Source organism: Watersipora subatra, chromosome 8, assembly GCF_963576615.1.
Source record: "Watersipora subatra chromosome 8, tzWatSuba1.1, whole genome shotgun sequence".
Classification (NCBI taxonomy): domain Eukaryota; kingdom Metazoa; phylum Bryozoa; class Gymnolaemata; order Cheilostomatida; family Watersiporidae; genus Watersipora; species Watersipora subatra.
In genome coordinates this window covers 44,140,329-44,212,417 of record NC_088715.1, presented here as the reverse complement: position 1 = coordinate 44,212,417, position 72,089 = coordinate 44,140,329, and the positions used below count along the sequence as shown (strand labels likewise).

Below are 72,089 nucleotides of genomic sequence, written 5' to 3'. Positions count from 1 at the left end.
ACGATGGAAGCGGTACACCAAAGAGCGGGATAACAAGAGAATGAACAAACTGTTCATCAATAATCCATCTAAAGTGTATTCTCAGTTCAAAGGTGAACTGCGGAGGCCAATGTCTGAGCCTCCCCGATCCGGTACCTCAAAGTTCTGGAAGGACATTTGGGAGGAAGAGACTACTCATAACACCACTGCAAATTGGCTGGAGGCTTAAAGAGAGCCACCAACACACTGTGGCTTAGCAAGGACTCACCACCAGTGAAAGGGACATCAAGTGCAGAGTGCAGCGTATGAAGAACTGGGCAGCACCTGGCCATGACATGATTCAAGCCTTCTGGTTAAAGAAGTTGACATCACTTCACAATAGAATGTCTAAGCAGATGGAATGCCTAATAGAAGAAGGCGACCATCCGGAATGGCTGACCAAAGGACGAACTGTACTTCTGATAAAAGATCCAAAGCAGGGGCCGATTCCCAAGAACTGTCGACCAATAACGTGCTTGCCCACCACCTGGAAACTGCTCTCAGGAATAGTTGCAGACAAACTGGAAGAACACATGAGTCACTATATGACCAGCGCTAAGAAAGGAATTGGGCGCAACACCCGAGGAGCCAAACATCAGTTACTGGTGGATCGGATGGTCTGTCAAGACAGCAGGAGAAGGCATACCAATCTTGCCATGGCTTGGATTGACTACAAAAAAGCCTATGACTCAATTCCCCATAGTTGGATACTTGAGTGTCTCAGTATGTACAATGTTCACCCTGCTCTTGTGGCATTCATCAAGATGTCAATGACCAAATACAAGACGGAACTGGAGGCTAATGGCGAAAAGCTGGCGAGTGTACAAATTAAGCGAGGCATCTATCAAGGTGACTCCTTATCACCGCTGCTCTTCTGCATATGCCTAAACCCTCTAAGCAATATGCTGGAGGAGACTCAATATGGATACCAGTTTAATAGTGGCACCAAGATAAACCACCTCTTCTATATGTATGACATCAAGCTGTACGCTAACAAAGAAAAGGACATTGATTCGCTAATACACCTCACTCAGGTATACAGCAAGGACATCGGAATGACCGTCAATATCAAGAAATGTGGAAAGCTAATTCTTAAGAAAAACCATTCTGTGCTCACAGATGGCCTAAAAATGCCAAATGGTACCATCAAAGATATAGAAGAAGGGTTTAAGTACTTGGGTATTATGCAAAGCAACATCAACCACGAAGACGAGGTACGTCACAAAGCCATTACCAAATACAAGAAACGCTTTCGGCAGGTCCTACAGAGCCAGCTCAATGCCAAGAACCAAGTCATGGCAATAAATATCTACGCACTGCCAGTAATAATATATCCAGCAGGCATAATAAAGTGGACTGAGGGAGCCATCAAGGAAACCGTTATAGCAACTCATAAAATGCTGACCATGCATGGAGCAGACTCCACCCAAAATCTGATTCTAGTAGATTGTATCTCGATAGGAAAGATGGCAGTAGGGGACTCAACAGTGTACAGCAGACAGTGAAGGAGGAGGAGCAAAGCATCAAAGCCTATGCAGCCTCCATGGCCACTTCAGATAAGTTGCTAGCTGAATTTCAATCGGCTGATTTTACAATAGACCTTTGCCCTGATGATGAGGAAAGTGACTGGCACACGAAACCTCTTCATGGTGCTTACCACCGACAAATATCTAAGGTTGGCGATCTTCATCAGACATATATGTGGCTGAACAAAGGAAACCTAACGGCCAATACAGAGTCGCTAATCATGGCAGCCCAGGAGCAAGTGCTCCCAACAAGGCAGCTCCAAACAAAAATCTATTACACTTGAGAAGATCCTAGATGCAGACTGTGCAAAGATGCACCTAAGACCATTCAACACATCATCAGTGGATGCAAGCAGCTAGCAGGAAATGCATACACTGAGCGGCATAATCATGTCGCAGGTGTTGTATATAGAAGTCCATGTGACAAGTATGGCCTTAATAAACCACAACACTGGTGGGAAACTCCTGGTAAGGTCAATGAAAATGATCGCGCTAAGATCCTCTGGAACTTCTACATCCGGACTGACAAGCATGTCATAGCATACCAACCAGATATAGTGGTGGTGGACAAGGAGAACAAGAGAGCTACTATAATAGATGTCGCAGTACCAAATGACTACAATATAGCCAGCAAAGAAAAAGAAAAGGTAGAGAAATATCTCCCTCTTGGAGAAGAAATTGAAAAATGCTTGGATGTAAGAACAACTGTAATCCCAGTAGTCATTGGGGCACTGGCCGCAATAACGCCGGCGCATAAAATGTGGCTTGCCCAAATACCAACAGCAATCAACTCAGGTGAGTTGAAGAAAAGTTCGCTACTGGGAACAGCTAAGATCTTGAGGCGAGTGCTCAAATTCCCAGATCTCTGGTAGGAGACCCGAGTTAGAGCAGAAACTACCACCCATACGGATTAACCGGGGTGAGGAAACAATTTATATATATATAGATATTTATATATACATAAAAATATATACATATGAATTATGGACTGTTGGGCAACAAACAATAGGGCGACAGACACTTAGGCGACACTTACAGTTCGAAAAGCGACAACTTCAGACGGAAGGGCGACACAGCGGACAAACAGGCAACAATTCTGGACACTGAGGCGACAATTCTGAGGGCAGGATTAATTCAAAATATTAAGTCCTGTTACGGCCTGTTATGTTGTTGTGAATTAGTAGTGAACATTAACAAGACACCAAATTTATTGATGCCCAGATCGGAAATCTTGCATTAGTATATCTTTTACCCATTGCTCCACCTTATTTTCTTAACATCTGTTACCTGCTTATATCCTCATTAATCTGATTGCATTATTCTTTTACACACAGTAGAATTTCATATAGTATTAATGAATGTACCAAATATTTATTCAATTGAGATGGTTATTATTTAAAAAAACTGCCGAGATTAATCTGTCTTTAATCGCCCAACTATTCTTCTGTTCATCCTTTTCGACAAATTTAACTCAAGTCTGTCAACACGCTCAGAAGTCATTTAGCCTGTCACTATTTTCTCTTTCACTTCCTTCATTGAATGCTTGGAAAAACTGGCAAGTTGCTTATCAGTGTGACAAAAGTCTGCGATTCCTTATCGCCTAATTTATGACATCATAGAGGTACCAACTTTTCTAACGCCTTTGAAGTGATGCATTCTTGAGTCACTAGCATACCGCTGTTGATGAGTCATTATACTCTCTTTGGCTCATGTATCATGTATTAGGACCCTCAGTAGTAGCTCTCAAATTAATGTATCTTCTTGTTCTGATTGCAGGATGAAAATAAGTACATACATATGAGTTTAGCTCGATACATTTTAATAAATTTGCTTTTTGGTATATTTATACAAATAGTAAAGCTGATTTTTATTATACTGTATATAACTTTCAAAAATACGTATATCAATAGTTTGCAGCATTAATTTATTTACAATGACATTATTCTGATTGATACTATGTAGATAAACCAATCTAGCGATAGAACTTCTCTTTCCCATCGAGAATGACAAGATCAGGTTCACGGTTATGAATTGGTAACTGAATATTACTTTCTACTAATTCTAAAACTTACATGAAAAGATAATTTGAATTACAAGAGTATAATTGTACACAGTGACTCACAGGTACTTGAATGCACTTGCACTTCCAATCATACACATAAATAATTGCAGGAAATGCCCTACACCACTATTTAATAAAGTTGTCATTAAGGTTTGCCGATGGCTGTCTACTGTATGTAATATCTTCCCATCTTTTCTGAAGTCTGTCTTTTGTTAAAATAGTTGTGTATAAAAAAGATTCATAATGCGTGTTAAAATGCAAAATATAGTATATGATGTGGCACATGGCAGCATTAACCTGCAACTGAGTGTATATCACAAAGGTCTTTGAAGTGTTGATCACTCCTCATTGTCTCAAACTACAGGTTGTGTGTGCCATCAGGGGCTGTGACAAGGGTAATTCGGTGAAATATCTCAAGTGACTCTAAGGGTAACATGGCATCAGGACTAGTTGATTTCTATGCTTTGGAATGGATCATTTCTCTGTAAGCTCTCTGTGATGCTGTTTAGTCTTCTTCCAACAAGCTGCAGAAGTTCCTAAAATATGGATATATCTTAAATACCTTAGTCAAAAAAAGCCTTCATGTTTCATACTCAAATAAAATCTTTACAAAAATAGATCAGTGTGAACCGCAATTTTGCCTATTGAGTCTGCATTATAATGACATTGAATTATTATCATAATTGTAAAGAAACAAGGATAAGGAAATCATTATTTCCACAAGTAAATGAATAATCACAATAATAAGGATTTGTCTTTTCATCTCACACAAAGAGCAAACTCTTCTCCCAGCTACTGTAAATTTTGACGATCAAAACCATAAAACTATTTCTTTTCGAGGTAAGATAACTTTAAAGTTACAACAATCAGAGGCAAGATAACTCTAATGTTTTAATAATCAGAGACAAGATTGTCGACAGTTCAGCCAAGAACATGATTTTTCGAACAGTTTTGAACAAACATGCTGATACAAAAACAAGTTTTGGTGTTTTAATTGAATAAGCTAGATGCATTTTTAGAAAACAAACCTTAATACATGTATTTTGTTAATTGTCTGGGTTAGCAAAATCAGAGAAATCCCAACAATGACGTTTAAAAATACATGTTGCATTTTCGATTTATAAAAAAGTCTGTAAAAAAACAATAACACTGTCAAGGGCACGTTTAAAAAGGTATACGTAAGCATTGCACATGACGATTGCATCTCATAGTTTGTCAGTACATTACCTTGTCTTCAACCAAACAGCAAACCAATTTGTCGCCTTTCCGTCTGGGATTGTCGCCGGTTTGTCTGCCGTGTCGCCTTTCCGTCTGAAGTTGTTGCCTTTCGAACCGAAAGTTTCGCCTAAGTGTCTGTCGCCCTAATGACTGTCACCCAAAAGTCCAGTTACCATATATATATATATATATATATATATATATATATATATATATATATATATATATATATATATATATATATATATATATATATACATATATATATATATATATATATATGTATATATATATATGTATATATAATATACAATAAAACATATACATACATACATATATATATATATATATGTATATATACATATATATATATGTATAGTCCCTACAATAAAGTATAAGCTAAAAGTCAGAATAAAGTGCTCGATACTAAAGTAGAGCTTACTATAAATTTGGTAAGAAATTTATTAAAATTTGACTAAGCAAAAAATTACTAAAAGTTTCATATTACACAAAAGATGTCACTCATCAGATAAAATGCTTAGTAAGGACTATACACAAAATTCTGCATTAGCTGGTAAACTGAAATAAAAACTCAGGTATTAAAAGCTAGATGGATAGGGTCTATTATGTAATGCTATTTTGTAAAAGATGTTTCTTAGAATGTCTACACATAGATATTAGTTCACCACGTTTGTTTAGGGTTGCCTTCTCAGGCCTGTAAATGATGAACCCTTTTTCTAAAGTACCTAATTTGCAATTTCCGCTGACATACTGATCTGTAATGGAATATTCTTACCTCGCTCTCAACATCTCACTTTTTTCCAATTACTTTATTTAAATACAGTTTGTAGTTTCTTGTAGGAAGTTTTGCGCTCGTTCAAATGGTGCTATGATACAACAATCAACTTTAAAGCAACTGCTAATGAGAGCAGTTTTTGTTGGCTAATGTTGCGGCCGCTCCATTACAACGTACGGTATACAAAAGAGTTGGCGCATCCTGTTTGTTTAGAAACGAGCAAGCTTCCAAATACGCTTCTGTTGGTCGCGGAACTCTACATTTTTACATGCCACAACTCACTTGCACTTCCGCATTTCATCATCTGACTTTTGAATCACATCAAATTTAATAGTAAGTAACAATATTAAACCCATAATTCTTTATCAACTCACATTGGCTGTGGCCTAAATTGACAATTCTTTGCACAAATGCAGGCATCAAACCATCAAGACACTCAGTATTATAATCAAGCTGTATCAAGAAATATAAGTAGGACAATTGGCCAGGCTGTGTCTGTAAATTTTTTTACCAATTATCGTAATCCTTACTATTGCCACAGCATCAGATTAGTAGAGTTTGGCTAACAATGTCTTGTGGCAGCCATTAAAAGGATTCATGTTTGCTTCATTTAGGAATCATGTCTGCCTTATGATGTGGCGGATTGGGGGATAAAATGTAAGATGAAGTTTGAAAGTTTAAAACCCCTTATATTCAAAATGTTCACTGTATTCTTTCAATAAGTTTTAATATATAAAAAACCTTATTTGGAAATACTCAGTAAGATGCTATTCAGAATGTACAATGATGAAGTTTTACACCTAACACACCTAAAATAATACAACAAAATAATGCGAAAGGCGAGATTCCATACTGGTGGTAATAATGATAGTACTGTTGGTAATACGCTTTCTGGTTAACGTTTGGTTTGGATAAAAGTTAGATTGTGAGTAGTTTAGTAGCTGTTAGCATTTTAAGGTTCTATTCTATCAAAGGTTCGCTCATAGAGAACTACAATAAAAATAAAGTATTACAAACAAAAAGTATGCAGAGGTGTTATCTAACAAATGAGACTTAAAATTTACTCACATGCATCTATCTTATCAACATCCTTTTTACTTTAAATTGACAATAACAGGGATGAAATAAATTTAATTATGAGAACCGTATAACAATAAAGACAAATTTAACATTGTGAAAACTATCTGTTTCTACAGCTACAGTCAAAACATATGCACATGTATCTAAGAGTACTCTTTAGCTGCCACTGTTTACATATGTCTAATACCAACTTATCTAACAAAACTATTTATATTATTTTCAATATGAACTTCATTTAAACCTTTTTTATGTCTCCTTTTCTATATTTATATTATTATATATTTCCTTTGTTATTGGTTCATATACAAAGTACTTTGCATATACTTATATAGGGCTTACATATGAATGTATTTACAACACTATTCTATATCATATACATTATTTTCATTTCTATTATTTTATATACAACTTTACATTCCCCATATACTTTCCATTCACAACATTCCTAACATTTTTTTATAGCTATACTTCTAAAATAAAACTAGTTCACCTTTATGTATCTATTGATATTACACTACCAAATACAATTGTAATAAAAACACTTAACCAATTACCCACATATCTGGTTTCAACCCAACTTTACCTCCAAAATAAATTGTTACTGGCACCTTTTTGGAGTCGTGCTCCCTCAAATTTATTTTATTTTATCTCGAACAACTCCCATTTACACTATACTCTGTCAGTTCCTGCTGACAACTACTTTTTCAACAACCGGCAGTACCCTTTTATGTTTCCATTATCACTTTGACCGTGGGCTGTATGACAGGGAATTTCTAGTATTAATAATTGCTCAGTTACATCAGTAACAATTATTATTTTGTGGTTACTGTACTGGTTGACATGGTAGTGGCGGGTGTGCCTAAGAACATTAATCATCACAATAATCAGAATTACACTTTTATTCAATGTTGCTAAGCTTTAAATTCATTCTTCAGATTCATCCTAAAACTGGTTCACAACCTTACAGTAAATGAAGAATTTAAAATTTTTTAGTTGACAAAAATGTTTTTACAAACACAAAAAAAATGTAATACCAAACACTTTTATTCTGTATAAAAGTCAAATTTCTAACTCCAAACTTCACGGTTTTCTCCTAAAACTTTGAAAGCAACACCTTACATCGTTTAAATTCGATCTATTGTTTTCCGATTTGTCTATGAAGTCATTTAAAATATGAGCTAAAAACTTGGGAGTGCTTTGATGAAAAATAATAACCCTCTTCAAGAATATTTTACTATTACAGTAAGCTTAACTGCAGCCATTGTTCTGCCGCAGCAAAGTTTGTTTCCTAACTTAAATGTTTTACAGTTTTTTCTTTCGAACTTTGAAAGAAACACCCCCAAAATAAGTAATAACTGTATTTGACTAATATGTTTTATTCAGATTAGTTTCTCGTTTGACTTGGTTTTTGCTAACTCGTTTTTCTCATCTGTTTTTCAACAGATGGGAAAAACGATTTAGCAAAAACGCCAAGGCTGACGGCATTAATGCAGCTCCACTCAAAAGAGCTATCAAAACATAGGTGACATTGGTATTGATACCCTAGTAAGAGGGCTAAATTTTATGATTCCAAAAATTTGACCACGCAAGTAGTTGAAAATTAAGTACCATCTTCTATTTGCACAACACCTCTAATAATACACCACTTTAACATAAGAGTTCAAAATTGCACTGCTGTCGCACTAAACAGAACCGTCAAGGGTAGTTGGATTTGATAATGAGACAACATAATATAATAACTTAATAGTTATATATATATACATGTACATCAATGTTACTAAAGCTTCTCATTAATCCTCACTACAATTTTATATTGTTTTGTAGGTGTATTTATTTGGTTGCTGTTATAGTGTGTATCTAGTTTCTAATGTGATTTTGTGAGAAACTTTGCTCTTGACCTTTTACAAGCAACAAGGATGTGATATGTGAAGTGTTCTGACAAGTCTAGCAAAAAATAACTCTGAGGTTTTAGCAAGTGCATAAAGCTGACAATATTTGACCTTTATAATTTAAAACGGAACTTGGCCCAAAAGCTTGAATTTCATGCAAATTAGTAATGACATTTAAAAACAAATAATAAATAAGATTTTAGGCTAAACTCAGTCTTAAATGATTTTTTAGGTTTACTTTATTTATATACTGGTTAAGATATTGTGTAAATTAAGATATTTTTTAACAGCTTTATAACAGACTAATAATTTGGCTACTTCTTATATAAACATAAGTTTTTTATATACCTCTTTTCAAAAAGCTTTGTAATACTCAGTTAGAATGCCTGGTTTCCTAGAGGATTGGGCAACTCCGATTTAAATGGGTAGTAGGAAATCTCTGAGTAAACAAACTGCTTTCACATTTGGTAGGGAATGACACACAAATGTCTTTCTGCAGAGAGTAGCAAAGCTTTGTACTCGAGAGTCAATTTGAGAGGGCACTCAAAATAAAGTTGCTGAATATTTTCTTCAAAATATATCTTGCACAGTCTTAGGCCTAGAGGCCGGGTGACTTAACGGAATAAAATCGAAAGGTTCTAATTTTTTTTTTCTCGATTGAATTCCAAAATAATTTTCATCATTGGTTTGCAAAGTATGATTATTGATTTCTTTAGAGCAATAGTCTGAAACTCTTAATATCTCGCCAGAACTTCTGAAGATCCTCATTATTTGAGACTCATCCATTTGAGAGTGATTGAATTGAGCATCTACATGTACATATGAGTCGTGAAAATGTGTAAATAATTGATTTTTGCGCTTTGTTCTCTGTCAGTTTCTGTTGTGTCTGCTCGGAGGTCAACCGGTCTGTCGTTTATCTATCATAATTTTGCCCGGCACAGTCTCTATTCAGCTTTGTTTGGTTTCTTTTCATCTCAGTCTGTTGGGTTGGCAGAAGTTCCTCTTGGCTATATTGAGCTGTTATTCTAATAAATGACTGCTTAGTTGACTGCGTTAAACAGACTCAGCCGTTGGTTTGGTTCTCCAAAGCATTCAACTTCATAAACTGCTGCCACTATGCTGTACTGTAATAGTATTCAATATTCTAATCCTCCTATGGTGAACAAATACCATGCACACCAAAACATTACAACTTTTAATAGCAATAAAGGTATTTAAACATATGTTGATTGTGCGCAGACTCTGCAGCAAAACAGTAGCTATATACAGAAAACCTGTGTAAAACAATTTTCTTCACCGAAAGTACAGAGAGACACAGAGTAGCAAGGCTTTATACTCAGGAGTCAACTTGGGATTGCACTCAAAGCAAAGCTGCTGAATATCTTCATCAAAATATATATCACACAGTCTTTGTCCTGGAAGCTGTGTTGACTCTATATGCTGAGTTTGAAAATATATTACTTCTTGGTATGTTTCCGGACCGTGTTTCTGAATAGTTTTTAATTTTGGGTTGTGTGTGTGATCCTTGATTTCTTGAGATTCTTGGTTTAAAGTTCCCAATAGCTCGCCAGAACTCGTGAAAATCTTTGATGTTACAGACCCATCCATTCAAGAGTAATAGAATTGAGCATCCCCATATGAGTCATGGAAATGTGTAAACCAATGATTTCCTTGCTTTTTTGCTCGATACACACCTATAAGAGTGTTTTGGCTGCACTTGATAATTTCTGTATATGCAATTCCAGTTTCGGTTTGACAAGAAACGCGAAAGTAACATTTATATACTGGTTGGAGAACACTCAAATCTGCAAATCCTGACACTGAGCTATATTGAGAAGTAAATATAGCTGGTAGATTGATACCATAAGATATCTGTAGATCTGTTGGTACCGGTGTCAAATAGAAATCTGTTTTATCATAAAGTACTCTCAGAGCAGCAAGGATTAATAAATACTTGTTTAAAGAGTTTAGCGCGACATCAAAATATACTTTCATACCTATCGCCTCTCTCCAGATTTCAATTGTTGCACTCGACTATCTAAGTTCAGTTGTCGCTGGATACATATTATGATCTTTGTGGTTTTAGTTTCTGTGACTAAACTCATATCACTTGCAGGATTCTTGGTATTTCGAAAAAGTAACCTGTCAATTGTACCTAGAATTTTATCACTCTCAGTTATCGACTACACTTTCATAGGAGAACTTGAAAGCAATAAACCTTGTCTCGTGTATATTCCTAGTTCTCTTGATTGTGACACTACGTATGTGCTTTCATTGTTCTCATTCACAAAATTATACAATTTTACTTTTGACCAGCCTGCGTGCATTTCATAAATTGTATAGGCAATAAAATTTTCACGGCGCTCAAATGGTCAAACTCTAACCTTTCTAACTTGATCTAGCGCAGCTAGACAGTTGTACTGGTGTTTAGCAGCCATGAACGCTTTATTTTTGTGCCATCAACTTTTGCATACTGGCTTCTATCCTGATTATAAAGCATTCTTGGCTTTTTTATAATCATCACAAACTTTGATGATGAGTAACAAATTAATTGTTTGTAATAACTATGCCTCTTTTCTGATGACATTTTTAATATTTCCAGACAAAAACAACAAAAACTTTAGCAAGATAAAGTGCAAGTGAAGCTAGTTGCACCTAGTTGCTTTTAGTCTTGAGTATTTTAATATTTACCAACTTTGCATAAAAAACTTTTTATCAAAGTTAAAACTAGCAATAGAACATACATAAGTAATGCAAGACAAGATTTCTTGCCTGCCAAAACAGAAACAGCCTTTTCTAAAGTTTTACATCCTTAAGCAAATTTTTTTTTGTAAAAGTTACTGTATATACATTAATGAACAATTGGTGGAAAAACTGCTTTATTTATGTGTAGTGGCTAACATACTCATTGATTTTGAGCCAAATACTGCAAATCTATTGAAAGCAAAGCAATGCTTTCAAAACTTCTCGCTTTAGTATGTAAGTTTTTTAATAAACAAACTATTCTAAAGCCTCTGCTGGTCGACACCGTTCAATTGTAATAAAATTATTAGTCTGATTTTTGCTGATTAACTAGATTTACTCTGCCAGGTATCAAATACATTTTAAGCTACAACAAATGTATACATAATCCTTTTATAAAAATAAAAACATTAACATTAAAGTAAAGTAACAATGAAACTAGTGTTTTACTTGTTCGTCAAATAGTCAGCCCTGTAATTTTCTCACAAAATTTTGGAATCAGTAAAAGTCACAAACTTTATTAGGGTTGTTTTTCAGAAAACTGTTGGAAGTGCCAATCCAATTTTCTACCCTAGCTTTGCACAAAGTTAAATGTCTGAATCATGAAACTGTCGCGATAAAAATTATCTTACTGAAAATGTGACTAAAAACTCTTTAACAAAACCTTTTAATTACCAAATAGTTTGTTTTTAAACATGTTTAAAACCTACACATTAAAGTTACTGACAAAATTGAATAAGATTTTAATAGAAGGTAGTTTAAAAGTAGGGCAAATTCGGAAAATAAAATTTCTAAAACCTCAAGTTTTTTTATGCATTTTGCATGGCATAATTTGAAAAAATTTCTGTTTAAAATGAGTAAGATTTTTATTATAAGAATTGTACTTACAATTTAGTAAGTTTTTAAAGGTTTTTCCCCAACTATTTCAAATTTTAGTATGTTATAATACAACATTTGAGTTATCTGGAACATTGATTATTTTTAAATTTAACCAGCTGATACATGCTACATATAGGCCTACTATTTTGTGACCTCTCGGCGTGATGCTAATGTTCACGTCACAAGTAAAACATGATAGTGATAAAAGATTTATAAACCTAGTAGCAGAGCATGATTTGATCATATTGTGTCAGATTTACTGACTTGCAGGAATATATTAAACTGTCTTTTGCTATGTATACCTCAAACCATATCTCGCTTAGCTTGTCTCTATCCATCAGCCTTATCGTAATAACTAGTAAAACAAAGATGACTGATGCTTTGGCTTTTCTTGCTGCTCTTTGTGATTCTATTTGTTATTTTTACTTTGTTTCTACCTGGGTGGCATGTTTCTCAAGTTCCTATTTGAAATTACATATGATAGTGTCACCAATAGCGCATTATACTAGGTAGCAACATGTTAATCTACAATCAGCTATGTTAGTAATCTAGTCCAAATTTGATCTACATGTAAGTAAAAGATAGTTTAGTCAGCGTATCAAAGTTAACACTGTATCCCTTATTAAATTAAAATGGATTTAATTCCAATAAAATTGTTTCAATAAAAAAAAGCTGCAGTTAATATATCTATGTTTATTTAGAAATATTAAAATTTTTTTTAGCATTATTTCTTTTCACTAAATTTAATACCATTTCTTGTGACTTGTAAGAATTTTGAGCAATAAAATTTGAAACACTACTAACTTTATTTCACAGAATATGAACAATAAACATTCATTTGTAACAGTTTTGGTCTGTGCCTAAAAAAGGATATCTTTGTGGAGTATTGCACTATTTATATTCCTTATCAAAATGGATATTATTAATATTACTATGATTTCTTTTGATAAATACATGTAATATTACTTTATTTTTTTATATTAAAGCCAAATGGTAAACTAAAAAGAATAAACAAGATACATATATTAAAAATAAACTTTAAATACTTGTTAGATATTATTTTTAACAATATTATTAAATTTGAAGTAAAATAAGAAACTTGTAGAAACAATTTTCTACTGAAAGTTATATCGATAAAGTCAAAAACACGATTATTCAGTTTTTAATGTATGTTTTTATATCATCATTTATCAGAGAAATAGCAAATTTCAAGAATATCTCAAAGTACCTTAATATACATGTACTTATCAGTGTAAGGCAAGCACATACATCTAGTCAGCAGTTTATTTGTTAAAAACTTTATTTTGAATGAAATTTTACTACCAGTCTTGTCATCTGTTCACATCGCAAATCTAAAAGAAATATAGCTGTACACTAAAGTGTGCCGACCGTAACGATCAACTGTAACTCACATCGGTCTCAATATATTTAAGGTAGTAACTAATCAAATACCAAAAATTATCAAACTAGTCGGACTATAGCCGTGCTACACGTGAAAAGACTTTATTGAGTGTAGAGTGCAGGAGTCAGCAATTTTTACTCAACAAAGGAAGCATTTACAAAATAATAGGCTTAGAGGCTTGAGACTGTTACGTGTCGAGTTTCATATTACACGTATTGCGTGTTACATCATAGGCATGATGCTATCATAACACAAGTGTTCAATATTGTTGGTCATACTATAAGGGGCATTTTGTGTGTCATATTACAAGTGTTCTTTATCAAGTGCCTCATTACAACTACTTCAGACCAGGTATTATATTACAAGTGACAGATTTTGTGCCATATTGCAAAAGTCCCATACCGTGTTTCTTCATACAAATGTCCCATATTAAGTGTGATGTTACAAGTGCCCTGTTTTAAGTGTCTTTTTGCAAGCTCTCTATATCAAGCGCTATACTACAAACAGCATGTTGTGTATCATATTTAAGTGTCCTATAACAAGTATTATATCACAAATGCCCCATCGCAAGTATTATGCTACAAGTGGCATGGTGTGTGTCATACCGCAAGGGTCCCATACAAATATCTACATGTATTGTTAAAGCGTTGCATTTAGACTGTCATATTACAAGAGTCTCATGTCAAGAGTCATATTGATAGTGCCCCATATCAAGTATCATATTAAAAGTCTTCCATATCAAGTGTCTTACTACATGGGTCCCATCTCAAGTGTCTTATTGCATGTGCCCCACATCAAGTGACATCTTACAAGTGGAATGTTTGTACGATATTTCAAGTGCCCTATACCGAGTGTAATATTACAAGGATCCTATATCAAGCATCATACTACAAGTGGCATGTTGTGTGCCACATTCCAAGTGTTCGGTACAAAGTCTTATTGTTCAAGTATTGCCTTTTGAGTTTAAAACAAGTTGCATTCTGTATATCAGATTACATGAGTCCCGTATAAAGTGCAATCATTCTAATGTCGCATATTAATGTTTATTATTTTTACATTCAGTTTGACAATCTTTTTTACCATTAACTTAACAAGCACACCTATTTTGTTAACTGGTACAGAGTTTAGATTGAGTCGAACACAGTATATACAGCTAAATGCTTCGCTACCCTTTCATCATATTATTATATATATATATATGAGCAATCTTTATTGTGGTAATCAATAGTCATATTTTACAATCTGTTTTCCACAAGGTACCACAGCAAGCAAACTAACTAAAAAGTGGTGTACAACAAAAAATAAAAAGGAACGCAAAGAAACTATAGTCTAACTAAAAAACTAGTGAATAGTCCAACTAATATAATAATATTGGGACTGAATGCATAAAATACGTAAAACGCAAGCTTGAGGATTGATATGAGTATTGTTTAAACAAAAAGTGGACAAATAATAGCTCTGTGAAAATAGTATGCATATCTATGACAACAATTTTCTAGTTATGAAAACAACGTGTAATATAAACAAGTTCAAATAGGTAAGGCTAGATGGTGAATGGTATTATTGGTCAGAGGATAGTAGGTGTAATTTGAGTTTAGTTTTAAAAGATTGCAGAGGAAGAATTCTTAAATGAGTGCAGAGATTATTAAATGAATTTAGCAGGTTACTGTTGAGTTTGTTGTGGTTTATGGCACTAGGTAATTTGAATCTGTTTCTGGTTTTGTGACCATGATTTACAATTTGAAAGCTATAGCTGAGATATTTAGGACAGTTATTGTGGAGTATTGAATGAGCAGTGAGGCAGGTAAAGTAATGTGATAGCTTAGGTAAGGGAAGAACACCGGTAGTGCTTGTTAATAAATTGGTAGGGGGTAAGTGATGGTGTTTATGGGGTATGTTTAGGTCTTTGCATATAAGTCGTAAAGCTTTTTTTGTAAAATAAATAGTGTGTTGGTATATTTTACAGGTGTTGCAGGGTAAAACACATGTAGGCCATATACAAGATAGGAATGGATAAAATTATAGTAATATAGTCTGGCAGTATCAAAGTTCATAAGATGACGAATATTATAAAATAAATGTAGGTTAGATGATATTTTATTTGAAATGAATGAGATGTGGTCTAGCCATGATAAAGAGTCTTTGATGATAAAGCCAAGTAGTTTAGAAGTAGATTGCTTTGCTAGGGTACTTTTGAATATATAAACTGTCAGTGAGAAATTCAATGGTGGATTTACTAAGATATAGTGAGATTTCGAAATGTTAAGAGGCATCTGATTTGCCACACACCATTGTTGGATAAGTCTTAGGTCTGAATTTATTTTGGATTGGAGGCATGAAGGGTCAGTTTCGGATATAGAGAATGAGGTATTGTCAGCATAAGCATGAGGTGTGCTGTGGAATGGTAATTTAAGTAAATCATTTATAGAAATTTGAAACATGTGGGTGCAAGAATTGAACCTTGTGGAATGCCAGTAGCTATAGGAATAGAATTTGAGCAGATATTTTTTTTATTTTCACGCATTGGTGCCGTCCATTCAAATATGACATGATGGTGACAAGAAATTGACCAGTTATTTCTATGTTTGCTATTTTTGAAATAAGTATATTATGATTAACCATGTCAAAGGCTTTTTGAAAGTCAAGAAAAATAATGACCAAAGTGTTTTTGTTTTTGACCATGTTTGACCAAGTGGAGTATAGATGATGAATGCTAGTGATGCAGGAGTGGTTTTTTTCTAAATTCTGACTGTGAGCTGCTTATAGTTTTGTTACTATCTAAGTGTATTTGAAGCACAGTAAGTATATGTCTTTCGTAAACTTTAGAAAGTATAGAAAGAACAGATATGGGTCTATAATGAGATAAATTATTTTTATCATCACCCTGTGTAGTGGGGTAACTATAGCAGTTTTCCGTAGTTCAGGGAATGTTGCTTCCTTAATAGCTCTATTAATGATATCAGTGAGCGGAATGATTATGAATGGCAGTGATATGCGAAGAATTCGAATTGAGATATTGTCATTACCAGTAGCTTTGTCTGAACAAATGTGATGCAGTATGTTTACTATGTCGGTTGTATGTATAGATAAAATAGTATCTGAAGCATGTGAATAGCTAATAACTGCTGAATTTTCAGTTTATCTCTCTTTTCCATATTTTTCAGAATTTCACTGTCCAGCCAGGGAGGAAGAGTTGAGGACTTGACAAATCTGGTCTTGATTTTTAAGTGATGCAAGATAATCAAGTTTAGTTTAGAAGTAAATGAGTTAAGCATAGTCTCAACGGAAGGTGATTGGTAAAGAGTTAGCTAGTCAGCTTCTTTTAATTCTTTTTGAAAAGCTTAAATTAAAAAGCTTTTCCAGTCAAAATATGTTAGTCTTTGACGTGTTTTAAGACCTGTAGTTGAGATGCCTAATTTATGAGATGCAAAGATTAAATAATGATCACTCATACCAGTTTTGAGTACACCTGATTGATGAATATTATCTGGTTTTGTTGTGTATGTGTGGTTGATGAGTGATTGAGATTTTTTCAGGACTCGAGTGTTTTGTTTGACTAACTGAACCAGAGCCAGTTGTTTTAAAATATTACTCCATTTAATATGGGGAGCCTTTAGATTTAAATTAAGGTCACCTAAGATGAAAAGTTCATGACAGATGTCTTTACAATTTGCTATATAATTTTCAAATGTGTCTGACCATTTAACAGGAGAATTGGGAGGCCGGTAAACAACTGAGGTGAGAAATGGTTTTGAGTATGGTTGGGAGATTTTAATAGTAATAGATTCAGGTAGAATGTTATCAAGACCAGGTAGCGAGATGAAGTCAATAGAAGAGTGATCATAGGTCAAAACACCACCACCCTGCCTACCTATTCTATCTCTACGCTGTATTACATAACCAGGAATATATAACAAATTACTACTTATTGAGTTGCTTAGCAGTGTTTCGGAAACATGGAAAATTTTTCAGTTGTATTTATTAATTAGATATTTTACATCATCTATTTTGATAAGACGTCCTCATATGTTTATGTGAACGATAGGTAATCGGACAAATTTTTTTGTCCGAACCTATTGGTAATAGCCATCACCAGACCAGCATGACAATAACATTGTACCAAGACTTATTACTATGTTGATATACATAGATATTGCTTGATTACATAACAGTAACAATAGACTCGATAGACTATAGAACAATAGACTTAATCAACCACCTTTCTCAAGGCTGGAATCTGCACTCACTCACCTCGACTCACGGACTGCGCTATGAAATTCACTCAGACTATAGTACGCCATTAGTGTCTCATCTCAGTTTAAAATGTTGGTTTTGAACACGAGCAAAAACAATCACAAATTATCTAAGATTTTTGACCATGTCTATTATCAGAGGACCATGGTAAACAAATAACATACGCCATATCACGTCTTGATTGGGGCGTTTGAATAGATTTTTGTCTATGTGTTTCTTCACTGGGGCTTATGACAATACAATTTTCAGGTTTAAATACTGTATTAGATGTTTTACTTGATTTGAGTTGACTAGCATTGTTTCTGCTGGCTGGAGATGTAGTAGTAGCAGGCACAGTTGTAGAGTTTATTTACTACAGGATTTCTATTGGTATAAGTATTCCTGTTGATTAGCGGATATTGGAGTGCAAATGCTTGTGTGTGAGTTTTATGATTCGGATGTTCGTTTTGCATGGTGCAAACATTGGCATAAGTTTGATTTGTTTTTTTTATCTCAATTAGTTGAAACATTAAAAAAGTTATTTTGGCTACAAGCTCTTCTAGTTTTGTACAAGTAGATGACGGTAGAATATTGTTTCGTGGTGGTAGCTGACTTTCTACTTTACAGATTCTTTCTGTCAGCTGACTGACGACCTTTTCAAGCTTTGAACAGTTACTACAGGAGTTAGCTTCAGTAGATTTTGTAGTAGTGGGACTATCTGTTAAGATAAAGCTGTTCATTGTAGAGTTGAGATTAAGATTAGAATCGTCCTTAATGTAGTAGGCAGGAGGGTTAAATTGTGATTTGGCTAGCATAAATTCCTCGGCTTTAGCTAAAGTAGAAAAGCCTTTGAAGCACTGTCCACTATAGCGGTAGACTTGCTTTTCGGCTAAGTTTCCATTGTCATAAATACCAGGCTTGTGACTGTTGGCTACCGCATAAAACTTTGTACTCGTAGATTTTTCTTTGATTTCATCTACATGTATATTACCGTCAATCATTTCAATGCCCGCAGCCGGCATTTATAGAAAACCGTACTTATATTTTTAAAATCGATATTGGCGATAAAAATTTAAACCTGCAGCCATGATCGACCTTGACCCCCTTCCAATTATCTATGTTCGCTAGTTCATACTTTAAAATATGGATGAAAGTTTTGATAAAAACAAAACTATGTTTTTTTACTTTTCAACATTTAATCTTTCATTGAATTACTGATTATGCTCACAAATGGCTGTTTTTATTTTGATAAAACAAAAAGATTACTTGCAGCCAGTCAAAAATACAGTAATGCTATTAAATTTTTTACTGTTTTGTGTGGTCAGCACACACTATGCAAACCGACACACCGCAAACACAGTTAACAGCAGTACCGTTAATCCAACAACTGCTGGTTGTGCTCTAACTCTGTTGTAAAGCAGTAGATGTGCATAAAAATGCCTGTCAACGGTCTTCTTCACCTAAGTGACAAGTCAAATCTTATCAAACTCAATATACAAATAGTTTATGTATAATATTTATGTCATGTTGAAGTTACGTCTCTGTAGCTTCATCAACTTTACTTCTTGAGCTAGTCTTTTTCTAGCATTTACTTGTTTATGGCAACTTGATCTGTGCTGCTCTCCTTTGTAGAACTCAGCATTCTAAACTGGTTTTATGCATGGCAACTTGATCTGTGCTGCTCTCCTTTGTAGAACTCAGCATTCTAAACTGGTTTTATGCATGGCAACTTAATCTGTGTTGCTCTCCTTTGTAGAACTCAGCATTCTAAACTGGTTTTATGCATGGCAACTTGATTTGTGCTGCTCTCCTTTGTAGAACTCAACATTCTAAACTGGTTTTATGCATGGCAACTTGATCTGTGCTGCTCTCCTTTGTAGAACTCAACGTTCTAAACTGGTTTTATGCCAGATGCATGCATAAAATTATTTATAAGCTTCCTAGATTAATCAGCAAGCATTTTTTTTTCAATATAAATTTTTCACCATCAGAGTGGAGTATACAGCGTTTATAATGGTTGTCAAAACTCTTTTTATATTACAATTAAAAATATTTTTGTATAAGTAATGGCATGGTTGTGGTTATAGTGTGTGTTTTATTTCTAATTCGAATTTGCGAGAATCTTTGTATTTGACTATTACAAACGGCATGTAAGTGAAATGTGAAGTGGTATGCCAAAGTTAACAAAGAAGCTGTGAGGTTTTAACAAGTGAATAAAACTGGTAACACTTCTATTTTAAAATTTGTAGAGTTGCGCTGATGGTTCTGCTTTTTACAATTTAGTAATTACATTTAAAAGCACATAATTAGTAAAGTTTGATGCCAAGTTTAGTTTGAAGTGATTTTTAAACTTACTTGATTTGTATACATCTTAAGATACTGTATCTATGAGACTATTTTTTATTAGCTTTAAAACTGAGAAATAGTTTGGTGATCTCTTATTTAAAAATACAGTTTTCTATCTGATTCTTTATTAAAACGCTCTGCAAAACCCAATTAGAATGGTGTGTTTACAGGAGGATTGGCTACTTTGATTTAAACGGGTACTAGGAAATCTGAGCTAGCATTCTGCTTTCTCATATGACAGTAAACAATGACTAACTACCCTGTTGCCGATAGTATGCAGGCTTTACGCTCAGAAGTAAACTCAGGATTGCACTCAAAATACAGTTGCTAAATATCTTCATTGACATATATATCGCAGAGTATTTTATTGGATGCTGTAACTATAGTTTGTGGCTATTATATTTTAAATTCATAGTTGCATTCAAGAAATATAATTTTTCTGCTGGCCTAAATAGCAATTATAAAATTGTTTATATTTTACACATATTTTTCTGGTCTGCTTAATTAGTCTTGGTGTTCCTTTGCATACAGCGAGTCTGTCATCTCTATACAGGCCATTGTTGAAAAGTGAGTTTTTAAGTAGTGGCATAAACCTATACATCTGCCCAGAAATTTGCAAATCTCTGATTAGTCATAGCTGCCCATTGTTATTTCATCGTAAGATTATGTAATTTTTCTTGCTCATTATTAAGTTTTGGAAAAGGTAAAGTATCTTTGACATGCATTATCAAGTTTTACATGAGTTATTTTGATAGCAAAATCGAGTGCATTTTCAATGAGTTACTCAGTGATTGAAGTACATAATTTGTATAAATTGTATATATCCAATAATATGGGTACATGTAATTTTTGTCTTGTTTCATGTTGTCAATGTTTCATAACTAGTCTACCATTTCCCCAGAGTTGCACTAACATTGAAACTAGTATGCTTGATGCTTTGCTTGTATATTTTGTGGAGTGTTATATCGGTACTTCTGATTTAGCTGAGCTAATGAGAGAGTGTGATGGTTAGCTTTTAAAAAAGGTTTTTAATGTCTTTCAGTATTATAAATGCTAGTTTCTCAAAGATCTTTTACATAATTATTGACCTTTATTTCAAGTGCAAATACATTGCCATCTTTTAATGCGATTGCCCTGATCTTGTCTGTTTTCATAGTACGTATTTGTGGTGTTTTGTTGGAATATAATATAGCCTTGGTTGTAGTCTAGTTTGTAAAATCTATGGTTTAGTTAGCATTCATATATGTTTTGTTGCTAAATATTATTTTTTAGTACCTTACCTTTTACAGTGATGAACAAAATCATTGTTTACATGCTGTTTTAAAAAACCAACAAAATAATGATCAAAACTAGAAAAAATAAATCTTGGGCACACCTAATACTGAAAAAATATGCTGCAAATCAGATTTAAATGTAGCATCAGCTGCAGAATTAACACCCACAAATTAGAAAAAATTGTAACTCGCAATTTCTGCTGTGAGTTTTAGCACCGAGGCTCACACGAAATATGTTGCAGTAAACTTTCATGGGTCTGTGGTACATCTACACATACAATGTATAACAAATGTCCGTAAGTGAAATATTTTGTCATCCTAATTTCTACAATAGGTCTAGATGTACTAATTATTGAACAATTAAACCTATAGGTCTCAGTGGGTTAAGCATCCAATTAGTTTATTTTTAGTAATAATTCTCAAGTCAATATTATTATTTATATTATTAATATTATTATTAGACAAGATAACTCAATCCTCATTAGTATTTTTAATCTACAGAACAAGGACCAGCTATGGTGACTCTTGATGTGATGTGTGTGATACTCCTAATGCGCTAGCATTCAGCAATAGCACTAGCTTTGGAGTCCACCCACCCAAATTAAACGAAAAAATACTCTATACTTTCCCTATGCACGTTAGATTATAGGTGTTTTAGCAAATGATGTTAACAATTTTGTTATATCTTGCAAAAGAGATTCTGTTAAAATAAGTCTTTTGTTGGCATGCTGTCTAGCTACAGATAAAAATAAAAGTTTGTACATTTAATTTCACTGACTTTTTGGTAAGTGAGTGGTTGTTCAGCAATTACAATAAAATAGCTGGCATAATTATCAGGCTTGTTTAACACATTCATTCAGCTTTCAACTAAAAACTAGTTCATAAACAATTGAAAAAGAACTAAAAAAAAAAGTCTGCGATCCACATATTTTAGATTCTCCACATATTTCTTCCAGTACTATAATTTACACTCTTACACTTTAGGGAAGTTAAAGGCTAAACCTCCTTACCTTAAGCATTAAATCATTACTTGCACCTGACTACCTACTAAGTGTAGGTTGTAGGTAAGCTCATCTGGTAAAGCAAATCTGCTGAAGGTCATGAACTGCAGTCAAACAGTTTTATAAGAAACATCCCAATCCTCAAGTAATCTAAGATGTTTAAGAGATGCTAGCTTTGTTTGATATTACAGATACAAATGTACAATGACAGTACAGTTTTTCTCATTGTCGCTTCCTAAAAGACTTTGTTTTAACTAGATTATATATGTTGGCAATAAACCCAGCTTACAACGGCATACTTTAGCAGAAGTCCAACCAGACATGTAATTGTTATAGAAATACTTTGAGAAATAAATATTGTAAACCTTATTGGCTTTACAAACAGATCAGCTGATGGTGTCTTGCAAACGCAAATCAAAGACTTAAAAAAACCGTCTTCAAGATCTAGTTACAGTAAAAGATTTCTGACTGGTGGCAATAATTTTGAAAACGCAAATATAAATGATTCAAAGCAAAAATGTCCTTTCCACAAACTTGAAGTTTAAAAAGCACACAAGAATGCTAAGAGAGGTGAGCAAAGGAACACAGTTAAAACTGATGTAAAAAGGCTTACAGGTATGAGTAAATTGACAGTCTTCTTGACTGTCAATTTACTCATACCTATCCAATCAACGGTGTATTTTCTGGAAGGTTTATAAACCATATATTCTTTTGGTTTATAAACCTTCCAGGAAATACACCTTTGATTGGATAGGTATGAGTAAATTGACAGTCAAGAAGAAAAATATAATGCAGAAGTTGACACAAAAAGTGTGAATTGTATGTTAGTAAATAGTGAATAGTTAACTGTTGTTACTTAAAGCTTGTTACTTGTTGTTAAAGCTGTTACTAGAGTGTAACAAAAATATTGAAAAATGGTTTAAAATAATTATGGTAAATTTTGATAGTCTTAAATAAATACCGTATTATTTGCTTAAAAGATTGATTGGTCCTATTGATTGTTGATAGTTTTGAAAAGCTACAATAGTCTTACAATTTATTTATGCTGACTTGTACTTTCCAGTCATGATCGTACGTTTTCTTTATACATCAATCGGTTATTTGATATAATTCAATTTTGTATACATTTATGTATTGCGAAGCTTGCTAATATGAATGTTCTTTCAAATATACTGATATACTGATAGTGAATAAACAGGAAGAAGCAGTAAAAAAATGCTTGAGATTGATACCGTTCTTTTCTGTTAATAAAGTTTATGCTAATATCAATGAAATAATTTGTATCTTATGCTTGAATAGGATCTATCCAAAAAGTTTAATTAAATATTTTGTTGGTAAAATGGGAGACAGTACCAGTTTGGCTGTTTTGAAGCAACCTTGATATGAATTTAAATAGCAAGCTGAACCAAGAAACTAATATTTGAATAATATATGGTAAAAAACTAATAATTGAATGATATACGGTAAATATGTAGTATACTTAATGATTTCATCAATGGGTTCATTGTTGATGCAATTGCAATACCTACTGAGAGTTTTCAACAATCAGAAATTGTATGCTTTGAGTCAGTTCCGGCTCTAGATACCAGTGCCATAAAAACTATGAAAGATTGTGAGGTGAAACGATAAAGCACGGAGAATAACCATGTGCACAATAACTCTGACAATCAGCAGTGTGGCTGACCAGCCAAATCTTATCAAATCAAGCTGCAAAATTAAAAGTCAATAGTTTGAATTTTGGGCCACGCCATTTTGCACACCCTTTATCTGCGGCTTCGAACAGACAGATAGACAGACAGATGAATGAAAGGATATGGTTGTTGTTACAGTAATGATTATAAACCTTTAGGAAACCTATCATGCGACCAGTAAAATAACTTTTGATGTTCACACGATCTTGCCAGATTCATCTCACAAATTCATTAGCATGTTGTGTAAGTTCACTTTTAAATCTACTGTGTAATAAAAAATGTTCCAAAACTTAGTAAAAGCTTTAAAATTAATTATTTGCTGTAAAATCCCTTCAAGTGATGTACAACAACAACAACAATAATGTAGAAACTTTTTCAAAGACATCTATGAGTGTTGGTGGTGAATTCCACATGTTTTTACTGTTGGCCCGTTGCGCTGGCCCGCTGCGCTGGCCCGCTGCGCTAGCCCACTGCGTTGGTTCGTTGCGTTGGCTCGTTGCGTTGACCCGTTGCGTTATATCTTGAAATTCAAATGAGTCAGCCGATTTCAGAACCAGTTAATCAGAAGCCTTAGTACTGGAAACAGTTAATTTACAAGCCTTAGTACTGGAAACAGTGTTTACTACAGAACAATGTTATTAAACAAAAGTTGTTAAAAAGAGACAGAGGACAGTAAAATTAGTGTATGTATTTTTGATGTAATACCTTTTATTTGCTGTAAAGGTACATCTTTCAACAAAGTTAACTTTGGAAATTGGAAGACTTTTAATGGAAAGGTTAGGCAGCCACCAGCGTTAGTTCCATGACTTTTATATTGTATACTGTGTGCTATTTTACGCTATTGTGTTGTTCAGTTAATGTTTTATTAATTAATTAGTATTATGTAATATTTTCGCCTAGTTCATTTGAAGTTATGTTTTACAGACTTCACGGTAGTCTAAATATAACAAAGACTAGCAGTAAAACTTATTCTTTCTTCAAGCAACCCCAAGTAATTATAAGCGGGACGTAAAAGTCTCCACAAATAATATATTTTTGACATTGATACAAAGTAACTCAAACTATATCACTTGACATAAAATCCATATAAATGGTCTGTCATTTGTATTTAATACTTTTATTTTTCAGATTATTTTATTTTAGGTTGCTATTTATATTTGCCTAAGGCGAATTAACTTTTTATTAAGCAATTTAATTTTTTAAGATATGCGTATATTTGTATTTTAATTATTAAAATCAGCTAACCAAATACAAAAATGGCATCCGCCAATATTAAACAAGCAGAATCTAAAAAGCACACAAGCATATATATCTCACCTTCTTATTGTGAGCACACCCTTTCACACTAGTTCTGTTTTTTTTAAATGAACAGTTATTCTACACTATCACATGTCTTAGTGTTAGATTTGTTTTGAACATTTTACTTTTGATTATACTTGCTCTGTAAAAAGTCAAAAGTAAAATAAATATTTGCTCTTGCTTACATAATTATTACAATATATTTTCCTAAGAATGCTGAACTGTGAACAATCGGTCATCATGTCTTTTTCAGGTGTTACAAAACCTAGTTTTTATATAACAATCACTTATTTGATATAAAATCATTTTATATATATATATAAAATTTATTTGATATAAAATCCTTATAATTAGTCTTTCAGTTGTATTTAATACTTTTATGTTTCATATCATAGTATTCCAAGATGTTATTTGAGTTTGCCTAAAAGGCAAACATATTTTTCATTGGTCAAACCATCTTTTGGCATATGCATACTTTGTTTTTAAATATTCAAATCATCTAACCAATTACAAAAAATGGCATCCGTGAATATCAAAAAGCCAGAATTTGAAAAACACACTAGAGTATGTATATGGCACTGATCACGTAAATGTACTTTTCTCTGTCAAGGGTGTTTTCAAAAGAATGCACAATTATTCTACGCTAACACATGCATTGGTAATATTTTTGCTTTTTAATCTTATTATATTTTTGATTATACTTACTTTGTACAAGCAACACCAATATTCACTAGCTATGAATACATCTTTATTTCTGCAAATCCAACTGTTAAGATATTAAAAACTAACAAAATTATAAAACAATAACAACACTGTCAAAATGGTAAAAGGTGGTCAATAAAAGTTCCTTCCTCAAATAAACAGTTTTTTATACGCTTTCCCTCATTTGTATGTCAACGAGCGTCAATGGTAAAAAATACACCAAGTGAAAAGTAAAATGAATATTTGCTCTCGCTTACGTATTTTTTACAACATTTTTTTCCTAGAGATGCTGAAATGTGAAAAATTAGTCATCATTTCTCTTTCAGGCATTGTGAAAATGTTTGACACAAGTAATAAGTACTCTGGCTGCCAAATTTGAATTATTGCAAAAATTTTGTTGAATTGGCCCGATGAATAAGATTCATATGGTGAGGAGGAAAATTATCATGCTCCATTTTGTTAGGCAAAAAAATTGTATAACTAGGCAATCGTATCTCGAGGATGAACTGCGCTATAAATATTGTTCTTCATGTTCCTTGCTTTTAATTATATAATTGCAAAATTTGATAGATTTTTATGTGCAAATTAATAGTTTGTAATGTTCTTCCAAATTTTAAGATTACTATTTACAAGCCTCGCCGTTATCCGAACTTATCTTTCAGTGAATACTAATACTGATACTAATAAATCGTTTTTTATGACATAATAAGACAGTTTCTGTTGCGAGCTATAGCAAACATATTATTGAGTGCAATGAATTTTCTCTGAAATTATTAAACGTTGTTATTAAATAGAAAGTGCGCCTTCAATTCATTGTAATAAAATAAAAAAACTAACTGCTACAACTTTTTTCAACTTACTCTATAATATCACTGTGGACTAATTGCAAGCAACAAATATCAAATTGTAAAAATATTTTGCAGTTTTGCCATGCATATTTATTTAGATATCCACGACCAGTTAGAGGTAAGTTACGTCAGCTTTTTTGTATTCATGTCAAACAGTAAAATCATTTAACTGACAGGCCTGGTACGCTAGACCACTGCCAGCCATATGCTCTCAGTAGCGAAAGGGTTAAACAACTTTTTCTGTGATTCAACTTTTTTTTGTTTTAGTCACCTAAGTTAGTACCTTTAAAACATGGCATACACTGTAATTTTTAGATAAGTTAACTTTTTGAACCTTAACGGCCAGCATTCAGGCATTCATATGTCTTTGTTTACAAAAGCTTTTTTAAAGTAACAACGTTAGCCAACCAAATTAATTCTTGCACAGAACGCTAGCACAAAAGTTCACATCAGTGTTTAACAGTGTTCAAATTTTATTTTCTAATTCTTTCATTATAATACTAAACTTCATCAGAACTTTATTGCAAAAAAATCAATACAACTTGTTTCTTGATAGGTCATAGATGATTGGAATTCAAAAGAAGAGTTTAATAAAACTAACTATAATTTTCCAGTATATTTTGAATCATGAAATGATGATGAACATGTGCTCAATAAATATGATAGTACCGGGCTAAAGTGAATTTGTTATTTTTTTTAAACTCAACTTGTCTTCCATTTTTGGTTTTCTCTTTTAAAGTCTACCATAAGTACAGTTGGATTATCTTTAGCATAGACCTAGTAACTATACTTATATAGTATAGTTAATAGGTCTATGGTCTCCACTGGCTAGCGGTTTGCTACTGTCACCTTAAACAGGCTGACAAAGTACTGTAAGTTTTATTTGGTGGTTACAAAACAATATTGTGAATTATTATTTTTCAAAGCATTGTCAACCCTATTAAATGCTATTCAATACATTTCTACCAGAGAACCATCTGCTATGTTAAATGGAACCTAGCTCCTTGGTGAGAATTTGATAAACACAGCTCTCAGTGCTCTCTGTTGTTTCAACTGCAGCTTTTTATTTTTGCGCTGCTTCACAATGTCTTAAACAGATCTGTCTTCAGTAACGGTTAGCAGCAGTGTTGATTCTTTGATAAATTTGTCAACTATACTTTTCAATGGGATCTGCACTCGGTGAATCAACTAAAAAACTATACACTAATTTAATTATTTGAACTGCAAAGTGACTTCCTGTTAAGCAATTTGGTGGAACCTTCTGTAAAACTATTGCTACAAACAAAAACATTACAATATGCTTGTATTTATGCTGAATCACTGGAACCGGTATTAAGGGAAAAGTAGCTGTAGCCAAGACATACCAATTAATAAAGTTGAACCCATTAAAGTTAGACCATTAAAAACATGAGAGAACAACCAAAAAGGTAAATGAAGTTAAATATTTGAAGTGTCAAATCTATTGACAGAATTTATGGCAATACTAAAACAAACAGCCAGTTGTTTAATGTTTTAGCCTACAAATCGGTTGCATTCTAGTAACATTTGACAACACTGTTGGCCGACAGTTCAGTGCCAGGTTACGGTCGTTTCTTCAACAATCACAGAGTCGGCTTAGTTCTTTGAGATGGAGCAAAAAGGTATCGGTCCAGAAGTATGTAATGAAGGTAGATCAAAGGGGGTTGTCCTGCCTACGAAAACTTGCCTGAGCTCAATTAAACCAACATGAAAATTTAGACTATCTGCAACTCAACTAAACATGCCTTTCTAATGACTCGCTTTGTCAAAGCCAACCACAGCGCTGGCCAATGCTGTGAGGTTTGGCCTTGACCTCTTACAAATGCAAGTTGAGGAGTACCAGTCCATTGAAAACCCTGGGAGTGTGAAGGATGAGTAGCCATCTAGCCAGATACAATTACCAAATGAGAAGACATCAGATAAATCATGCTGATAATACAGCAGCCAGCATAAAAAGCATAGAAACTTCTAGAATCAACTGGATCTACCTAAAAAATCAACACAGCTCAGGCCTCTACTCTGCTAGAATTGCAACAAAAATGAGGAAACTCATGAGGACTGCGCCAACGAGATTAAGCTCACTCGGGCAACCAATTTGCTATTGTTGAGGATGCCTGCAACAGTAGCGGTTGATGCTGACTGCACCACAGCCTTCATTTCTTCTTCAACCTCAGAATGACCGTGCTTGGTGAAAAGAGCTGACTGGATACCTGCCACCTGCACCCGTTCACACTATTTCTTTCTCAAATTATTTCAAAAAACAGTTATCCGTTTTACCTAGACCTCTGCTAATGCATGCGGTTGTAAGCTATGTCTATGACCCACATATAAATTACTGTTAGAACAAAATTTTGTCGAAAAAGCCAATAGGAAAAACTTTGTACGGTCGTTTGCATCTATAATGTCAAGCAAGGCTAACATCTCTTCAACAAATTAGATTACCCTAAGAGTGGGATGCGTTTTATTGTAGTGAAAATAAAACTGGTTGGCTGCAGTTTATAATCATTAGCAGATTTGCATCAGCATCTAGAGGAAGTAGCAACATTTATGATGTCTATATATTTGCACTTTCTCCAGGCATTGCGGCATTTTTATGGCTTGCCATAACATTTTATAAATTCAATATTTTACATACATTATACATGTACCATTATACCAAGTAAAGTGTTAAACTAATTTTTTTTAAAAATACATGTATCAGCCTGATAACATTTTTACTTACCTCAAGATACTTACCTCAAAATACTTACCTCAAAATACTTACCTCAAAATACTTACACTGTACCTCAAGATACTTACCTCAAGATACTTACCTCAAGATACTTACCTCAAGATACTTACCTCAAGATACTTACCTCAAGATACTTACCTCAAGATACTTACCTCAAGATACTTACCTCAAGATACTTTCAAAACTTTTAGCAGAAGCAAAAGGTTTAGTGCATAGCAAAATCTTAATTTTGTCTGGGTTTGTTTAAATTAGTCTTTCATACCTTTCAAAGCACCATATCAAGTCTAACAAGATACTGTTATGTCAAGCAAATGTTAGACATTTTTAATTATCTTGATTGCATAACTTTCAAAATTTTGAAGAAAGCAGGAAAGTTTTCGAGTTTGAAAGTGGATTTTGGAAAGCTATAAAATGGTTTATTCCAACACTAGTACTTTGTATACCGCCACTGAAAATAATTCTAATTAATCATACAAAAGAGTTTCATATCAGGATGCAAACTAGCCTACTTAATCCAGGTGATTCAGACTGTAGTTATGATTATTCTGACGATGGATTTTCATGAACATGCTTTTTTGATCACCAGGACACTCAAAACCATAAGTAGGCAATAGTTATGCTGGCAGCACATCATTGCAGTGATTAAAAGTTAATTTTAACTAGCTCAATGCTGATACGTCTCCAGTTATTAATAATTTACCAATTTAATATTAACAAGACGCAAACGCTGCTAACATGCTAGGGCTGAGTAACCTTATATTGAACATGAACATATTTGAAAATGTAGTGAAGCCAAATACATTACTAAAAGGCTTAAATATATTTGAATAAAATCTAGCCATTTTGTAAAACATTTGCTAAGGGTAGTTTTGATGGTTAGTTCATTGAGACCAAACAAACGGTTTTTTGGGCTATGACCAAAATAATGAACAAAAAGCATTGACAATGTTTATGCAGATTTTTTTTTTAAATAGTCAATTTTAAATGTAATTTATTGTAGTTTAATTACCACTATCTGTGCTACCCGGCATTGGCCAGGTATTAAAAATCAGCTTACAAACAATGAGAGGTAATGAGAGTTGCCTGCTATTCGATATCAGCATGGCACATTGCCAATGGATAATTTTATTAAGCCTACCAATAATAGCTTCGGCTTCTACCAAGCCACGCCATGACTTCACGTCATGATCGAAACCGCTAGCCTATTTGCTTTGATATGACAACATAAATTGTCTCACTGATCGATCAAGCTTTGTGGCTTAGTTAGTACAGGGACGGACTTGTGACCGGTAGAGTAAGAGATTAAATCTTTTGGGATACGGATTCGTTGTTCCAAGATTTCGATAGCTATAGTTAAACAAATACATGAACGATCAACTTTGAAAAATGTATTTATAGATTGGAGGGTTTTTGTAGAAAATTTTCTACTTATCATTTTATACGCAGTTCATAAAGATAAAACTGATAGGTTGTGAGTTATGGTCAATTAATGAGCGCGAAACACAAAGAGTAAACATTTTGTGTACCTAATTTGCCAATTGGAAACTTTGAAAATAAATTTTTCCGGCACATGGTTAAAAATGGCAGAACCAGTAAAAATTTGTTAGGAAATCTTAGCCACTCAGCCAGCTGAACTTTTGTTCCAAAAGCTATAAACCCAATCCTAACAAACCGCTTAAGCTTAATTGTTGGCTAAACAACTATCAAAGTGATAAACGACTATCAAAGTGATAAACAACTATCAAAGTGATAAACAACTATCAAAGTGATAAACGACTATCAAATTGATAAACGACTATCAAAGTGATAAACAACTATCAAAGTGATAAACAACTATCAAAGTGATAAACAACTATCAAAGTGATAAACAATTATCAAAGTGATAAACAACTATCAAAGTGATAAACGACTATCAAAGTGATAAACGACTATCAAAGTGATAAACGACTATCAAAGTGATAAACAACTATCAAAGTGATAAACAACTATCAAAGTGATAAACAACTATCAAAGTGTCAAAAAATTATCAGTGATAAACAACTATCAAAGTGATAAACAACTATCAAAGTGATAAACAACTACTGCCTAATACATTATGATTTATCGAAATGGCTCTAATAACTACGCACAGGCTTTTATTATTGTAGATCAATGAAGCAAATTTTCCTTTTTAGTTAACATCCATATTCACAGCTTGTCATAACAAATGTGGTTAATCATTATTTATTTTGATTTCTTTAGCTGCCGTTTATTAAAATGCATTTGAAAAACCTGTTCAAAGTGTTGTAACCTTTTTGTAAAGTTCCCCTGCACCAATCATTTGCATCAATAATAAGCGAGAAGATGTTTGAAACTCTACAACACAGAGATCATTTATTAAATTTATTCATGTTTGTTCTTACATATATCAGTCAGTTCTTCATAAAAGACATGTGTTCAAAACAGATCAAATAGAATGGTAGGATGTGAAAGACTTGTTTGTAAAAATATGTGAGTCGGTAAATTTATCTTTAGGTGATAGATGCATGCGTTCCATGACACAAAACATTTCTCATACATTGATGACGCTGCCAGAAATCAGCAACGTAGCAGATAATTGTGCCTCATTAAAGAATCAAACACTAGCCTCTTGTTCACAGGTCCAGATCTTCACAGTAAATCTAAAATACTCCTGCCTGTTATGACAATCAAACCCTGGTTTGTTTTTGATTATTTAGACAAAAAATTCTGAGTAATACAAAAATATTGATTGGAAGTTGGTCTTACTAGAAACCTACATGTTTGTCAACGAAATAAATGCATTTTGTTTAATATTTTTCATATAAAAGGGCACAAATTTTCAGTGGTGCATTTTGTATTGTACAAACATCAAAAGTGCTAAATAATCTAGTTTTTTTAATCAAGAAAGAAAAAACAAACTAAACTTTAAACTTTGCAACTATCACACAATTTTTAAAGGGCTTGTTTAAACAAAAAATACCTCAAATTTAGTTTGGGTTCATTAAGGATTATACCAATCAATACTTATTTTAAGGCCTGATCCTATACACTTGCTAATGGTTTCATAGGTCCACTAGGCAAGCTTATCAAATTTTGATATCTATTTGTGACTATTTTAGAAACAATTTAAACATTTTTACTGTCTTAAAACTTGTGGGAATACGGCTTATATAATTGATTCAAAAATGCATGATTGTGATGTAGAATTGTGTACACCATTAAAATTATAAAGCTCTACAAGTACAAAAAAGTCATTGCTTTCCAATAGCTACAAAACAACAAACCTAGCGGTCGTTTGTGTATCTCAGTTTCTGTAGTAATTATTGTTTATTGATATTGTAGCAGAAAAACAGATTCAAACTTTTAAGAAAAAAAGATGCATTTTGAACCAAGATCAAACTGAACTAAAATTATTAGTTGTAATTATGGTAATTATTGCTTATTGGTAATTATTGATTACTGTGGTAATTATTAGTGATAATGATAAACTCCATATTGACGTTTTCGTAGTCAACGAGGCCAATATAAAAGTACATTGCTACCTTTTGAGGTAGAATCATATACTTTCTGTCATTCGCTTTTAGGAAATGCAAACTCAAAATCAACATTTTTCAACTGTCACATTTCAAAGTGATATACTTCTGGAAAAAACCTCAACAGGGAAAGGCACCAAAAAAACCGATGATTTAAAAAGGAAAAGTTGTGAATTTTGAGAAGCTAGTTGGCAGAAATTATTTTGTTAATTACTAACTTTAAAACCGCTCCTCTATCACATTATGTTGCTAATTCTTGTTTTTATGCTTTTTTGCTTTTCTTTTGTGTGTTAGTCTTCATGCTTTTGGTCTCCTGTGTCTCCTGTAGAGAAACATCTCCTGTTGAATTCATTCATTTCTCTAAATGATTTTTGTGTCTCTTTCTGCATCTCTCTTTGTGTCTCTGTCATTTTTTGAAGTGCTGTAATTGATTGAGAACAAATTTCTTGCAGTTTTAAAGCGGTAATTGGCAAAATGCTACTAACTTATTGCTAGACACGCCCGAAGTTATAATGGATTTTAATTGGTTTTTTAATAAATTTATCATAATTAAAATCGTAATTGAGAGTACAAATTTGAAACAATGACTTTGTAAGTGCTATTCACAAAAAAATGTTCTTATATTGGCCAAGCAGAGTAATCTTTTAACAAAATATTCTAAAGTAAACTTCATTGTACAGAAAGTTTCCAAAATGATCACATAACTTATTGGTTGACAAACCTTAGGCAAAGAATTGTGCAGTTGAACCACATCTTTCAAAAATATTTTCTAAGTTACCTATAGCCAAAAATCATAAGATATTTGCAATCCCAGGAACCAAATTTGTTGAACGATTACAGAACTCTTAGGATGCCATATGTTTTACTTAAACATTCTAGCTAAAGATTCTAGGTTCTATAGTATAAGTCTATACTTAACAGATAGACTTTTTTAGGAATGTTAAGTACAGTTATAGTAACACTCACCGCTACCTAACCTCTACAGCTTACCAAAAAAAGAAGTTTAACTTATTTTTTTGGTAGTCCTCTTTTGTTGGTAGTTAACTTCCTTTTGAGATTCAACTCTCTCAAAAATAAATTGTATTTGATCTGTGAGACTTAATTCTTAATAATACTTAAAATATATTCTATTTTTTGAAGCTTTCAAAACATTTACCTGCTTGATGCTGAGCTATAGTAGCAGCCTGCCTTTTTAGAAGCAAATGCAACTCTTCTACTTTTTCTTCTGATGATTCAAGAGCTGCAGTACAGTAGAAGCAGTGTTAATACTGTAAATTGATAAAATGTTGTAATATTTAGTCTTACTTCGTTCATTTAAAAATTGGTTTAGACTCAATTTTTATACATGTATATGACTTTAATCGCTGCGTCAAATATATTTTCAGTATGGGAACAAGATCACAAGTACACTAGTGATTGCTGAAAACTTGAGCAAAACAGAAAAATAAAAGGAAGGATAATGAGTTAGCAATAGTAGTTGCGTACGTATAGTTAGCTATAAGATAAAAGTAACTTTTTACACATTCACTGAATAGAAACGGTGTATAATACTTGTGTTGTTAACAACATACTGCGGGGAAAAATGTAAGGTATAAAAAGTACTTTAACTAGGAAAGGCATAATTTGATTACAATTTATTTTTTTACATCAAAATAAATAACTTTGAAGATAAAAATATTATTTTCAAATCATTGCTAAGTTAACATATAAAGTAAAGATATGAATTTGACTTTTGGGGTATAGCTTAAAACACTTCAATCTCTATATATACTGCAATGAAGTGAACTATGCAGCAGCTTTTGACAGGTAACATATGCTTTTTTTACAACTGGTGCTTGCTTGGTTTCCAATCAATCCAGTACTGGATTGAGCTAATCAGCACTAGAACTCGCTCAGAGAATTCATGCAGAGCAATAACGCTAGACATTCTCTATTACAATTTTATCGAGCGCGAAATGCATTTGGTTGTTTTTTTTTCTGAAATGCACTTTTATGGCCTCTAATTTTTTCATAACGATATTCACCAATTTACAACCACAACATTTTGCTATTTGTTACAATTGATGCATCATCAAAATGAACACTGATTTGTTCATAAATTTAATAAGAGCACTCTCTTTGCTGTTCAACATAACACACAAAAACTAGGAAAAACTTAGTTGAAACCAACATTTGGAGTCAATCTTTGCGCAGAGTGACAATTTAGAGATTGGTAAACTTGTATTCCCACGACCAAACGAGCGGAGTGAACGTTTGAGACTTTTTGTGATAAATGTATATGCACACAACTTACGAAAATTATTCATCAACATCATCGGAAACCCTTGTATCGAAATCTCATCAACAAATTTAACCATTTTTTTGTAGAGTCGTTAAAGTATAATAACGATACAAAACACATATAAAACTATTTAAATATGTATGTTACCAAGTCGTTGTAAATTGTCGACAGTATCTTAAAACTTACCCATCTGATCGGATTATACACAAATAGACAGATTAATTTTGCCAAAAATCGTTAGTAAAACTGGCCAAGCCTTACTTTTATCCAAATTAAGACCGGCAAACAAAACACCGAGCGACAGAGAATAGAACCATTAAGTTGTGCGCATTTCACGAAAAAATAGCGTGCACATTTCACCAGTCGATAGCATTTTCGAATTGCCGAAAGTTTCTGTAAAAACGTAGAAGTACAGAAATCATTTCTTTTTTGTTGATTTCAAAGTAACTGACACTTTGGAAACTTTTGAGTTCTTTGGTATTCTAACTGATGTCCAAAGCAGTGAAAGTAAAGGAAATGACAATGATATTTTTTTCTAATGATTCCTATGAGATTATTACAATATTTAATTACCAGAACAATGATTTGATTTTATTAGATTTAATTATAGGAGTAAGCATTTGAATTTACAAGATCGAAGTATATACTAATCGATTTTGGGCAATATGTTACTGTTATTATTTTTTCTAAATGGGGTTGTTAAATAGATTTTCGAAAAATCTATATGAATATCACAACTTCTTGATATTGTTAGCTATGACATTTTGAAATGTAAACAAAATTGTGCATTGGTTTTGTTTTATTATTTTACTAATAATATTGGTTATTCTAATAATATCAGTGAATTTTACTTCTAATATTGGCCAATATTGCATTTCTCCTATTGCAGGGGGAAAATATAAACATATAATCTTTTCCTTTCATTATTGCTGTTTGTTAACACCAACACCCAGTACATCACAGCTACCATTGCAGTTATCCTATTGCACTGCAGTGCCATTTGACTGCTAATATTGCATTTCTCAACCATCAGTACCCTTTCTTTTTTCCAATATCACTTTGAACATGGGCTGTATGACAGGAGAATTTCTAGTGTAAAAAAGAACTATAAACTTACCTATATATAAATTCTAAAAGTATTACTGTTACAAATACAAGAATCTTTCTTATCTGATGTCTTTTTATAGTGTATCGTTTCTGTTATCTTTTTATAAGTTACGTAGCCATCATAACAGACCACAGGCATAACAGTTTGACTAGTAGAAAACTTAAGTGCGTAGAAAGGTGCTTGCTGACAAACAAATTACTGCATCAACTCATTCATAGGTCATATATTTTTACCTGCTGACTGTTTGTCTTGTGTATCTTTTGCTGCTGTGATATCTGCTTCTAACTCTTCAACTTTCTTTGTCACATTGCAAAGATCTGAAATAGTTTAAGGTGTATTAAGTTGATTAATCTCACTTAGTTCTGCATCTTACGTGTTCTAATCTGCAAAAAGCTCACAATATAGCATACTGACAATATACAGAAATTAAAATAAATAAAATTATATATATATATGTATTTGAAAAAATATTAGGAGGAAAGTAAACTTTTAGTACTTGCGCTACAAACTTGTTTCGAGCGATGCACTCATCAGACACAGTTGTACTAAAAAAAATCTCTAAAAAAATATCTATATATATATAAATAGACACGAGTTAGCGTCTTCAGACGTAAAATAAACATCAATAGTGTTTCTATATAATTATGCAGATGCTAAAAAAGAGAAAATATCCCTTTTTGCATTTTTATTCATTGAAATGATCTAAAAACTAATTTTTTGCTAGCGTTGCCTCTTTTTTAATTTGTAAATTTCAAATATGTCATGTCAATTTTTAAGGTGACATCATACTTATATTTTTGGTTCTTTGGAAGGTTCGATTGCTGGATTGGTAAAGGCTAATACTTTTCAAGTAGACATTTGTATTATCTTTAGTAGAAATTGCCTCTACATTCCTTCTCGGTTCAGACAGACCACGTACCAGACAAAGACAGTCGGATATCTCATGTTTACATTTGTACCAGTATTAAGAGATACTGTATATATCGTATTAATTTATATATATATATATCACCAAAGTATATATATATACATATATATATACATATATATATATACATACGTATATCACGTTATATTATATCACGTTATATTATATCACGTTATATATTACAATATATATATATATATATACACGTAATGTATATATATATATACGTATATCACTTTATATATATAAAGTTATATACGTATATATACGTATATAAATTGATATACATATATATACATATATATATATACTTTGGTGATATATATATAAATATATATATAAAGTGATATACGTATATATATATGTATATAAAGTGATATATATATATATATATATATGTATGTATGTATATAGTTTTTATGGCAGTCTTCAGATGCTCTTCTTCAAAGTTTGATGTTTCAAACCAAGACTTTTCAGGAACATTCAACTAGACTCTCTTAGCATTAGCAAAATATCTTAAAATCAAACAGTATCGTCAACTCAAAAAGTATTCATAGGTATCGTAAAAATCAAGAGTTGGTTACCTTCTACATGTTTTGAGTTATCTTCTCGATCCTTAGTCAGCTTTTTTTTCAACTTATGCATAGAGTGTTTCTGGCTACTTTTCAGTTCTGCCAACTCTGCAATAACACATTATTTTTACCAATAACAGTTTACTTACTCAGAGATTTAGTAAACAATCACCTAGCTCATAGGAGACTACTCTAAACATGAAATCCTTCTTTAAACCATAACTGTCACGAACAACTTTTATTGTATTTACTAGGTAAATCAGACACGCTGATTCCGATTTTGTACCCAAAATAAAGATTAGTCCACTAACCTTCAAAGTCATTTAGGCTTTTTTAAAGCGTTTCAATATCCGTTTCGAAAACAACACAATCGGCATTACAAGCTCCGCCCATAAATATGTGACGAAACCTAGCTTTTTCAGAAACGGAAGTTAGGAAAGTTTAGTCCGATTTGGAATAATAGAGATGGGTGTCTTAAAACCCATTATTATCTAAATCCAGCCTGTAAAATAATTTCAGTTTTTTATGAAAGGGATATAAACTATTTAAAATTGCTCGCAGCTTGTTACATGACGTTTAAATGGGCTGGACGCCGAGAAAAATGAGCTCAAAAAGCGCGGTTTTATCACGAGCTAGCGTTGTTATCGCGCTTTTTAAATATGCAATGCTAAATAGCTTATCTACCTTTCAGGAAAGACTGGTATTATTTTTAAAGCTGGATTTAGATATTATTAGATTTTAAAACACCCATCTCTATTATTCTAAATCGGTCTAAACATCTCTACGTAACTTCTGTTCCTAAAAAGCTAGGTTACGTCAAGTATTTAGGGGCGGAGCTTGTTATGCCGATCGTGTTGTTTTCGAGACCGATATTAAAACGCTATAAAAAATCCTTTATTACTCTGAAAGTTAGTGGCCTAATCTTTATTTTGATTACAAAATCGGAATCAGCATGTCTGATTTACCTAGTAACTACAATAAAAGTTGTTCGTGGCAGTTATGGTTTAACTTTTAGTTTTATATGCTGCAAATATGTGAAAATGTGTGAAAACAATGGTATCCCAGTCAAATAATAAGTTATTTATGTTTTAAAATAAATTAACTAAACCGGCTCGATCTTAGGAGCCGGTTAGGAGCAAATACTTTTACTTCTTGGCATTTATCTACGAACAACAAAGATGGAAGATTAAGCTTAACGCAAACAATGCCAAATTTGCCTTTTTATCTTACTACTAGGTTTTAACTGGCCGACTAAATATAAACACTCATTATAACAGGTACCTTATAACAGGTACCTTATAACAGGTACCTTATAACAGGTACCTTATAACAGGTACCTTATAACAGGTACCTTATAACAGGTACCTTATAACAGGTACCTTATAACAGGTACCTTATAACAGGTACCTTATAACAGGTACCTTATAACAGGTACCTTATAACAGGTACCTTATAACAGGTACCTTATAACAGGTACCTTATAACAGGTACCTTATAACAGGTACCTTATAACAGGTACCTTATAACAGGTACCTTATAACAGGTACCTTATAACAGGTACCTTATAACAGGTACCTTATAACAGGTACCTTATAACAGGTACCTTATAACAGGTACCTTATAACAGGTACCTTATAACAGGTACCTTATAACAGGTACCTTATAACAGGTACCTTATAACAGGTACCTTATAACAGGTACCTTATAACAGGTACCTTATAACAGGTATGGTAATAGCAAAAGATTGGACATAGTGAAGGATGAAATTGTGATGAATGTATGATGGCATTTCACTACGCTATAGTAATTGGACTAATTGCAAAAATAGTTGTCAGATGTGAAAATTGTATAGCAATAAGATGCACTCACTATAAGATACCTTGTCTGTATTGTACAACGCTTTTGGCACTTTCAGTTTTTTGCATTTATAAATCATTAGTAAGGGGTATCATTAAAACATTTCACTGTAAAGCACTTTTCATGGATCAAAAAATCTTGTTTGAATTACCTTTCCGTATTCCTTCAATCTTTTGTCGAAAATCTTGATCTTGTGTTGCTTGTTTGTCAGTTGTCGAAGTGGTTTGTTTAACCATGTCACCATTTAATGCAGCAACTGCAGACTTGATCAGGGCAAGCTCTACGCAACAAATGAGTCATTAGGTAGACATGCCACAACCATGCCCGCCATATCAGCAACAGTTAACTATGGAAGTTTATACACAATTAGACCTACCAACAATTTATTAGTGTAATTGTTTTACAGGCATTACCCTTTTGCAGCTTTTCAGTGTGCTCTACAAGTTCCTGTGAGGGCCTAGTTGCGGCATCAGCATGTTCCTTGATTTCTTCTGTGAGTTCATCTTTTAAAGCGTTCATAGCAGATACTTGCAAAATTAGCTCTAAAATTTAAACCAACTGTTACACAGGTCAGACACAAGGTTGGCATTGATGTATCAAAACGTAAAAGTTTACACAAAGTTTTAAATCAGATGTTTAGAATAAGTTAAGTTATAGTTTGTTAATTTTAAGGTTTAAATTACAATCAAATCATTAACGTGTCAGTGTACTTTGTGCTACTACGCATTCCTTACTAAAGGCATTACGATTCAGACTGTCAGTGACATGTGCACTCCATTTTACATAGAGATACTACACGCTGCTCTGTTGGTTGACCAGCATTAAGAACATCCATTACACGTAACTGCTACACATTTTTGAGTTTTTTCCCTAACTTTTGCACCATCTGTGCTGGGTATATTGCTTGCTTTTCAACCCCAAGGATTCCAACAGAAAATAGTAGGCAAATACATCTAAATATGATAATTGGTGTTGATATTGTCATATGAGTTCATATCTTGGTGGCTTGATAAGTGCCGTTCTGTGGCCATCAATGGTTACCCTATTGTGTTGCTGATAAGATCTGCAAGAGTAGTTGAACACTAAACAGCTAGACAAACCCATGACTAAGTATAGTGCAAAGACGAAGTTAAACGACTATTTAGAAAAGTGCAAATAACTTTGCATATCACTGTTGTTAACAAAGTCTATATTATCAAGATATTGTATATATAACCTATGACTTGTATCACACAGCATTAACTTGGCTATAGACTCAACCAGTTTGATTTGGCCAAAAAAAGTTGCTTACGATGGGTAATCAGTGCACTGCCTGAAACTGTGTTGTACAATTAATTACTTACATGTATAAACTTTTGAAAGGTTATTTATTAATTTAATGGGTCTGATTTGATTAATGAAATCACAACCATGCACCGAACAAATGAAATAATATAGTTTGGGAGCAAGTTGTGTGTAATACATAGAGCTATGTAAGCATCAAACTTGCTTACTCAGTGTAGCATGAGGGTTCACTTACAATCAACACTTCCAAAGTTTTACATAGTAGCTAATTAGCTAAAACTACTAAATTATGTTGTATGTATTTTATTTGTACCTCAATATAGTCCTCCTAAGGTTGCTTTAACTCCCAATTTGGCAATTAATAACGCAGACAAATAAATGTATTTCTACAAAAAACGGCATCTAGGTTTTGGATTACGGCAGACCCTGTTTTCATCAAATTACTCTTAAAATGTATCAAAAATATTAATAAACTTGTGGGTTGACAAGTGGAAAAGACTGATGACCCTAAAGTTTTACGTATTATCTCTAATGATGTTTAGTAATTTATGCTGTAATTTTTAGTTTTGCGGTTTTTCAGTAAACTGACTCAGCATTGCTATGATTGGCTAACCATGACTAAGTATAGTTATATTAGGTCCAGCTTTTAATTTGGTTTTTAGCCTCCAGATATCGTATTTTTCTAGTTATTTTCACTATCTTTGTATCTACTGTAGCTTTTAATTTTCTCTGTAAATTAGAGTGTCTGCTTGAGGCAAATGAACAGTTAACTTATTTTTATGCAGATTATGACGCCTGCATGTCACTTCCTATTTTAGTAATCAATAAATCTGAGTTTGCTTGAATGAAAATTTTAAGAAAGTTACAAAAGCTTTTACAAAATGATTTAAAATAGAATATTATTAGTGGAATGCCCGGCATTACATGGGTATTAAAAATCAGCTTATAAGCGGCCATAGCAAAGTCACACTTACAAACTTAGTTTATAACAGTGCCACTTGCCATTAGCCTGGCACATTGCCAACGACTAATTTAGCTAAGCTAGTTATCTACAGCTCTTACTAATACATAGAATGACGTTGTGCTGTAATGGAGAGCGATAGCATATTTTCAAACACAGAGCGACATATATTGCCCAATCTATCCATCAAGCGTAATGGTTTAGCATACTGTCCGAAGAACTGGAGGTTCTGAGATCAAACCTTTCGTAATACAGATTTTTCATTCTAAGAGTTTAATAACTATAACTGGACATGCTGAAGGACAAACATACAAACTTCGATTTTTACCACAGATTGTTTTTATTTATGATGATTTATTTATCAGATTTGAAAGATTCTTTTAAAGAATGAAAAAAGTTAACGCTACAGATTGTTCCATAATAGTTAATACAAAATACCATTCGTTATTTATTGTTTAGACATTCAAAAACTATTGTTTTAAACAAAACATGACTCATTTTGCAGTAAGTTTTTAATTTGAGCAAAACCTTTCAGTGCATCAACCAGTACCTTGTTGTAATCTTTCAGTTCTGTCAGAGAGTTCTTTCGAGTGTGTTGCTATACCTTTATAATGTGATTGAATTTCCATTGCCATTTCCTCTCGCAGATAATTGATGGCAGCTGTTTGTTGCGCAAGGTCTGTAACAGAAAGCTATCTAGCTGCTCAAGAACATGTACACAGCTGTTCAATTCACAGATGTTCAGCTACCACTGTAATTGAATATCATTTAGAACAGTGTTGCAAAAATATGAACATATGTTTACTGAAACAATATGAATTTGGGGTAAAATAGTTTTGTAAACAGAGGCAACAAACTAAATTAAAATTGACAATGATGAAAAATTGCAGGAAAAATTACATTCCCCGTTGATTTCATGTATTTCCAAATGTGATTCAACTTTACCATTAGCCCTATTGTCTGTTAAAGTTGGATCTTCAAAACAGCATTTTAATTTATTATTTGATCTCACGATTAAATTTTATTTTAGACTTTCCATCACAATCATATGTTATGAACTCATATTTTACATGCAGCAAAGTAGTTGGCTGCTCATAGGTTGTCAAGGTAATGCAATTGTTAGAAAAGATTCAACTAGAACTCAACTCTTATTGTGGTCCGCAGCTCTAAAACCCATTTTAACAAATGTCTGTACGCTTGAGTTACTACATATTTTATGCCACCGCTAAATTTTTTTTTAATAAGTTGAGGAGATAATGCCTGTGTTTTCGTGCATTTGAATAATTGAATAATATAAATAATGATAATATTAGTAATAATGAATTAAAAAATATTTTTTAAATCAAGCATCACAAACAATTTGAGTAAAATGCTAAGAAACTGACTTTATCTATCAGAACTGGACTATGTTTGACAATAGACGTACATGTACTTTAAAAAAGTTGAAAAACTGCTCTGAGTTAAAAACTCTACAATGTAGGTGCACACCATTTCTTAGCCCGTTCAATGCTGCTTCCCTTTTCTTCTCAACCTCTTCAGATATCTGAAAACTATCGTTCTTTGACTTATGCTGGAATTTCTTTTCGAAGCTGCTGAGAAATTGTTGTTGACGTTCTTCCACTTTGGCTAGCTTTTGCTCAATGTCTGAAACAATATTATCAAGCATATTTTAACAGAGGTGGGAAACCTAAAAATCAAAAATATCAAAAAATACCCTACAAAAATGCAAAAATTCTCAAGGCTTAGCAAAATCAGAGTCTCATATGGCCATAAAGTTCTGAATTGGTCTGCTAATACTTTAAAATCATTTTTGCACTGCACGAAGCTTGAAACTATTAACTATGTTATAATTTTAGTTTAGCTACTTAGTTAAAGAAACCTGCAATATTTCAAAATTTGCAAATTACATGTAGATAAAACAATGGAGTTGGTCGTATTTATCAAAAACTTATCAAGCTTGGCTTTTTAGTTAGTGACCAAATTAATGTGTAATTTAATTAAAGTGTACTTCTTTAAGCAAGTAACTTTTTTAAGCAAGATTAGAGCTTGATTTTGGTTAATACTGTATGTCCACCTCGTAACTAATAAATAGTTTGTCTGATGAATATATTTATCTTAATGTAATTTAATTATTAAGCCTGCAGTCTCACAAGTCATGAGAATTCATGACTCCTAACGACTCTATGCGCAATTATCTCACAATGTGGTAAAGTAGCTGTGTGGTTTAGTGGGAAAGCGCTTAGTGTTGATTTCGCAGAGCAGAAGATGTAGGTTTGATTCTTAAGCAGTGAAATCTTTTTTCCCAATGCTCTCAGCGTGGCTTTAAATTGATGAAAATATGGAAGGACAGACAGACGAATTTACACAACTTTTATTATAGTAAAGATTGTTTTTTAAAGTCAAAGCCAAAAAATAAACATTTACAACAACAAAATTTAGATCACTTTTATTCTCTGTAGAACCAACTAACACAGTTTTCATAACTGTGCATTTGGTTGGTGTCATTTTTTGAAACCGGAGCCTGTGATAACACCTCTTGTGACGGCGACAGTAGTAACATTTTAGTTTAAAAACGATTCAATCCATCATCTGCTGGTTATAAATACCCTGTGAATGAAATTTTTGAAGCAAAAGTTCAATAATAAAACAGTAAACAATGTGATAATGAAATTAGTTTATTAAACTCAATTTTACTAAGCACAAACCATTTTTGTCGGGTTGAAATCTAATGACTAACACCACTTTTTGAGCTAGAGTGAAGCTACAATTGCTACTAGCAATCTGCAATCTTACTGATGTTGATCCATTTGTAGTATCCATAACTGAGTTCAGGCAAATGACCAATATCCGCAATGATCTTTTTATTGTTATTCTTTGTGCTCAGCAGTTCCCTTTGTTGATCAGGAGCAACCGATGTTAACAATACTTGTAACATTTCAAGATGTTTCTGAATAATTCCGTCATGCAGAGCAGTGTTACCATTGACATCCTGATGAGCTAACAATTTGAATCTCTGCTCTTCTGAGAGATTGCTCAGCAAAAGAATGCCTATTTCTATACTTCCCTTGTGTGCAGCAATATGCAGAGCAGTTCTTTTGGCACTATTTTGAAGTTTAACTATTCTGAAATGGGTGACAGGTAGAAAGTCTTTCAGCATTTCTTCTATGCAATCTATGTCCCCCGCCATAGTAGCGATGTGAAGGGCGGTATATCCATGGTCCCCTCTAGCTGAACTCAATGTGTTAGCTCTCTCTATTTCAGCTGCACTCCGTAACTTTTCCCTCAACTGTCTACTCCAACCTCCTTGTGATTTAGAATACTTAATTATCCAATCCTGAAGGTCTGTATCGGTGGATGCCATTGTGTTGACTGGATGAAATTATAGATCAAATTTTCAAGCTATGATAATCTTTGTCCCATTAATCACATTGCAAGTTGTGTGATCTCTAGAGAAATCCATAAAATGCTGCTAAGTAATGTTAAAGCACACTTTGTTTAGTACCTAGTAGTCCTAACAACCTATTGTTTTCATCACTAGCGAAACTTCTATTGATTATTTTATTTTCATTGTGTGCACCTGCTATTTGTGTACTCGTGCATAGGTTTAATAAATCACTCAAACAGTCAATACGTATGACATTTATTATAGACTCGCTGACTGCTAGCATTATTGTATGAGACACCGACTGCTGTTGAAGCATTTCTTGTATGAGACGCTAAGTTTTAAGCCTAACTAAAGAGCTCCTTTGAACATGCATAGGAAAGAGAAAACTTCTACAGCCACCCCTGAGTGAGCCAATCTGCCTCATGCTGAAGAAACACAGCTTTCATGAGCTAACATCATAAGAAGACGGAGTGATAATGTCTAATGATGTTCATTTGATTATCAATCAGACCTCTATTTGGCACACATTAAAGAACTAAGCCACGAATTCAATTTTGTGATCGGCAAAAAAAGAAGTTTGAGGAAGTTTGTTCGCTTGCCCAATTTTACTTGTCTTAAATGTAATTAAAAATGTCCAAAGAAAAATTAATATTTTGTAATGAATTCCCAAATCGTTTACTACTTATTTATCAATTGTGCTTAATTTGTTTCTGATTTGCTAATATACATGTAATAAGCATTGATGATTATTAATATCATTTGTTGTGACTATTACTACTATTATAAATAAAATAGGTATTGGTTATCGTTAAAAATATTAATATGAAGTGTGTTGGCTATTTTTATTATTTGCTTATTTTTTCAGCACTATGTCTAGTAGTATACATACGGTATCCAGTAAGGTTCCCATACCTCAGATATGTGGTACTTTTTAAAAATCCTCATACATGTAGATACCATCAGAGCAGAAAACTTTATACAACTTCTTTGATTCCTCCCTTATATTTACCTCAGCTCCCAATGCTCTAATAAAAATGCAGCATATATTCATCGACCTTTTTCACAGCTTCTCTATTTCTCTAGCTAGATCTTGTTATATATTTATCTTTTCTTTCACTTCCACTCGCTTATCGCTATAAGTCACAGTATCAACCACTCCAAATGTGTCACCAATTTTATTTTTCACATACCAAACCTATGTGAGGCCAGCACAAGGATGAGATAAGGAGTGATGGCAGGGAAAATTTTGTTTTACTTTATTCATGTCTTTATGTCAATAACTATGTAGTAAAAACAAATAAAGTTACATTCTTAAACTAAGTTTTATTTATTTTTTATCACATAAACACTTATCCATCATCACCTTCAGTTCTGAACTTTTATTATTTTCAGGTCTGGCCTTTAAGCCTGACTTCATTTTTTGATTTGCTCATACTTCTGCACCTTAACATAGTGGTAGCTAATGTTGTAATGGCTTTGACTTTAAAATAAATAAGTAAAGTTGTCGTCCAATTGTTGCAGCGTCTCATTTGACTGTTTATCTTAAAATCTTCCAATTTTTAGAACTGGTTGCCTTTAGACAACTATGAAACCAGTGTAAATGAGCTGCGTGCAGTGGTCATGAGACATGCCTGAGAAACATTATGAACATTAGGTAGTAAGAAACGGTCACAAAATTACCGTAAAACCTCTAATTGAACGTCATGGCGCTCTATTTTTCAAACCTTTTTTTATAGTGGCAGTCAATTGGAGGTGGCATTTAAATAGAGGCTGGTGGTCTACTTTTTCAAATGACCCGACAACATTTTCGGATGATGAATTTAGCCCAATTATGGGCAAAGCAAATGTCACCTATATTTTGCTCTTTTTCGGTAGAGCGATATTAAACCTGTTGGATGCAATACATCTGCTAACTTACCCATAACTTGTCAAAGACCTCTTAATAAATTTGCATCATTAAACCGAAAAATATCTCTACCAGCTGATATCTATTGCTTGCATTTGGCCTGCAAGGATATGTCTGTGTTCTTTATTGCAATTTGCTGGCATTTTCAATGTTTCGCTCATTCTAAATTTGAAGCCATATTTTTATTTTATATATATATTGCTATAGTGTTGTTTGTTGTGTCCAACTATGACATCCTCTTTTTTGATTTTTCTACAATGTTCTGCCTTTAACTATCTTGTCCCAACTTCCTAGTGGGATCTTGTTCGTGTTGAGATTTTGCTTTAAAGTGTCTTTGAAGCGGAGTTTTGGCCGGCCTATATTGCGAGATCCTTCAGCTAATTGTGAGTACAGGATCTGTTTAGATAGTCTGAAAATGTTTTGGTGGCTTACATGTCTTGTTCAACGTAAGTTACCTGTATCAGAGTTTCACACAAACTGACCATGTTAGTCTTTTCATGGATTTTTTGGTTTATTACTCGATGCCACCATTTTACACTTAGGATTTGGCGTAGATGACGCGTCATAAAGGCATTGAAGCTGTGGGATTGTTTCATGTACACTGTCCAGACTTCAGCTCCATATACGAGGGTAAACATGATGATAGCTTTGTATACAGCGCATTTGGTTTTTATCCTTAAATCGTTATTGAACCATACTCTATGTTTAAGTCTGCCATATGCTGTGTTGCCGTTGATTTGTCGATTTGTATCTAAGAATCAAGCTTGCTGTTGCATATTACTGTTGTGCCTAGATAATTGAATTCCTTTGTAGTGATGATTTCCTGATCATTAATCAGGAGATCCTTTGGGGAGTGTTATCAGTCCCAGGTGTGGACTGGAATAGCACCTCAGTCTTCTTAATTTTATTTGTACTCCAGAGGCAAACCTAGTGACTCTCTTGTATGCCTCTGTGAGAGTGTGCAACAAAGGTCGTATTATCTGCAAACATAAGTTCTCTGACAAGCACGTGCCTTGTCTTTTTGATAGACTTGAATTGATTTATGTTGAATATGTCTGCGCCAGGTCTGCTTCGGATCATCACGCCTTTATCACATCCATCAAAGGCAATATGAAGAACAGTCGCTAAGAACAGAAAAAAAGGGTTGGTGCTAGTACACATTCCTGTTTTACTCTATTTTGTTTCTCAGATGGTGTTGATAGATTGCCTTAAAGGTTGACAGAGGCTTTCATATTGGAGTGCAGTGCAGATATGTGATCTGTGAAGCAGTCAGGGTAGGTCAGTTTTTTTAGGATCTTCCATAATGTTTGTATGTGAACTTGTATGTGAACTATGTAACGAAAATTTTGTAAAGTCTACAAAAACCATGTATAGTGGTCTGTTCTGTTCTATGCACTTTTCTTGAACCAGATTTAAAGAGAATGCCATGTCCACAGTAGCCCTGCCAAAACGAAAACCACATTTTGCCTCTGGCAAGATTTTATCTGCATGATTAGTTAAGCAGTTGAGCAGTATTCTGGAAAAAAAACTTTTCAGGTATGGAGAGAAGAGATAGGCTTCGGTAGTTGCCACATACCTTCTTGTCACCTTTCTTGAGGAGTGTAATGAGTTGCGCATTTTTTCAGCCATGTGGCATTGATCTCGTTTCTCAGGCTTTCAGAATGATTTTGTGAAGGACCTCAACCATCCTATGGCTGCCGCATTGGATAATTTTTGGATGTATTCCTTCGGTGCTTAGAGCCATGCCTTTAGTGAGCATGTTGACAGCTTTGGCTACCTCATCTATTGTGGGTTCCAGATCCTTCTAGGTTTCAATCAGGGCTTGAGAAATGATGGTTGTGGCAATCGGGTCTATTTTTGGATCTAGGTTTAAAAGGCTTCTGAAGTGTTCAGTTCATCTCTGTAGAATGTCATACTTTTCAGTCAATAGAGTTGAGTTGTCTGCTGCAAAAATTTTTTCAGGGTACTCAACCTTGAGACCCATAAAGCCTTCATGCTTTTGTAAAATCCTTTGGAGTCATTTCTGTCTTAGTAGCATTGCAGTTCTGCAGCATTCTGTGACCACTATTATTTTTTCATTTCTCTGCATTGCCTTTGTAATAGGTTGGCGTGTTTTTTAAGGTCTGCTTGTGTTTGTCTGCCCATGTCTTTTGATCTAGCCTTGTTTTGGTTCTCAACCAGAGTTCCAAGTTTAACATCATTTTCATCAAACCAATCTTCATGCTTTTTTGGTATTATACCTAATTGTCCCTTTGCAGTATTATATACAACTGTTTTGAATGTCTTCCAACATTCTTCGATGAAGCCATTAAACTATTTATCAAGATTTTTTGTCAAGCGCTTTTTCTAACTCTGCTTGTTCTCTCTTTATTTTCATTTTGCTGATGTGAAGTCTTTTGGCTGGTTGTGGCTGCTTGTTCATCATATTTTTATTTATATTTATATTTTTATAATCATCTTAGTGGTTGACTTGATCGATATGTGGTCTGTGCTTCAGTTGGCACCACGCAGTGCTCTGGTGTCATAGATTTCCTTGATGTCTTGCTGACGTGAGATAATATAATCAAGTTCTTTGAATGAGGGTGCATCCAAGAGTGTTCATGTGCAGCTATGTGTTTGAAGAAAGCATTGGTTATGACAAGTTTGAATTCTGAGCATAGTTACAGGAGGAGTTTATCATTGGAGTTTGGGTTTCCTGTGCCAAATTTTCTAAGGACGTTGTGCCATGTGTTATTGTCTTTTTCAATCCTGGTGTTAAAGTCACCTAGGAGGATTCTTTTTTCAGATTTAGGTACTGTCCTAAATGATCAGACAGTTGGCTTTAAATGATTCTATAGTCTCTTGGCAATTTGTCATGCTAGAGGTATTGATACCAGTGATGGGACAGCATCTTTGGTTTTTAAGGTAAAATCTCAAAGTAATAATTTTTTAATTTTTTAGGGTCCTGTTGGAACTTTGGGGTGAGTTTGTTTGATACTGCAAGTGCTACACCCACCTCCTGCTTAGACCCAGATGGCTTCCCACACCAAAATATCGTGTAGCCACTTTCCTCTCTTATTCTGCCATTTTCTAAGAATCTTACCTCGCTGAGGGCCGCAATGTCAATATTGTATTCTAATAATTTTTTGAGAGATTATTGCTCAGCGTCTCTCCGCTCTGTGACTTTCCTCTTGATCCAGCATCGTTCTAACGTTCAATGCTGCAAAGTGAAATTTTGTATTTTGTTGGACTTTTTTATCCTGGGCGACGGCCTGCCAGTGTGTGTTTCTGTTACCGTGTGATTTCATTGAATGTGCAGGATTGCTAGAAAGCTGATTAAGGTACGACTGTGTTTTGCTAGTTGCCAGTGAACTTCTCTCTTTCTGTTGCTGTGTCAAGTCTACACGGCAAGGGTGATCCAACACGAGGCAAAGTAGCATACAGCAACTGCATTGACTGGCCAAAACTGCTGTAAAATGCATCAATTGCCCTTGCAGGTTGTCACATACTTGAATTTTCTCTTTGGGTTTATTCCAATAGGATTTTCTATATCTATATTTAACATTGTTGAATCAAAACTCATAGCACTTTTTAATATGTTTGCTACAGTTTGCAGCCAAAACTGGTTTTTTATATGCAATAGAAGTGGAGTTATGAGCATTGATCCACCGATAGCTACAAGGATGCTATTAAATAACATGCTATAAATCTGCATATTTATAAAATATACAATAATAATCTATCAAAAGTTACAAATATATATTTATGGACAGGTGACATAAACGAATCATACTTATATTACATGCAAAAACAGAAAATTAACATTTTTAAAACAAACATTTCCAAGGCTTGCTAAGATATTTGCGTTTAGATTGTTGCTTTCAATGGAATGAACATCTTCTAGTTGCCCAATACCTTTCACAATATCTTTTGGCTTCAACTATTTTTCTGAACTGTTGAACTGTTGAACTATTTTTCTGAACAAGTCGATATTAGCCTCCAAACCTTTTTGAACAGAATAAAACTTTCATGCGTTGTATTTAGCAATAATGCAACGAGTAAAAGCTTGCTTAGTAAACGTAACCTTTAGTCCAAAACTTGCGAAGCAGTTTTTATATGCATGTCCTTTGAAGTATTAGGACTGCATTAAACAACAAACTACTATTAGCATGAGGCAGTTAGTAGTTACTTCTATGGCGTTGTTTTAAAAGTTCCATCTACCATCGTAAATTTAGGCCATTTTTTATATGTAAGCTACATGTACTTTGGAGTAAAAAGACTGCCTTAAACAGAGAACTACAACTAGCCTGAGACCATTACTGGTTGTTATCATGTTGCTGCCAAAGTTTTAAAAACAAAAAGCTTTGAATATGGGAAACAAGATAATAAATTGTTATTAATGTAAACGATTCATTATTAATATAATTTTTGGACACTTTTCTACTGATCAGTTAATACTATGGGTTTGTAAAGATCAAATAATATCAAAGTGGTGGTCAAATAAAGGCGGTGTTCAATTGGAGAGGGGCGGTCTATTTTTCAACCTTTTTCTTATGACGGTAGTCAAATGAAGGTGGTGTTTAAATAGAGGCGGCGTTCAATTAAAGGTTTTACGATAAATGTTTTCAGTCGGGTAAACCTACAAGTACCAGCTCTAGCTGGCATTCTTGTTCAAAAATACAATGACAGTAAAGCTATGTGCAAAGAATGATACAAAGCTAGTTTTTACGTCAACTATTTTACTGAAAAACATGTGATGGCAAATGAAATTAAAGATGTGTTAGACTGCACTATAAATATGTAGATAAAACATCGAAATAGATGCAGATCTATACAAACTTGTGGCAGTCCACTACTAGCAACAACAGTGAGCAAATTTTTGATATCATATGTGGGCCAGAACCAGAGAGAACCTTTGATGCCTAGACTAACTGGAGGAGAGAAAATATTATTTCATTTTTCCGGACAGTCACTCAACAATCTACAGTGCACCCTTAAGATACGATTACCCTGATATACAACTTTTTTACATTACCAAGTAAAATATGATGGATTTTTCACCTCATCTTACAAATCTTTTTTCACCATGCAAATTCAAAAGATATTTTGCCTGAGTTAGAATTTGGCAGTCAGTATGCTTATTGTGTACATCAAAATAACAGATGCACCAAAACTTTGTTCGACAAAATTTGAACGATACACACAATGATCGATTTTTTCAGTTCCATATTTTCAAGGAAGAAAACAGGAATATTTTCCCTTCATAGCTAGTAGCAAAGATGAAGTTATGATCTCTTTCTACTGAATGTATAGTGGTCAGACAACTTTCAATAACCTGCTATTAACTTGATTAACAAAATTCCACTTCAGTATAAAAAAACAACGTTCGGTTTATTTTGCTAAGTTGGTTCGAAAAATGTTTTTAACAGATCCGCTAAAAGTTATAGTAAACGCGAAAACAAAAACATGGTATGTGATCAAACATTAGTGATAAAAATTTGAAATAGGTAAAACTATACATTAAAGCTTAGTTTTAAGTGTGAGTGTTTAGCCATGCTCAACTTCTTTGAGGTGAATTCATAGTTTATGTTATGCGTAAGTCTGTCTTGAAGTTGAGAACTCCTTACGGTACATTTTAATATTACGTTTTTCTGCAGATCAACCACTAAATACAGTTAATACAATAGAGCTACTGTAGGTAACTATGTCTATTGTTCCCAAGATTAAAATACTACTTTGTTACTAGAGTAGTATTTTAACCTGTTTTTTTAGAGTAGATTAAACTATTATAGCTAGTAACATTATGTGACACTAGTAGTCAGAAAGCAGGTTCATTACTAGTCAGAGGTGATTAGTCAGAGAACAGGACAACCCTATCTGTCATAAAAATAATTTATATTCCCTTTCTCAACTTATGCAGTTTTTTTTCAACTGAACCAGTAGTTATAGCCCTAGTGGTAATAATATCAAGCCTTGCACTATGTACAACTATTCTACTGCTGTCGGCAGCACTTGAAAGTTTGTTCGAAGTTGATTTAAGTTTTCCGGAGTGGTGGCACCATTTTGCCATAAATCTTGGCGATTAAAAGAGCTAAAACCAATTCAAAAAGAGAGTTCAGGGGCAAAAACTGTTCAAAGAACACTAAATACAAAAAGACTTTGTTCAATCTGTTTTTTTTAACCAATGAACTCGGTTAAAGCATTTGATTTTGTTTTATTAAATAATTATATTTGCTTTACATCTACTGAGATAACTCCAATAGAAACATACACTTTCACTCGGTTGATGCTTCATCATCAATCGGCTTTATTTACAAATAAAATAGTATACATAATGGCACCAACCCTTCTGATAACAATTTCATTTTGCTGACAATTAATATTTTGAGGATAGAAAACCTTCTAAATATCAACAGTGATGAGCTACGGGTGTCACAACACACAAAAAAGCTAGTGTTTGGGACATTGATGAAATCTTTCCTAATGCTTGATTAAGCCTATTATGGATACACTCAAGTTAGCTTTATTGCTTTATTGCAGCATACAGTATAGGAAATAAATGTTATTTTGCTTGATTGGTCACACCACACACAAACACACACGCACCTGGCTATGCTATTTTTTACTATGACTATGAAGCATAATGTATAATCTGGCAGACAAAGACACTAACCTTTTAGTGTCTGAGACACAATCATCTTCTACATTCCGGTTTGAACAGCTATACATAGAGCATGCGCAGAGGTCAGTGCAAAGTAATCCTTGCTTCTGGCAAGAGCACCTCCTAACACCTGAGGTCTTGCATCCACAGAACACAGTCTAAAATTACACCAAATAAGATCTGACAACTTGGAGCAAATATAACCAGTCTATAATGTATCAGTTCTCTTATTACTGTGTTTGAGAGTTTGGGATTAAAGTTTGTATCAAAGTTAAAAGCTGTAACTGAAATGCACCAATAATAAATGGTCCCTTTCAACACATTCATTTACACTTAAGAACTTTTCATGCTATATGTATATGGTGCCTGCAAACATGAAACATGTTTTTTGAGAAGTCACTATCAAGTAACTGTGCTAAGTTGTGATTATTTAATGGTGGTTGAAGTCATTGGCGAGTAAAGTCTCATGTTCCCTGCTTCTTTATCGGGAAATTCCTAAAGACTTTTTGTGTGTCAGCCTTGCCGTCTGAGTAAAGTTTAATCATCCATTGCGCTCTGTTATTAGATACAGATGTCCAGGTGTTAGGGTCAATATTGAAATATTTGAGATTTTGTTAAGCACGTCTCTAAATCGCAAATGGGATCTGCCAGTTGGGCAGGGTCTGTTCTCCAGTACACCATGAAGAAGCTGATGAGAGACTCTGTCAGCTGGCATAAGATTGACATGATTAGCCCAACAGAGTCTAACGAACTTTAGTCTGGTAGAAAGAGGAACAGATGCAGTCAGAGTGAAGAGGTCTTCACTAGTGCGTTTATCTTTCTAGGTTTTTCCAAGAATAAAGGAGGCTTCTGGTGTGAAATGCACTGAGCTTGGATTCTTGTGGTCTGTCAGTTGCCCACGTTTCTGCACCGTAGAGGAGAACTCTGAGAATGCAGGCTTCATAAACACGAGCTTTAACTTTGACACTGAGGTGCTTGTTTTTCCAACACGCCTGATGAGCCTGCCAAAAGTTGATGATGCAAGATCCCGTCTTTTTGATATTTCATGGTCTAAAGTGGTGTTCTGTGTAAGAGAGGATCCAAGATATGTGAATTTATCAACATCTTGAAAAAATGTTTTTTGAATTGAGAATATGTTGGCTTCATTAGATTGAGACAATGTCGCAGGCTTCTTCAAACTGACGCGTAATCCAAAATGACTGCTCGCTTCTGAGAAATGGTTGAGCAACAACTGGAGGTCATCTTTCGAGGCGGCGCAGAGAGCAGCATCATCTGTATACAATAATTTTTGGATGATGTTCTTTTTGGTCTTGGAGCTAGCTTTGAATCTAGCCAGGTTGAAGAAGTTGCCATCATGTCTGGTCAACAGAGAGAGGCCACATGATGGGTGCAAGTGTTGATTGGTGACTCTGAAAAGATATGCGAATTAAATACCATAAGGAGTTGGTGCGAGGACATAACTTAGCTTGACTCCTCTTTTTATAGTAAAAGCATTTGACAGTTCGCCCTCAAATTGAACCTGAGCTTTTATACCAGTATGAAAAAACTTGATCAGAGATAGAAGTACGGGCGGACATATACTCCTCCTGAGGACTGCAAATAGTGATTTTCGATCCACAAGATCAACAGCCTTAGTCAGGTCAACAAAAGCTAAATCTAGAGGCTATTGTTGTTCTCTAGACTTTTGTTGGAGCTGGCGAACAACAAATATCATGTCAGTTGATCTTTTAGCTTTGAAACCACACTGTGATTCAGGATACACATCTTCAGCAATTTCTTTAGTTGGCTAATCAGGACTATTGCTAGCAATTTTCCTGTAACACTGAGAAGAGATATACCTCAATAACTGTTGCAATATTCACGATCCTCTTTGTTTTTATACAGGATAAATATTTTTGCATCTTTAAACTCCTGGGGTACTATCTTGGTAGCCCAGCACTTGCAGATAAGGGGGTGGATTTGTTAGAATAGTGAGTCAGATCTTGCTCTCAGAAGCTCAGAAGGAATTGCGTCAATACCTGCAAAAATACCTGCTGGATAAATATGGTGTCATGCAGAACTTATAGTGTATTATTGTGTTATTACATTATATTCTGATGTATTTTATTATAATAATTGTATTTTGCTGTATTGTATTGAACTGTGTTGAATTAAATTGCATTATAAGATTGATGTGTTTGATAATGTTGCATTATATTATATATCGATATTCTATACATATATATATATATATATATATATTTCTCAAAGTATGTCGTATGTGCGTAGGTTTTCCAGCTATAGCTATTACTAGAACAGCTGAGCTGGACAACAATGCAGACTCCAAGTCATGGCTTACCGTCATTGGAAGCCTAACCTTAATTATTAACTAGCTTAGTGGAATTTTTCATTGGCAATATGCCAGGCTACAAGCTTAAAAGGTACAGTGGTTTGACAAAGTTTTAAAACCTTTACAGTTGTATTTATTTTTCTCTTAATTTATTTCAACTACACGACACCCTTCTCTCATGATATGTAGTTTGAAAGTTAGAATGGCAAATGTTGTTATATGTTAAATACAAATCAATTTTCTGTCCAAAGACTTCTATTACACGGGCAACTAGTCTATACATATATAGACTATACATATGTATAGACTATATATATACATATATAGTCTATACATATATATAGACTAGTTGATATAGTTATAGACAGCTAGTCAATACATATATCATTGTACATTAATCTATTGAGTTATGTTATATTGTATTGTTATTGTGCTCACATACTAATTATTACAAAAGTATGCAATGTATGAGTTAATTAAATATTGTTGTGGCAAAAGCTGAAAAAATGTACATCCATTCCTTTTATGTAGGGCTATGCACATTGCCTACAGATCCAAATCAGCCTTGTACCTCTTCCCATTTTTAGTCGTAAATTAATGGCTACATGTTTTGATAGAGTGTGTTTCTGATATGTTGTGCTAGCCAAAAACGTTGTAGAATGGTTTTTCAAAATTGGCTCTGAAATAACTGTACAAAGTGCTTGCTAAACAAACCTCGGCAGTAAAATTGCTTTAGTAAATTGCTCACAGTAGGCAATGATTATGTTGCAGTATCTGCTTAAGTTTCTTGAGATTTTCACAAAAATCAAATCAAATTATTTTACCTCGTTGTAATTTCATGGGTTATGGATCAAAATTGCACTATAAAAGTGAGGTCTTATACGTTTATACGATAATTCTGCATTGTGAACTAATTGTCTGTAATGGATGTGATTCTTCACTTTGTAGTCAGGCATCAGGTACTCAATATGACAGACATTTTTTGCCATCATCTTAGTCACTGGTCTGCCAGGAATCCTCTCCATACTCTTCACAATAGAACTTGTACAACTACTGATTGAGAGGCTATACTGTATACCTCATTGAGTACACCAGAAGTGAGGCAGAATAAAAGATCTGATGTTTGTTCTTTTAAATAAAATTATTATACTGCTTGGCAATATGTGACAAGCAGTAAGTTTTTATTAGTACTTTCCAGTGGACCATGTTAATCCTTTTTATTTACCTGGCCTTTAAATATGAAAGTTCTTGGTTCATTTTATGTTTATTGTACTGGTAGCATCTTGAAACATTATTGTTGCATTATGTATAATGATAACCAAGTTTCTGAAAGATTATTGAATATCATGGGCCTGTATCGTATGTGTATCTTGGTACAGTGTATGCTTATTGTATAATATAGCATGTTTACCAAGGTACACGATCTGTTTATCACGATACATTAAAAATTTTCAATTGATGCTATAAAGCGGATTACAAAGTAATAAATATGAAACACCCCCAATCTCGTTGGTCGTTTCATTGCTGCAATATACACAGCCACATGGACTTGTGCAAACTAAAAATTCAGTTTTGCAAGAGCATCGGCTTTCACATTTATTTTTTTGCATGAGCAACTGGTCCATTGGACAAACTGCTTAAAATAGATTTGTGTCAATCAGGAAACCATTGCACAGAAATCCCATCATCGCCTTTACTTCACCCATGGTTTGCGGAATCCGGTGCTTTTATGGAGGGTTGAATTGCCCATTCCATATTTTTGCATGGTAATTGACCCTCATTAAATGCTGAGGAGAGAAGCCTCTTGGTGGAAGGTTTTTTCATAAGATGCTCTTGATGAGAACAACCTGTATCTGGCATCTGACATGACTTGTAGAATCTGGTTGACCACAAATATGTAGTGTTGAGCGTGCTAGAGGTCTTCATTTACTAGCTCATTAGAATGTGGTATTTTATTATAGTGAATTACTCAATCCACTGTAGCTAGATTTAGAGATCAGTATAAATTGTGAGTTGAGGTTTTTGACTGTTACTACCAACACTGATGAGTGGCTGGACGAGATCCGAAACAGACTAAAAACGTAATTGCTATCGATGTAATGGCACACCTCTGTACTACAACATTACATAAATGCAGGTCTACGGTTCTGAATAGCTGGTTCGACTGATCGCACACGGCATAAGAAACATTTAATTTTTGTAATACTACTCATCTTGTAATAGCCAATTACTCTTAGCTAATCAGTTAAAACATTGGGAGGAGACCAGATTAATAATGGCGAGATTATATATATGCTGAAAGTATTAAGCTACCATAGACCCCACCTTCTGCCACCTGTTGACACGAAAATGCTCTGTGACCTCTAGACTATTAGCTTTGATATATCTTTGCTCCTTCTCTGCTCTACTCCTACATCCACCAAGTTAAGTGAGGTTACTTCAAAAGTATGGGGGCACTATATAAAAATAACATTTTTTTTGATGGCCATTAAATAGTCGTGTGCGAGAGGCCGCTTCGAGAACTGCATCGCTTGGCCTTTCTTATCAGATTGGATTGAAAAAGGCTTTAACCAGATTCGCTAAATGTTATAGAAAAAGCAAAAAAAGAAAATGATAAGTGATAGAGTTTTAGTGATGAAAAGTTGAAATTCAGTAAAATAGTCAAAAGATTACATACTAAAACTTAGTTTTAAGGGTGAGTTTAGTACGCTAAACTATTTTGATGTGAATTCAAAGTTTACGTTCTATGTACGTCTTGATAGTAAGAACTCTTTACTGTACTGTGCATAGTGCATTTGTTACTCACATTGTAATGTTGCATTTTATGGGAGGTCCTTACCAATAAAAAACACTAAATATTATACAGTCACAGTAGGTAGCTATAGTGACTAAAGTTAACATAATATTCTTTTACTAAATTTCAATGTGTACACAGTTTTTATAAAAATTTGATGGTTCTTATCAGGGGACGTTTGAATTGTATGTTTTCATTGTTCTCTATACCTCTACAAAACTAATTTTTCACTATGCAATTTTAATTATTTAGTGGATAGCGAAAGCTTCAATTCGCTTTTGTTAGAATTTTTTTTCTTAATTGGACGTTTATACATGTCAAAGCATCAGGCCAAGTCAAACAAGATATTGTTTTGTCCAGCAGATATTAGGCAAATGCAATTTATAATTATATTGATTGAGTAACTTTCAAAGTGTTGAAAAAAGACAAAAAGATTTGAAGTTCAAAAAAGGTTTATGGCCAGCAATAAAATAGTATATTCAAACTAGTAGAGCAGGAACATAAACTTATCTTTCAGCCTTTTCCTTCGGAGCGTGGGCTACTCAAACTAAGATGTTTTATAGTCAGAAATTTATGCTGAATTCAATTATAATGTTTCTACACCTATGTGTTTGCACATTTCTGAGCTAGAAAGCACTTTCAAAATGGGAGGGAGCAACTCCAAGTTTGGTTGGAAAACCTTACATATCAGACAAAGAAAACTATTTTATAATCTCAAAAATTAATAAATGCTTTTATTTGAGATTAAGCGAGTCAATTCTCAGCATTCCTTAACCCAAGCCAAGGATGCAGCAAAACCACTTGTTTCACTGTCTTGATTAGTCTGCGTATGAAACCCTAATCAGAGTGACTAAATTTCAATATGAGACAGCCAAACAGTATTCAAACAGATGGTTGATATTAGAAAAAGAGAGCATTCGATGTGAAACTGCTCAAAAAGTCCTAAGCATTGAGAACTTTCATGAGAGTTCAGACTTGTTGTCATTATGCCTGTTATAAAAAGTATTGCAACAAACTCGTTATGGAACGAGTTGAGAAAAGACATGAGAAGAGACAGAAAGAATGTGATACAGCAGAAGAGGTGAGATCAGATATTTATAGCTTTACAAATTTATGATGATTACTCTATGATGATGGTACATTGGTGGGAGAAAAAGAAAACATTTTCATTTTTGTCTGCACATTTTGTGAGCAGCAAAATTAACTTTTTGCAGTTTACATGACGTGTTATAGCCTACAATTTGGACATAAATTTATAGACAAATTACATGTATGATCCTTCCTTGGTTTTTGCATATGACCACACAAACTACGCTAGATATGGCACGCTGTACTGAGATGACTGATCTGAAAGTATGGCGTAGCAAGGTGTTTGAGGCTCTTATGAAGAAGGGGTATTTTACTTATCAATCACATCACTGTCGATTCAGCTCTATCACTTGTGATCAATCTATTGAGCAAACAGTTAAAAGAGACTCAAAGTCTCACGGTGGAATCATAGGGTTTACCAGGAATCATCGACCTCTCAATGCTGGACTCTATCTCACCCAGAACGAACAGCTGTACATACAGACATGAGGAAGATGCTAGTGCTTAGTGATTCGGATGCAGCAAGTTATGAGATGCATGAAAAGGCATGGAAGGCTGATGAGAAAATGAGGGAAGTCATGAAAGACTCATAATAGCAAGAATAAACCTGTTTACGTTTCAAACCACCAAGCTAGTACATATTACCAGTGGTGCAAAAGCCTACATTGAAGTGAAGCAGGATCTTGAAATGGCAAATATGATAGGAGAGAAACAGCTTTCAGAATTTGTCCAGAGGAGGTTAAGCACCCAAGAGATTGATTTCAATGCATCCATCAAGTCAAACAAGCTCAAAACCTTCCCCACCTTACCATCAGCTAAGAAAAAATCAAAAGAAAAAGTTCTAGAGTGTTCGCACAGACTGTTTGAGAATTTGTTAGTGATCAGCCAACAGCGTAACTTAGATTTGAGAAGTGTTATCATTCTCTCTTGGCAACATCAGCTGGTCCCTGGCTAACTCTGATGGCTCTATATTGAAGACTGCCAAGTCAGCTCTGATGGCTGCTGTTGACGAAGATGTTGATGATCAACCATCAATCTATGTTAATCAGGATCAGCTACCAGTCTTTGACGCTGTTGTGGTTGATGCTATAGCCGAAATTCAGACCCTGAAAGCTCCTCCAACTTTTGGCATGATTGCAAGTCAGCTTTTGCAACAAATAGTTAGTATTGCAAATGTATATCACACATGTCGTGTGGATTTTGTTTGTGACACATACCCTGATATCAGCATTAAAGGAGGTGAGAGAAGTCATAGAAGTGTGAAAGGAAGGCAGAAGGTTGCTGTGTTTAGTCCGAACTTCTGAATTTTTAGCAGATGGCTCAAACAAGACTGCTTTAGTGAAATTTTTAAAGGATACATGGAGGAAGTCAACTGTGAAGCAGAAATTAGATCTTGTAACAGCTTTTTCTCAAGAATGCCACATGATCAGCTATGACCTTGATGAATCAATCGCTGTAAACCAAATAGATTGTTTGACACCAGACCACGAGGAAGCAGATACGCGCATGTTATCACATAGCGCAAAGATAATGGAAGACAAACCCAGCTCAAAAGTTCTAGTCAAGTGCCAGGACACAGATGTTTTCCTAAGCTGTCTATCTCTAGTGAATGAGCTGCCATCACAAAAACTCATTTACTGCTGTGGTAAGAAGCAGTTGAGATATGTAAACAGGCTGTCTGTCTACTGTCCTCACATCCGAACGATGCAAAGCACTGCTCGGGCTCCATGCTCTAAGTGGATATTACAGTGTTAGCGCATTCTATTCCAACGGGAAGATAACTTTCTTCAAGCTGCTAAAGAACAATCTTGAATTCAGTAACACACTGAAATCATTAGGAACAGATTTTGAAGTTGATGATGCAATAAGATAATCTGTTGAGACATTCATATACAGATTGTATGGTGAAGAGACAAATTCCATCAATGAAGCAAGGTATAAAATCTGTTCACCGTCTCGGACATCACAACCAAACCCACCACCCACACTAAGGCTGCCTATCAGGCTGCGATATGGTGAAGAGCCAAGCAAATCATCATCAATGCCCCATCCTCTAGCAACATGGATGGTTTATGGAAGATGGAGAGCTTAAAGCTAGATGGATAACACAACAATCAGCACCTCCTGATGTGCTCATGGACATGTTTTGTCGATGCAAAACTGGGTGCCAGTCTCGTTGCTGCCCGTGCAACAATACAGATCTCAAGTGTACGGACATGTGCAGAAGCAGCTGCTGTAGCAATAGAAATAAAGAGGATGGAGATGAAAGTAGTGATACAGAAGACTCAGATGACTGTGAATTAGAAGGTTAGCATTTGAGTGGTATTGTAACCAAAGGTGCACTTCATGTTTGATTAGAATACATATGTGTCACACTGATAAAAGACTGACTAATTGTGATTTCACTTGCATAATAAAGTAAATGGTTCAACATAATAAGCATTAATGATGAATATATATGTATACTAAAATGTTATATATGCATAGTCTGAGTCTTTAAAAATACTTTTCATTTTGTTTTGCAGATCTGTAATGATATATGAGTTGCGGAATAACAAGGACAAGCTGTAAAGCTGCCACAATATCAGCCAAAATGGGAACACATAATATTATGTAATACAGTTCTAATATTATAATAATTGAAGAATAAATTTCTTAATGTTATCAGAATTGATTCCAACTTAGGTTATTGCTATTTATTTAGTATTTATATGCCATTTTCATTATTACGTTGTTGGTAGAAGCACATGACACATTACAGAAATTTATTTATATAAAATAATATATTAATTAAATTGCTCAAAAATGAACAATCTGAGAGGTGTAGAAACCAGATATTTGAAATCAGCTCAAAATTCTGATCTAGATGCCACTCTTATCACATAGCCCACCTCCAAAAGAAATAAATCACTTTTTTGACAGCTTTTTGATGCCCTCCTGCTTTACTAAACAGTAGTATTTTCTAGTGGCATTAATAATAATTATTATTATAACGATAATATTAATAATTTTTTTTCTAATACTGAAGAAAATTCTAAATGCTTATAAAAAGTTATGGGTTTAAGATCAGGATGCGAATCAACCTATAAACAAAATTGCAGACATTTGATCAGATTTTTACCTAGATGATTGAGACTGTAGTTATGACTGTTCTGGCGTTGGATATTTACTGACACGTTTTATTTATCATCATCGCATCAACAACAATTATTAGGCATGCTGGTAGCACACCATTTCAGTGATTAAAGATTAATTATAACTACTTCAATGCAGAGATGTCTAGAGTTATTAATAATTTTAAAATAGATTATTACTAAGAAGCAACCGTTAAAGTCTTCCTGTGGCTGAGTAACTATATTGATAAACTGAGCAAACCTTATATCGATCATGAATATGTTTAAAAGTATAATAAAGCTAACTGACTAAATTCTTAAAAAGCTCAAATGTAATTGAATATAATCCAGTCATTTTGTAAAAAAATTGTATACTAGTAATTTTTATGGCTAGTTTATTAAAGTCATTCATATGGTTTTTGGGATATGAACAAAATAGTTAACCAAAGGCATTGATACTTTTGATGAAATCTTTCTTCAAAAAAGTTAATTTAAATGTAAATTATTCTAATTTAGTTACAATTGTTATTTTTTGAAGACAATTTTGTGCTGATTAATTTATATGTAGTTCATGAAGATAAAACTGATTGGTTTCAAGTTATGAGCAATTAATGCGTGCCAAATACAATGAATTAACATTTTTTATACTTAATTAGCCCATAGGAAACTCTGAAAATAAATTTACCTAGCAAAGGGTTGAAAATGGCAGAATTAAAGTTAACCTTGTTTGAAAGTTCTAGCCGCTCAGCTAGCCGGGTTTTTGCTCCAAAAGCCATCAAACCTAATTCTAAGCAAACCATCAGTTTGATAGTTGATTAAACAATTATCAAAAGTGATAACCGACTACAGCCTGATAACTTACAATTTATTAACAACACTCTAATACGTACACGCAGGCTTTCGTTATTATAGATAAATGAGGCAAATTCTCCTTTATAGTCAACACCCATAGTTTTTTCTTGTCATTATAAATGTGAGTAATCCTTACTTATTTTGGTACATGTATTTTGGTTTCCTTAGCTGCGCTTTATTAAAATGCACTTAAAAACCTGTTCAAAGTGTGTAATTTCATGTGAGTTTTCCTTGCACCGATCATTTCTAGCAAAACTAAGTTAAAAGATGTTTAGAAAACGCTACACAAAGAATTATTTATTAGTTGCAATCATGTTTGTTCTTACAGATGTCTGCCAGTTCTTTGTAAAAGACACATGCTTAAAAACAGCCAAATCGAATGGGATGATGTGTAAAAAATTGTTTGCTAAAGAAATGTGAGTTGGTGGGCTTATCTTTGAGTGGTAGGGGCATGCACTCTATAGTATAAAAAAACTTTTCACACAATGATGACACTGCCAAAAGTCAGCGATGTAACAGATACTTGTGTCCCAAAAGGGAATCAAGTCTTAGCCATTTGCACATAAGTCAAGCGCTGTAAGTCACCAACCTGTCTGTTATGGCAATCAAACCCTAATTTGTTCTTATCTATAGCAAACTTCTGAGTGATAAAAACAGTGATATGAAGTTGGTCTTGTAACTTATGTTACCTGAAAACCTGTGATTTTAATAGCTTTTACATGTATGTAAAGGAGCAGGAATCTTCAGTGGTGTTATTTGTATTGCAACGAGTAAATACATGAAAAATGCTAGATCATCCAATGTTTTTTAACAAGTAAGAAAATTATCACACAATTATCAAAAGGCTTATTTAAACCAAAATGTTTTCAAATTTCGTCTTGTTATATTAAGGATACTAATCAATACTTATATTTACACCCAATCATCATACATTCATTAATGGTTTCACAACTACACTGGCTAAGGTTACCAATGTTTGATATATATATTTGTTACTATTTTGGAAAGAAATGTAAATGTTTTTACTGTCTAAAAATTTGTGGAAATACGGATTATATAATTGATGTGGAAAATGCATCAATTATGATGTAAAATTGTGTACACTATTAAAATTAAAAATCTTCGCAAGTTCGAAAGAGTCGGTGCTCTCAAGTACCTACTAAACTATAAACATAGCAGTCTTTTGTGTATCTCAAGTTCTATAATAATTATTGTTTATTGATACATGTAGCAGACAACAGATTAAGCTGCCAAACTTCTGGGAAATATGTATTTTAAAGCAAAATTTAAGTGAACTGAAGTTATTCGTGATTTTTAAAGCTAAACTCCATATTATTGTCTTTTTAGTCAGTGCAGTCAATATAAAAGTGTACAGCTACCTTTTGAGATAGAATTATATACTATTTATATATATTTCTTAAAGCCCATCCGTGTGTCCGTGCGTTTGTCGGAAATCCGGCCATAGATCTTAAAATCTTGAAATAAATATACAGCACCGAAGAGGATTCGATTACGGACTAAGCCCTTCACCAGTCTTACGCCTAGCCCACTAGACTACGGAAATCGAATTGCTAGCCTGCCTATATAAGTCATTATATCAGAGCAATACCTAACTGCTTTACGTTTGACACAGGTCATACAATGTAGCATAACGTCACGAAAAACTGTTCGCTCACATTATTAAACTGGCTAATAGTAAAACTCTCACTACTTCTCCTTGTTTATAAGACAAAAAACTTTTCTCATGGTATTTAGTTTGAAAGTTAGAATGGCAAATATTGTTATATGTTAAATACAAATCATTTTTCTGTCCAAATACTCTTCTATTACACGGGCAACGCCGGGTGGCAACGCTAGTCATATTATATTCTGCCATTCACTTTTAGTAACTGCAAACACAATATCAACATTTGCCAGATTTTACATGTCAAAGTTTTTTTGCAAAAACCTGTTTTTCAACAGGGAAAGACACCTGGAAAACCACAAATTTGGTTTTTAAAGTTGTGGCTATTCAATGCCTATTTGCCAACAACAGTTTTGTTAATTACTAACTCTAAATCCGCTCCTTAATCTCATTTTGTTCCTTATTTTTGGCTCTTCTGCTTCTTTGTTCTATTTTGCGTGTTATTCTTCATGCTCTTGATCTCCTGTGTCTCCAGTAGAGAAACATCTCCTGTTAAACTCATCCAATTCTCTTGAAGATCTCTGTGTCTCTCGTTGCATATCTCTCTGTGTCTCAGTCATTTATTGGAGTGCTGTAATTAGTTGGAAACAAATTTTACTGCAGCTCTAAAGCAGAAATCAGCAAAATGTTAATACTCTATCGCCATACAGACCAAAAGTTAGTTTGGATTGTAATTTGTATGCTTTGAAAGAATTTAATTTTTATTGAAAACGAAATAGAGAGTATTAATTTACAACAATGACTTGGTTAATGCTATTCACAAAAAAGTGTTATTTTATTGATTAAGAAGAGGAATCTTATTAGGAAGAGGAATCTTATAATCCTCATCTTATCATAAGATTCCTCATCTTATGATTAAGATGAGGAATCTTATGAATATTCTATTCATTCTACTGGCAATTCTATTCATTCTACTTGCAATCCTATTCATTCTACTTGCAATCCTATTCATTCTACTGGTAATTCTATTCATTTTACCGGCAATTCTATTCATTCTACTGGCAATTCTATTCATTCTACCGGCAATTTTATTCATTCTATTGGCAATTCTATTCATTCTACTTGCAATCCTATTCATTCTACTGGTAATTCTATTTATTCTACTGGCAATTCTATTCATTTTACCGGCAATTTTATTCATTCTACTGGCAATTCTATTCATTCTACTGGCAATTCTATTCATTCTACCGGCAATTCTATTCATTCTACTGGCAATTCTATTCATCTACTGGCAATTCTATTTATTCTACTGGCAATTCTATTCATTCTACTGGCAATTCTATTCATTCTACTGGCAATTCTATTCTTCTACTGGCAATTCTATTCTTCTACTGGCAATTCTATTCATTCTACCGGCAATTCTATTCATTCTACTGGCAATTCTATTCATCTACTGGCAATTCTATTTATTCTACTGGCAATTCTATTCATTCTACCTGCAATTCTATTCATTCTATTGGCAATCCTATTCATTCTACCGGCAATTCTATTTTTCTACTGGCAATTCTATTCATTCTACCGGCAATTCTATTCATTCTACTGGCAATTCTATTCATTCCACCGGCAATTCTATTCATTCTATTGGCAATCCTATTCATTCTACTGGCAATTCTATTCATTCTACTGGTAATTCTATTCATTCTACTGGCAATTCTATTCATTCTACCGGCAATTCTATTCTTCTACTGGCAATTCTATTCATTCTACCGGCAATTCTATTCATTCTACTGGCAATTCTATTCTTCTACTGGCAATTCTATTCTTCTACTGGCAATTCTATTCATTCTACTGGCAATTCTATTCTTCTACTGGCAATTCTATTCATTCTACTGGCAATTCTATTAATTCTACTGGCAATTCTATTCATTCTACTGGCAATTCTATTCATTCTACCGGCAATTCTATTCATTCTACCGGGAATTCTATTCATTCTACTGGCAATTCTATTCATTCTACTGGCAATTCTATTCATTCTACTGGCAACTCTATTCATTCTACTGGCAATTCTATTCATTCTACCGGCAATTCTATTCATTCTACCGGCAATTCTATTCATTCTACCGGCAATTCTATTCATTCTACTGGCAATCCTATTCATCTACTGGCAATTCTATTCATTCTACTGGCAACTCTATTCATTCTACTGGCAATTCTATTCATTCTACCGGCAATTTTATTCTTTCTACTGGCAATTCTATTCATTCTACTGGCAATTCTATTCTTCTACTGGCAATTCTATTCATTCTACTGGCAATTCTATTCATTCTACTGGCAATTCTATTCTTTCTACTGGCAATTCTATTCTTCTACTGGCAATTCTATTCATTCTACTGGCAACTCTATTCATTCTACCGGCAATTCTATTCATTCTACTGGCAATTCTATTCATTCTACTGGCAATTCTATTCATTCTACTGGCAATTCTATTCATTCTACTGGCAACTCTATTCATTCTACTGGCAATTCTATTCATTCTACCGGCAATTCTATTCATTCTACCGGCAATTCTATTCATTCTACCGGCAATTCTATTCATTCTACTGGAAATCCTATTCATCTACTGGCAATTCTATTCATTCTACTGGCAATTCTATTCATTCTACTGGCAATTCTATTCATTCTACCGGCAATTCTATTCATTCTACCGGCAATTCTATTCATTCTACTGGCAATCCTATTCATCTACTGGCAACTCTATTCTTCTACTGGCAATTCTATTCATTCTACTGGCAACTCTATTCATTCTACTGGCAATTCTATTCATTCTACCGGCAATTCTATTCTTTCTACCGGCAATCCTATTCATCTACTGGCAATTCTATTCATTCTACTGGCAACTCTATTCATTCTACTGGCAACTCTATTCATTCTACTGGCAATTCTATTCTTCTACTGGCAATTCTATTCATTCTACTGGCAATTCTATTCTTCAACTGGCAATTCTATTCATTTTACTGGCAATTCTATTCATTCTACTGGCAATTCTATTCATTCTACCGGCAATTCTATTCATTCTACTGGCAATTCTATTCATTCTACCGTCAGTTCTATTCATTCTACTGGCAATTCTATTCATTCTACTGGCAATTCTATTCATTCTACCTGCAATTCTATTCATTCTATTGGCAATCCTATTCATTCTACCGGCAATTCTATTTTTCTACTGGCAATTCTATTCATTCTACCGGCAATTCTATTCATTCTACTGGCAATTCTATTCATTCTACTGGCAATTCTATTCATTCTACCGGCAATTCTATTCATTCTATTGGCAATCCTATTCATTCTACTGGCAATTCTATTCATTCTACTGGTAATTCTATTCATTCTACTGGCAATTCTATTCATTCTACCGGCAATTCTATTCTTCTACTGGCAATTCTATTCATTCTACCGGCAATTCTATTCATTCTACTGGCAATTCTATTCTTCTACTGGCAATTCTATTCTTCCACTGGCAATTCTATTCATTCTACTGGCAATTCTATTCTTCAACTGGCAATTCTATTCATTCTACTGGCAATTCTATTAATTCTACTGGCAATTCCTTTCATTCTACTGGCAATTCTATTCATCTACCGGCAATTCTATTCATTCCACCGGCAATTCTATTCATTCTACTGGCAATTCTATTCATTCTACCGGCAATTCTATTCTTCTACTGGCAATTCTATTCTTCTACTGGCAATTCTATTCATTCTACTGGCAATTCTATTTATTCTACTGGCAATTCTATTCATTCTACTGGCAATTCTATTCATTCTACCGGCAATTCTATTCATTCTACCGGCAATTCTATTCATTCTACTGGCAATCCTATTCATTCTACTGGCAATTCTATTCATTCTACTGGCAATTCTATTCATTCTACTGGCAATTCTATTCATTCTACTGGCAATTCTATTCATTCTACTGGCAATTCTATTCATTCTACTGGCAATTCTATTCATTCTACTTGCAATCCTATTCATTCTACCGGCAATTCTATTCATTCCACTGGCAATTCTATTCTTCTACTGGCAATTCTATGCTTCTACTGGCAATTATATTCATTTTACTGGCAATTCTATTCTTCTACTGGCAATTCTATTCTTCTACCGGCAATTCTATTAATTCTACTGGCAATTCTATTCATTCTACTTGCAATCCTATTCATTCTACCGGCAATTCTATTCATTCTACTGGCAATTCTATTCATTCTACTTGCAATCCTATTCATTCTACCGGCAATTCTATTCATTCTACTGGCAATTCTATTCTTCTACTGGCAATTCTATTCTTCTACTGGCAATTATATTCATTTTACTGGCAATTCTATTCTTCTACTGGCAATTCTATTCTTCTACCGGCAATTCTATTAATTCTACTGGCAATTCTATTCATTCTACTGGCAATTCTATTCATTCTACTGGCAATTCTATTCATTCTACTGGCAATTCTATTCATTCTACTGGCAATTCTATTCATTCTACTGGCAATTCTATTCATTCTACTGGCAATTCTATTCATTCTACTGGCAATTCTATTCATTCTACTGGCAATTCTATTCATTCTACTGGCAATTCTATTCATTCTACTGGCAATTCTATTCTTCTACTGGCAATTCTATTCTTCTACTGGCAATTATATTCATTTTACTGGCAATTCTATTCTTCTACTGGCAATTTTATTCTTCTACCGGCAATTCTATTAATTCTACTGGCAATTCTATTCATTCTACTGGCAATTCTATTTATTCTACTGGCAATTCTATTCATTCTACTGGCAATTCTATTCATTCTACTGGCAATTCTATTCTTCTACTGGCAATTATATTCATTTTACTGGCAATTCTATTCTTCTACTGGCAATTCTATTCATTCTACTGGCAGTTCTATTCATTCTACTGGCAATTCTATTCTTCTACTGGCATCTCTATTCATTCTACTGGCAATTCTATTTATTCTACTGGCAATTCTATTCATTCTACTGGCAATTCTATTCATTCTACTGGCAATTCTATTCTTCTACTAGCAATTATATTCATTTTACTGGCAATTCTATTCTTCTACTGGCAATTCTATTCATTCTACTGGCAATTCTATTCATTCGACTGGCAATTCTATTCATTCTACTGGCAATCCTATTCATTCTACTGGCAATTCTATTCATTCTACTGGCAATTCTATTCATTCTACTGGCAATTCTATTCATTCTACTGGCAATTCTATTCATTCTACTGGCAATTCTATTCATTCTACTGGCAATTCTATTCATTCTACTGGCAATTCTATTCATTCTACTGGCAATTCTATTCTTCTACTGGCAATTCTATTCATTCTACTGGCAATTCTATTTATTCTACTGGCAATTCTATTCTTCTACTGGCAATTCTATTCATTTTACTGGCAATTCTATTCATTCTACTGGCAATTCTATTCATTCTACTGGCAATTCTATTTATTCTACCGGCAATTCTATTCATCTACCGGCAATTCTATTCGTTCTACCGGCAATTATATTCATTCTACTGGCAATTCTATTCATTCCACCGGCAACTCTATTCATTCTACTGGCAATTCTATTCATTCTACTGGCAATTCTATTCATTCTACTGGCAATTCTATTCTTCTACTGGCAATTCTATTCATTCTACTGGCAATTCTATTTATTCTACTGGCAATTCTATTCTTCTACTGGCAATTCTATTCATTCTACTGGCAATTCTATTCATTCTACTGGCAATTCTATTCATTCTACTGGCAATCCTATTCATTCTACTGGCAATTCTATTCATTCTACTGGCAATTCTATTCATTCTACTGGCAATTCTATTCATTTTACTGGCAATTCTATTCATTCTACTGGCAATTCTATTCATTCTACCGGCAATTCTATTCATCTACCGGCAATTCTATTCATTCTACCGGCAATTCTATTCATTCTACTGGCAATTCTATTCATTCCACTAGCAATTCTATTCATTCTACTGGTAATTCTATTCATTCCACTAGCAATTCTATTCATTCTACCGGCAAT

At 33.7% G+C, this 72,089-nt stretch overlaps 1 protein-coding gene across 1 annotated transcript; it reads right to left on the bottom strand.

The window, feature by feature from the left end:
* Positions 1–33,578: 33,578 nt before the first annotated feature.
* On the bottom strand, positions 33,579–40,553 carry LOC137402609 (TATA element modulatory factor-like). Its single transcript, XM_068089114.1, has 6 exons — positions 40,448–40,553; positions 40,186–40,314; positions 38,190–38,285; positions 36,911–36,994; positions 34,445–34,528; positions 33,579–33,709 (listed from the first exon to the last, which is right to left on the bottom strand). The coding sequence occupies exons 1-6, from the start codon at positions 40,551–40,553 to the stop codon at positions 33,579–33,581; spliced, it is 630 nt and encodes a 209-aa protein (XP_067945215.1).
* Positions 40,554–72,089: the final 31,536 nt, after the last annotated feature.

Bases quoted from the DNA above. Each gene is read 5' to 3' on its own strand.
- LOC137402609 (XM_068089114.1), bottom strand. From the start codon at position 40,553: ATGAACGCTTTAAAAGATGAACTCACAGAAGAAATCAAGGAACATGCT. The intron at 40,315-40,447 runs GTAATGCCTGTA...TTTGTTGCGTAG, and splicing joins CACTGAAAAGCTGCAAAAGG to AGCTTGCCCTGATCAAGTCT. The intron at 38,286-40,185 runs GTAATTCAAACA...GTGTTATTGCAG, and splicing joins GATTGAAGGAATACGGAAAG to AGTTGGCAGAACTGAAAAGT.